General features: G+C 41.2%; 1 pseudogene; it reads right to left on the bottom strand.

The window, feature by feature from the left end:
- Nucleotides 1-4,877: 4,877 nt before the first annotated feature.
- On the bottom strand, nucleotides 4,878-42,177 carry LOC149188717 (polycomb group protein FIE1-like; annotated as a pseudogene).
- Nucleotides 42,178-72,089: the final 29,912 nt, after the last annotated feature.

The raw sequence follows: 72,089 nt of genomic DNA on the forward strand, positions 1-72,089 counted from the left end.
CATAGTATAAGAACCTTGATACATCGATAATTGAACATTCACAAGGCATACTAGCTTGCTCATTTGAAAGGACAAATGTGCTTCTCTCTCGTGCTGACAGCAAAAGCCAAGGCATATCTTTAAGTAAACGAAAGCCAAGCCATATTCTAGATGGGGCTCCTTCACCAAACAATGTGTGGTCAGGTCAAGACCTTATATCAGGGAGATCCCTTGTGTGTTGGTGGTGAGGTATTACAAATGATGGAGGTGAGGTATAATGATGTTTCCTGGAGGCTTTTCACTTATAAATTAGAAGGCAGAGTGGCATCATGGTACCTTAGTTTGCTCATCAATTAAATACACACCTAGAGGGGGTTTAAAAAGTTATTTCTTGGGAAGTTTTCTCACAAAAAAACTACCACCATGCTACTCAAAGAGCTCAGAAGCATGAAAATGGGGGAAAAGGAGCAAGTGAAATATTTTAATAAAAAATTCAATTGTATATTCAATAAATCCCCCCCTAGACATGCAACCACTTGATTCGATTGTCATTGATTACTACACAAACTTACTTTCCCAACAAAATTTCCTAGTTCATAAAGAGAGTTGCAAAGGCAACATTAGCACAAAACTTAGCAGAAGCGATCACCATTGAGAAGGACTTGTGCATGACTGGGGTCATTACAAGTGATGAGGAATCAAAAGACTCCAAATAGATTAGTAGGAAGTCACAAACCTATTCTAGTAAGGCTAAAGAGAAGGAATCATCAGACATCGAAAGCTTGACCAGGATTGTGAAGAAACTCACCAATGAAATTTTAAAACTAAATAAAAAGTCAAGTTATACTTCCATGTACAACAAACATCCTAAGTCCTTCCCTTTTCAAAGGACTAGTAGTAACAACATGTTGTAGCAGCTACAACCACCCTCCAAATTTTTTCCTTAGCTTCGTTTTGGAGCCTCCCTAAAAACCATCCTCACCATCATGTCTTGCACTGTAAGGTACACAAACTTTAGTGGTTTTCTAACAGCTTGAAAACTTATGTATGATAGCTTGTTGCATTCCCCTCACAGGCTGCTTCCCTGGACTTGGTCCAACTATAGGCTAAACAACTCCCTTAAGAAATTGTGCAATTTTGGAGGGGAACCAGCCTTCCCTCTAGAAATTGCGCAATTCTGGAGGGGGAACCAGCCTTGCCTCCATAAATTGTGCAATCCTAATTGTCAACCTTTTGGCCTCAGGAATTTCATAATTCTGCCTCTCAACCTTCCTTGGAAAAACTACACAATCTGACCCAATAGGACTGCTCAACCCACAAATTGTGTAATCCTGGGTAAAATGCAGCTGCTCAACCCAGAAATTAAGTAATCCCTCTGGGTAGCCAACCCAGCTCCTCCTAGAAACTGTGCAAAAGTTACCCTTAGTCAAGCAAGTTGTTGCATGTGCCATCGGGTTGACCAGTTCCACCTGGGACTGAAAAAACTTGACTTACATGCATGGGTTGTGTTTTCCCGAAATAGCAAAAGGCAACATGCAAAAAGAATCCGTAGATTTTAGGGAGCTATTTTTAGCAATTGGAGGTTACATTCAAAGATCATTTTAGGATCTTTCCTCCAAGTGTCGCCTTTTCCTAGATCTGTGGCATGCGCGTCATGAGCCTCAAACTTATTTATTTGACGCTTCAGAGCTCACTTCTTCATATCGATCTTGGAGCCCTGAAATCCCACATCACATCTAGGAGTCTTTGACACATCTAGCCCAACTATTTCTGGGTAAGTCCTCTTAACTTGTCTTTTGTAAAATTTCTGTTGCTTTTTGTGTTTTGGCTTGTGTGAGTGTTGTTTGGTTGATTTCTGTCAATTCTTGCTGTCGTTTACATGCATATTAACTTGTACTAGCACCATTTTAGTTTTCATTAGCGTCTCACTGTTGTCGCATGCATGACATTGTTTTGCATGAATGCTCACCGATTCAGCGACTCACTTCACACACATGCATGTTGTTACATTTTCTGAATCTTGCACTCAATGTTTGCATGCATAATCATTCACTCTTGCCTACACTGATCCAGGTTCGGGTGTGACGAAGGACCCTTCCAAGACCTTTTACTTTCGTGATGTGTTAAATTGCATTTTTAAAAGAACATAAGTGAATACATCTGCATGTTATAAAGAAGAGGAAAAATACAATCATTAGCACATAAAACATAAGCCGTTTATAACGGAGTTCGTCAAAGAGGGACTGCGTCTCCTGGCCCCAGTGTCAAGATGGTGTAGGCCGCTGCATTAAGTGTTGTCAATAGTGATGATGTACATAGAGGTGATGTCGTTATCATACAAGGAAAAATGCCCTCACGCAGGAGTGGCTCTAAGAGATGTTCCGCTACAGGAACTCTTAGTCAGAAGGATTCCTATCAGTATGACGCATACTCATGCATCCCGCCAACATGGCATAACAAGGCAAAACATACATGACGACAACATGAGTATCCCATCAACCAACAAAGGGATTTCAGAACACAACATGACAAATCATGACAACATGTACATCACACAAATGATTCCGCATCACATCAAGCAGGAAGCATGAAAACAAGTAATAAACAAGATCCCTCATCAAACATCAAACACGGATCTGTGTAGCACAATACATAGCAAAAAGAAGTACATGAACATAATGCATATACCTCACATCTAGGGCCATCTAAAGAAGTGGATTTCAAACTACTGAAGTTGTTCGTGCCATCAATCTCATGGCGTCAAATCGCATGGAAATGACTGCTCGCTCATGAATGCATACACCTGCACTCCACTTAGAAAAGTGGTTGGAAAATGAAATGAGTAAATGAAAAATATGAACACACCATCAGATTTGTGGCGTCGAATAGTGCAAAATCAACTGTCAAATTTCTGAATTATGAGAAAATGAAAATCTGGGGCTTAAGGAATCTTTAGATTCCCCCTAGATTCCTCAAAGATTCCCTCCTCTGGCTCCTCTGCAAATTAGTTGCTCAGATCAGAAAACTGACTACACCATTGGGTTCATGTCACCAAGAGGTGTAAGATTGACATAAAGTTTTTCCAATTTGGACACTGCAAAAATTTCACCCTCCTGGAAATTTCGCTCAGTCATGGTTCCACCTACATTAAAAAATTAATTAAAAAATATTTTGCCTCATTTTCTGTGCCCACTCCTGGTTCCTCCATCTGCCTAGGCGCAGTATGCAAATGATTTTTTATATTAAATCCCGGGCAGATTTCTCAATAAATTAGTTGTTCTGAGTTGGTTTAGGATTCGTTTATTACAAAGGTGGTCGGGCGGTCAAACCTCGCTTCCTCCTTTTTACATAACAAAATTTGTTAATTTTTAAAAAATGGGTCAGGTTTTTGTAATGAATGATGGTGGTTGAGGCTAGGTCTAGACCCTGTTAGCACTCAAATCTGCCTTAGGCTGAGGAAGGCAAAACTCAAGGCAACATCATACCACGCTCAGCCTCGTAGCTAGCCCTACGAGGACAGGAGAGGGCTCTCTCCGGGTCTATCTCGGCAGACAAGTCTTCAAAGGGGCTGAGATGACCGATAAGGAATACTGATTTTAGGCTAGTAAATTGATAGAAAGGGGTTTTTTGATAAATGATTGGGTTTTCTGGGCTGTGTGGGGCAAAGACAGCAAGAGCAGAGATTAAATGAAAAACGCAGATTATCTCCTGAGGCAAGATAAGCATGAAGTTTAACAATTAAATTGAAATTAAAGGGCGTGGAAAGACTGTTTAAGATAGCTGAAAAGGGCATTAAATCAATGAGTCCTTTACAGACAGAAGAAGATACACAAATACTGAACGCTCCTCTAGGGCAGAGCAGTAAACTTAATTCTGGCCTTCTACTTAAAAGCATTCATTTAGAAATGATTTATGCAATGAAACGGTAAACATAACAAGGAACGTATGAGACAGAGAAGAAACATATGTCAAATGTCATACCACAGGAATCTCAGAAGCCAGAGCTGTGTATTTTCATTAAAATCTCTCTCCAAACTGTACAATGGAAGCTCTGTTTTTCTCCTACACGCACCTCAGAATTCTCCTCCCAACCCTTACAAATCATTTGCCATACAATAAATAAACTATACTAGAAGAAAACAGAACGACCCAAAACAAGGGCGCTATTTCACCTGAAGCCATGAAGATAGAAAAGAATCCTCCATCTGCTCTAAAGATAGAAAAGCCTTCCATTATTCCAGCTTGAGGATTTCTAATGACCCATGAAAACTAATCCTGGAGCGTAGACTAACTAAAGACAGAAATAGGCAATCGAACCTTTGAATGCCACTTTGCAACTGCTCTCAAATTTCTGGAGATACGCTTTGCCACTTTACAGAAATTGGGAAGAGGTCCCCAATATTTTAATGCTAAAATATGGGTCAAACTACCACATATGCTCTTTTAGATGAATCGAATGCCCACATATTGCAACGATTGCCACGTTACATTTTCCATGTGCTTATCACCACATCATACATATACTGATACCTTTAATTCATCTGAAGAAGGTTCTATAATAAAACAACGACTTATATATAAACAACTCAATGCGGCCATCAACTATCTGATGCGAATAGACCATTTTCCTGAAAATACTGTGTCCATTTCCACTTTACTCCATGACAACATACACTATCTGTTTTGAATACATGCATTAGAACTGGCAGTGATGATGTCCCACTGACGTCTGAGAAGATTCCTTTGACTCCATTAAGATGATAATAACAACTGGTTGTCTTTGAAGGCATCTTTATGAACACAAGGCCCTGGGGAGCATGCTAATTTCAAATGTCCAGTAAAGTGTAGCTTTATAAAAATGGGCATGCAATGCACATTGAACCAAGAAATTGATGATTTTACTGAGCCACGTCCCAGCGCCACATACTACCATTGTCACATCAGCAAAGAATGGTACTTCCATCATGAGATATAGCCGTCTGTCTAATAGGATGTTTGCAATGTGGATGTGATAACCTGGCAATTAAATTAGGAGGGATCGACTGTAATTTCCAAACATAAACTTTTCCTTCCCTGTTACCAACTGCCATAGAATTATAGTGGAAATCGCATGAAAACTTGATAAACCAAATGTCACATTCTGGCACTGGATACTTCTGCAGGATGTCCACACTCTTTGATAGGATGAAACTACCAAGCCATCTAGTGCAATCCACATAGTTTGAATGCACTGCAGCAATAAAAACAGGAAACTGCACATACTTCGTGGGGAATTTCGATGGCAAATCCGTCCAGGTAAATGACTTCTCAACATAGGTCCAAAACTCTTTCATAGACCAGATCTTGACCGTGTTGTCCATGCCTCAGCTTGCAATACGATATACATATGAAGGATGGAAATCTACACTGAGAACTTCATTGCGATGTCCCCCAGCTCCAGAAAATATCAAAATGCATATTCCAGTTTGAACATTTCAGAGTCGTACAGATTCATCTTTGCTAGCAGATAAAATAAGGGAAGGTTTCAATGCTCGGGTCCTTATTTCATTCACAGAATCTCCATGGCCAACGAAACTCTTATGGACCCTTTCATTTGCAACATCAAGCACTCGAATTATACCATTGTGACCACCTGCAACTAATAATGGTGAACCATTCACATCGCATGCCCAACTTAATGTGTAAAATGATTCATCCTTATCATCGTCAATAGATGCCTGCAAAACAGAAATAGCACCTCCTTCCAAGCATTGGTAAATGGTCACCTTTACAGGTCTACGAATATCACAGCCATTATAACACTTCTAAATCATTACGGATTGCCACCATATCTGCACAAGTGAGGACGCTGCCCTAGTTGACACACTATACAAACTAGCAAGAGATAGAAACTCTAATTCTCGGGCCTGTCTTTCCATAGTGATTATCATCTCCTGAGCTTGGCGTGCAGCCCACTGATTCAAAATTCCAGATTGCCATTTTTTTACAGCAGAAGACTCTGTCGATTCGATACTACTGGATCTATGATGCCTGCGTGAATGCTTTGAAGAGCCTATAACTGATATTGATGATGATGGCGCGCTTGCAATTGAAGCGTATGGGCATGGGATTGGACGCAAGAGCAACAAATTTCTGAGCTCTGTTGCTGTGTGGGTAGCGCCCCTGCCCAACGCGCCGCGCGCCTCTGATGCGCCGCGCGCGTGTAATTTTACACTGTGTTTTTGTGCCTGATGCACCGCGCGCCCCTGATGCGCCGTGCGCCCAGTCCAATGCGTCGTGCGCCTAAAAATTGATCCACCAAGATATTGGTAGGCTTGACATCTTTATGAATAATTGTAGGGGAGCAATCGTGGTGTTCTTCTAATCGGTTCTAATCGGTGGAGTTCTTCTTAGTTCTGTCCTTCCAACATCTGACATGGCTGCAGCATTATCCTGTAGATCTCCAGCTTCAGCAGAATCAAGAATATGCCATCTTATTTATGGAACTTTCAATACTTATGATAAGTCCTCCTGTTTACATAGATGGAAGGCTTTAAAATGCAAATTTATTACAAAAACAAATTTGTCGATTTCTTCTCCAAAACAGAGTTTTTTTGGAAAAGGATCATTTTCGAGTATTACTGATGATAAACTCTTGAAGTAAGAGACTTATTCAACCTCCCTCTGGCCTGCAAGCGTTATTTCACATTTCTGGAGACAAAACCCTGGACTCAAGAAGTAAAATGACTCTTTTCTGGACCACAGTAACATCAATGATTGCGAATGACGAGAAATGAACCTTGGTGCATTTGACTGCAGCGAGCTGACAAGACGGAGTCTAACAGACCCCAAGCGCCGGCCCACCTTAATATTTATATGGGGTAAAATGCATGGTTTATGGAGAATGAAAACTACCCTCAAAGGCCTTCTCGGGACCTTCGACAGACTGTAAGATTATCTGCAGATGCTACCAAGTTATACACATGTTCATAGACAAATATCAATTTACAAAGTATGGAAAGAGGATGACCTCAAGTCTCCTTCTAGATTTGTTTGGAGATCACAATGTAGCCAAGCGGAACTCCCTCAAAGCCAACTCTAAATCAATTCTTTCACAAAGGAAAGGCAAACACAATCACTGCATACAACCTTGAAAACCAATATATGAATACACAATGAACATATATTTGCATACAACTAAGCTACTCATATAAACAAGTATCGACTTAATAACTTAATGAACTATGTTACCGACACCATAAAGTAGGGGACACAACCGCAATTCTGTATTAATAATGAAAGAGTGATTACAACCATCTGTTGCATCAGTCTTCCTTTGCCCCTTCTGCTTCTCTCTCTCTCTCCCTTCTTGCTCACTTCTTCAGATATGAGATAGTTGTCAACAGCGAAGTAGGCTATCCTTTCAAATGCTCTGACCCCTTTCACAATGACCCTCTCATTACTTATGTAGCAATCGAGTTAGAGTTGCCAAGTTACTCATAGAGTTCACTAGGGAAAAAGCAATGATCTTGCCCTACTTTTCAGCTTTTTCCCATTTGCCTCCTTTGTTTATATTAGAATTTCTCAAAATAGTTCGATTTTAGATATTTTCTTGCTTTTCTTGAGTGTTTTTAGGAGCAAATATCTAGATATTTGTGAGTCAATTCATTCCTTTGACCCTTAGAATTGCATCTAGTTTCACTAACGCTGTCCCCTGCCTAACAACTTGAGTTACTAGGGTCACTAATGCACCCTTAGGCTTGGTAACAAGCTTTATAAAGCAGGTTTTCAGTGTGCAACCAATGTTACTGTGGAATCAAGGCTTGTAATTGTGGTCTTTGCTTCAGTCATCCTATCTTTCCCCTCTGAGTTGATGAGGAGGTCATTTTTTTGTATAACAGGTTCCCCCTAAAGTATGAGATCAGAGGCTGCGATGATGGCAAAAATACTTTACTTAAACTGTAATTTTTTTGTCAAAATGAGAGAGAGAGAAGCTTCGGGTGGTAATGGAAACCTGATACAACACATATATATAAAACTGCTAAAATCATGTCTTGAGGCAGGCATTCCCATGCTTAGTAGCTATGTCAGAGTGATGTTCTCCAAAGAGATATGATGATGCTAGCCGTCGATAAGCACAATGCGGATCCGGTGTCATAATAGAATCATCCTGAATAGCTGTCTCCAAAAAACAATATCCATAGCTTGGGAGAGGAAACAAGGTTGAATGACACAAGCCTCTGCCCAAGGTCTTGATTTCCGCTTCACCGAACAGCATAGATCGATACATGTGAATATATGCATTGACGTCAAACATGCATGAAATCATCTGATTACCAGTCAATAATGGAGATCGTTAACAAATGCGAGGAAGGCCACCGATAATGGTGATGGTCTCCAAGATGCACAATACAAACTAGCAAGTGTGAAAGTTGTCTTTTTCATCAAACACTCGTAGAATCGCTTAACCAGGAGCCAATAATGAGAACTCTTGATCAAACAAAAGGTAACCTGCCACTAATGTCTGCTAGTACCAAGGCACTAAATGTGTTTCTGGGTTATCTTCCTAAATAGAGTGTTGAAGTCGATAGGAAGAAACCTGTCGAAAGGTAGGCAACAATGTGTCCTAGATCAGTCGACACGAAATAGGACAAGAATGATTTTGTTTTTTGAGGAATCTTTTGAGCATTTGGGTATAAACAATAGAGGGCATGATGAAATAATATGTTTGATGGGTTGATGGAGGAAACAAATGGGTAACCCTTGAACAATAGAAGGCACAACAATGGTTTTAACCATGCAACACTAGACTCATGAACGCTACAGAGTGTTAGGATACATAGATGCAATTACATCAGGGTATTTAGGATAAAACTCATAGGATGCTAGGATTCATATTTGAGAGGCTGTCACAATGAAGGTTTATCTGAGGGAGTGCATGTTCAAGGGAACGACTGCTGCCAAGCCACGTTTTCTAATACAGAATACAATTGTATTGTCCACTTTCCCCGTCTGATTAGTTGAATGAGTCCAGATGGGTAAACTAATCGATATTTTCATATTTAAAGATTATGAAAAGGACCACAAAAAGAGTGACTCTCTACCCTATATGATTAGTTTAATGAGTCCAGACAGGCAAACTCATCGATTTTTTCATGTTTTAAGAGTTTGAAAAGTATCGTAAAAAGAGTGACTCTATATCTTGTCTGTGTAATTTAAAGAGTCTAGACTAGAAAACTCAGTGGTCTTTTCATATTTAGAGAGTTTGAAAAGATCGTAAAAAGCAACTCCATGGTGGTCCCTTTGTCATAGTTGTTAACCGGGTGCGAAAAAAGGTTAATAGTATACCCGGATCGGTTACTTTTCTATAAGTTAATCTATTGAATCCGGATAAAGAAAAACCTATGTTCAATAGATGTCGACCTCATTTTGTTACGAGTATGAGGAGATAGATTAAACTCGTTTTTCATCATGAATTTTTTTTAATGAGTCATGCAATGACAAACTCAATACCTTCATCAATTTTTTAATGAGTCAAATGAAGGAAACTTAGGGTATCTTTTTCAGTTTAGTGAGTAAGAAAAAGAAGTAAAACAACTGCTCATTCCTCCTTCGATGATTTAATGAGCCTGAAGGAGAGGAAAAACTCAGGGATTTTTCGATTTAAGAGCGAGAAATGGTCCCAAAAAAGGAAAGTACTCCTGTTGCTGCCGTATATTTTTAATGAGCCCGGTAACAAAAACTCCGGATTTTTCAGTTTAACGAGTGAGAAAAGTACCTAAAAGAATGCTCGTGTCATCTTTATAAAGTTTAACAAACCTAAAGACAAAACTCAGGATTTTTTCAGTTTAACGAGTGAGAAAAAGCGCCTAAAAAGAATGCTCAATTGGTCTTTTTCAATTAAATGAGCTGGAAAAAGATCAAAAAAGAGTTGCTCAGACCATCATTGTATATGTTTAACAAGCCCGATGATGGAAACTTGGAGATGTTTCTATTTTTTAAAGAGCAATAAAATATCTCTGAATGTGCTCTATCGTCTTTGTAGTAGTTTAACGAGCCCAAAGAAGGAGACTCGAGGTTTTTCAGATTAACGAGCAAGAAAAATACCGTAAAAAGAATGCTCGATCTTATTCGCGGTAGTTTAATGAGCCCGAAGAAGGAGACTCGAGGATTTTTTGGATTAACGAACAAGAAAAATACCATAAAAAGAACATTCTATCTTTCTTGATCTCATGCTTGACATTAGAAGGGTCTATGCCACACATTTCCTCATAAGACCAAGAAAAAACATCGCGGAAGTCCCGAAACAGGTAGGTGAATCTCCCAATTTCCTCAGGATTGTGATTGGCTCCAATCTGTAAGTTTTCCATGATGCCTATCATGACAGAAATATCGATGAGCAATTTTTTTAAAATATTGCCCCTGTTTCCTTCCGAGTCCAAAGTGTGGATAGTCATATATGGTGAGGAAACTATTTCTGGTGCGTCAAGTGACAGTATTTGAGGAGGCATCATGTCCAAATCAGATATCGAAACACAATGGTGCGAGTCCTCCCAAGGTCGCTCTTCTAAACTTGTGATCTCTCTAATAGCTTTGTCCATAGGTAGGATGTGATTGAGTGGATCAAAAGAATGAGCAGTTATGGGAGGGGAAGTGGTAACATTGGTCGAAACCAAAGTGACCGGAGATTTGGATGCAAATTGAATGGCTTGGTAGGCCAATTCAGCTGGTGACAATGACTCTTTTTCTCTGTATGTGTCAATGTCTGAAGGAGTCAGTAGGATCCATGGATCAGTCTGTTCATGAGGAATAGATGAAAGCATATTGACTTTTTGTGAAACCTTTGGTGGCTGAAGAGGGAAAAAACCCATGAGGGAAGAAACCTTTAGTAGACCGGTACCAATACTGAGGTAAGGGTTAGGTACACCACCCACTAAGGGTACAGAGCTACTAGGTAACAAAGAGTAATTTGGGGCGAAAAAGGAGAGCTGGTGTGCTGTGACTATCTTTCCATTGAAGGGAAAGAGGATGATATGGAAGACCGAAGACACCATGGCCTTCATGGCATAAGTCCAAGTGTGGCCCAAAAGTAGACTATAGCTGAGTTTATGATCCACGACTTCAATATCCACCATTACGATTTTCCCACTCAAGGTGATGGGATAGCCAACTAGGTAACCTTTTGGGATGAAAGTGTGGTCATTGAAAGCTTTAAGGGAATTCGACGGCAAGGATAGGGTTGGAGAACCCAGGGCGAGCCAACATGAAGCCAACATGATGTAGGTCAAAGCACCTTCGTCGATGGCAATTCTGTGTATACCTTTACCTTTTGAAATTATATGCACTTGAAATGCAAGCTGGTGAGAAATGGGAGGTTTACACTTGCCCATGTTGAAAATAGCAAGCATGGAATCCTCTGGGTCAATACCACCAATAGCCGAAAGCAAAGCTTTCTGTTGTGTTGGGCATGTTTATAATACTTCGAGCGTCGACATAGCCGATGACACTTGCGCCAAATCTCTACAATGTTGTAGTTTTGGGTGGCACGTGTAGATGTATTGTATGTTGTGCCTCAAAGTGCGCCTTTTGGGGGTCGAATTACAAGGTCTGCAACCACCCTTTCAATATGCAAATCGTTGGGTGGCGGTGGGTTTTGACTTGAGGAAGGTTCCGCTGCATGAGCAACATGAGCTCCAGAAGATTTGGCTCTTGTTTGTATATCTATCGTTTCAAATGTGTAAACAGTAGAAGATCGTTCACTAGCTAAATTATGTTGCGAACCATCATTGCCCCCTTGCAGGGGTTGTGGTTGGTTTACAATAAGGTTTTGCTACTGCTGAGCGGGGAAAGGATTATTTAGGATAGCACTGGTCCTATCAGTAGCCTTTTGAGCAATGTATTTTGTGCACTCCTGAAGATGCGGACAACGATAGGTCATGTGGTCTTCAGCATAGATTTTGCAAGGAAATATGGCAGGTTTATCCTTTCCCTCGTCAGGAGGTGCAACGACCTTTTGTTTTGGGTTTTGCTGCTTTATTGACTGCTCTTCAAAAGGAGCAATCTTTTTCTTATTCTTATTTTTCTTACCACCGAGATTTTGTGTAGACTGCACAGAGCTTATCGTAGTGGTAGGAAGAGCAGTCGATTTGGTAGTAGTGGAATCGTTGGGGTCTCCAGGGGCATTTGGGATTATGTCATAAAGAGTGCGAGACTGTGAATATATCAAATCTAAGTGCTCGGCACGATGTATGTATTGGTCTTCTGTGACCGCACCACCTAAAGCAACATCTCTAGTGATTTGCAGGAGTAAGGACCTACATAACCAGTCTGTTAAGAGAAGGTCTGGGAGGGGAGCTTTGACTAACCTCCGCCTACGTCTCCATTCATGTATATGATCAAAGATGTGGGTGGTGGTATCCTGATGAAATGAAGTGAGGATTTCTGTCCCAGTCTCATAGCAGATGGGTAGCTGGAAGTGCTTTAGGAATTCCATTGCTAAAGCGTAAAAGGTATTTACTGACACGCGTGGTAACTCAATATACCATTTAGTTGCGTTTCTAGTGAGGGTGCAGGGAAAAAGACATAACCGGACACTATCATCCACCATGGAGTTAGAAACACTCAAAATATGGTAGGTGGTGATATGGCTGCCTGGATCCTCCCCTTGATTGCCATTGAACTTTGGGATGTCCGTTGGTATCTTATGCAGGATCGACGACCATTGTAAGTTGTGATAAATGGGGTCGTTCGTCAGCTTGTATAAGTCAGGTATATCCAATGTTGCTAAGAAAGGTAGAGAGTTTGGTGCCCCTGATTCGGATCATGGTGATGACAGATGACTTGAGGAGCTTTGTGCTCCTCCCATCATTTGGTTCCCAATATTATACATGGGTTGTGTGGTGTAGCAGTTGCTTTGAGGTATGGTGTTGTAGAGTGAATTTCCATGAGGATTTTGATACTAGGGTATCGAATTGCCCCCAGGATAAGCGGTGCCCCCTTGACTCATTTGAATATGTGAGTAGGTTGCCCCCATGGATTGGTTAGGAACCCCTTGAGGATTCCCACTTGACACAGAACTAACCATTTGTCCTTGATTGACAAAGGAAATGCTCATGTCAATTAGCGATTGACCATGCATGCTTGAGAACGGAGGGGGAATTGTTACTTTCTTTATTAGCATGTGCATTCTGGGAACCTCCCCAGGTATATGAATTTGGGGGTTTGAACTGTACATTAGCGGCCGACCATATTGTTGGTAAACAGGAACCACGCCCATAGTGCCGCATTGAGTGTTATAGGGAGCACTGTATGTGGCACTTGTCGAAGGTATGTAGTTTGACACTAATGGGGTGGAACCCAGCATCAGATGGGTTCCCCTCGTAGAGGATGTCATGTGAGTAGTTGTACCTAGGAGAAATGAGATAGTGGGATTCGCCATTACTGGTGTTGTGGTGACTATTGACTAGGGAAGTGGTGAAGGACCAAAAGTGTCACTAGAGTTCCATAACCCGTTAGTCATCGATGGGATAGATGGAAATGTTCCAACTACCGAAGTAGGAAGTACAGGTACCACAGGAGCCAAGATAGGTTCCAATGAATTCGTGAGCGGAGGGTTAAAGGGAGGAAGAAATCCTTCGGTAAAGAAATCCTCCAGAAAACTTGAATTGTCGGTTGTCCAAATAGATCCCGTGTGAGATCTAGGAGGCTGATCCCCTGAAGATGGGGAATCTGGTTTAGTGGAACTCACCAGATCTTCCACAATGAGTTGAGGAAGTCCTAACAATCATTTGGAGTGACGACGAGGGTCAGATGTAGCCACAGTGACCATTAATTTTTATCAATAAATTTTATCGTGATATTTGTTAAAGTCTCAAATGATAGCACTCAGGTACTTAAAAAATATAAAAAATACACTAAATGGATCAATTAGCAAACAAAGGGAAATTACCTTGTTTGATAAGCACTAATCACTGGAGATGAAACCCAGTATCTCAATGAATAACAGAGAAGGATGGCCAGATGTACGGTTACGGTTACTCTAGAGCTTCACCCGAACCTTAGATTGAGGGGCCAAGTACTCTCGTGAAGATGAGCACCCTCCCAAAAACTGAAGACAGAGTAGATCTATCTATGTTAGGTACCAGGATAGCTCGTCCCAGTCACCTTGTGTAAGTCCTTATAATTTTGGCCACTAAAGATACCTCAAACCACAGACACCACCGGAGGGGGCATAGTCGTAGACAACAAGCTGTGTGGGCAGGATACCTGAGTCCCCAACTTAGTTCTAAAATCCCCGAAGGGACCCCGAATACATAGAATACCCAAAGGATTTGTAAGAGAAGGTGGGCTACCTTCACTTACAGTTCGATGTTGTCTCGTATTTCGCTCTGCTTTTACTGGAGTGGTCCTGGTAGTATGAGTGCAGAAGGAATTTTTCTCTCGTTTAATGACACTAGTTTGGTTTTCAACCTTGGGCAGTTCACTCACATTCTTATCCAAAAATCCTAGCCTAACTAATGTTTGTTTGCTCAAATAACGAGTTACTGATCGATTTTAGGTCATTTTTATGTGTACTTGATTATCGTCTTTGGTAAGGGAGTTGACGTATGAAATGTGATGAGACTCTTGACTCAATAAATCATGCAAAATAATGCTTTGATTTTTTTTTTTCAATTTGATGCAAACAAGCTATATTCTACATATTGATATTTTTCACATATTCATAGTTTCTTCCATGCAACTTTAGTCTTTCAACACATGTATAACCAAAAAATTCTTTTCCAATGTTTCCTAACAAACTTGAAACCAAAATGAAGCAACTTATAACCAGTTAAATAGAAGGATGAATAAAAGTTTAGAGTCTTTCTTTCAGAAAAATGTTTTTAAGAGAGAAAAAATCAAACTTTTTTCCTAAAAGTGAATTTCTAGGACACCAATTTTGCTGACAAAATACAGTTACCGATATTATTTCAGCCCATGAGAAGATTTCCTATCCCTTTTGGTCCATAGACATAGCTGAAAATTAGGGTATTGGGAGACTAATGCTGTGTCAGGGTATTGGGATACTAACGTTGTGTAATAGTGGCTACAGAGAGTTAGTAGGCCCACTAACGCTCCCTGTGAATAGGTATAGTGCTTTATAAAGCTCTGTGTAGCCTGCTAACCTGCGTTAGTGTGGGAAATTAGTCAAAAAGAGGGCTTTCAAGATCAGATTCTGAGATGAATGTACACAAGCAAGATGTAGTAAGATTCTTGGTGGGTCAGAAAGGGATTGCAGAAGTAAAGGGAGATCTTAGAAGGAGGAGAGAACCGAGAAGAGTCTGGGTAAATCGAGAACCAGATGTATAGTCCCCAGCGTAGTTGCCAATTCTGCTATGGGGTAAAATGCATGGTGTATGGAGAATGAAAACTACCCTCAAAGGCCTTCCCAAGACCTCCGATAGACTATAAGATTATTTGTAGATGCTACCAAGTTATACATATGTTCATAGACAAATATCAATTAACAAAGTATGGAAAGAGGATTACCTCAATTCTCCTTCTAGATTTGTTTGGAGATCATAATGCAGCCAAGTGGAACTCCCTCAAAGCCAGCTCCAAATAAATTCCTGCACAAAGGAAAGGTAAACACAATCACCACATACAACCTTGAAAACCAATATATGAATACACAATGAACATATATTTGCATACAACTAAGCTACTCATATAAAAAAGTATCGACTGAACAACGTAATGAACTATGTTACCGACACCATAAACTATGGGACACAACTGCAGTTCTGTATTAATAAAGGAAGAGTGATTACAACCATATGTTTTATCAGTCTCCCTTTGCCCCTTCTGTTTCTCTCTCTCTCCCTTCTTGCTCACTTCTTCAGATATGAGACAGTTGTCAACAACTAAGTAGGCTATCCTTTCAAATGCTCTGACCTCTTTCACAATGACCCTCTCATTACTTATGTAGCAATCGAGTTAGGGTTGCCAAGTTCCTCATAAAGTTCACTAGGGCAAAAGCAATGATCTTGCCCTGCTTTTCATCTCTTTCCCATTTGCCTCCTTTGTTCAGATTAGAATTTCTCAAAATAGGTTGATTTTAGATATTTTCTTGCTTTTCTTGAGTGTTGTTAGGAACAAATATCTAGATATTTGTGAGTCAATTCATTCCTTTGACCCTTGGAACTGCATCTAGTTTCACTAATGTTGTCCCCTGCCTAACAACTTGAGTTAGTAGGGTCATTGACGCACCCTTAGGCTTGGTAACAAGCTTTAAAAATTAGGTTTTCAATGTGCAACTAGTGTTAGTGTGGAATCAAGGCTTGTAATTGTGGTCTTTGCTTCAGTCGTCCTATCTTTCCCCTCTGAGTTTATGAGGAGGTCATTTTGTTGCATAACAAATATATGTTTTTTTTTGTTTAAGTGTGTTGGGTCCATGCCCCAAGGGTCGGGGCCGGCCCACCCAAAAACTTTGCTCCATTGGTTTCAACTGTTCCGTGGGAGGGGCCGGGGGTCGTGGCCCACCCCTCCACCAACATTACGGTTATGTGGATAGAGTTGGAGAGGCGTGTGGTGGTGGGGGTGGTGGCCCACCACCTCCCCTTTTTTTATATATTTTTTAAATTTTTTATATAATAAGGTAATTTTGAAAATTTTGAAATTTGGCTAAAGGAGTTATTTTAATGAGGCAAAAATTTTTCTTGTCAGAAAAAGTCCAAATTGTGTCTCCATTAACCTTCCGAGTCAGCAAAATTCAACCAAAACTTTGACTACCTCTATCTTCCTCATCCGGACTCGGATTGATGAACAGTTCACACCACCGCGATCACAACGATGAGATCTTTAACATGAATCTAGTTTGAGCATAATCCAAAAACTTTGATTTTTGATCTTTCATAAGCCCTCTTGGTCCTGTGTGTGTCTCTAGAGCCACCTGGATCAATCCTCCCCACTGAGGAGCTTTTGGTCCTCCAAAAGCATGAAAAACAATCTACCACTTTTCTCTACCTTGTCTACATCACAATCGTCATGAAAGGCCTCGCTTCCATCTCCTTCACCTGTGTTCTTCAGAGCCTTAAGCGATGAGTTGACACTTGCAACCTATAGTACATTGTTTTGCAAATTACATGCTTGACTTTCATGACCAACTAATGACCTAAGCATCCCATACTTGCCACAAGTTCATAACACATACACGGTGGTCAAGTTTACATGAAGATGGATGCAATACCCCAGCTATGAAAACAAGGCCAACATATCATTGTTGCTTCAACAAGTGATGGAAAACTCATCATCGCTGCAACACATGATTTACAAAGTAAGGCCAACACTATTTGATTTGACAAGTGATGGAAACACGGCACCACTTTCATAGTTTATCATGCAACTCAAAATAATATCAAACATCATTGTTTTTGAACAAGTGATGGAAACAGATCATCACTTTTACATTTTAAAATGCAACAAATTATTTACAAAAGCATGACCATGAAATGATAACATATCTAGAAACCATTTTTCACTTATCAAGGTGAATGGGTTGCCTCCTTGTGGCGATTTTTCTTGTCGAACTATCATTTCACCTGGTTCATGCACCAACACTTTGTCTTTAAGGCGCTGCTTTGGATGGAGCCTCCAGCAAGTGGCTTTTTGATGGCCACCTTTATCGAAATGACTGCAATACATCTTCTTCCTCTAGATCTTCTTACCATGTTTCTTTCCTTGTTGTTGAGAGGGTATTTCACACCTCATCCTTTTGCATGCTGCCATTCTTTTCCAACACTTATAAAATGTATGGTTATGTAATCCACAAAAGGTACATATTTTTCAATGCCATGTTTTACATTAATCATTAACAACATGATTACAATCGAAATGAACATTCGAATGTCAAGTGTGGCTATACCTTTCCTTGTTATTTTTGGTGTATGGCGATGAGAGCTTGCCTCAGCTCTTTCCCTGCAGTGGGTGCTGGCATGGGATGATGGGGATGTGTTCCCGTCATTCTCTTTCCTCGACGATGTCTCGGAAGAATTTGACACCTTCGAGCATTCTCCTATGGTGTATCTTGAGCCTGCAAATTGAGGTCTCTACATAACCTCCAATGGTTGAGTTACGCCTTGGTTATTAACACCAAGTTCTTTTTCCTCCTCGTGCCTCGTCCTGGTAAGGAGCCTCATGTTTGTCTTTGTAATTGGGATCTCCACATCTCCAACAAAAATCATACTATGTGATGACAAAACCGAAAGGAAATCAACATCTTTTACCTCCTCTGTCGATTTGGAAAGAACTGATGAGGGCTTCTCATCATTTGTTGTTGGTGGTTCGCTAGTTGTCTCGGTGCATTCCCCAACTTCCTTTCTAACATACCCAAGTCCTGTTCGACAGGGTAATTCTTCTACTTTGATGGGGTTGACAATGCCTTGGCCATTAACGCCCAAGCCTTTTCCTTCATACCCCATTTTCTTCAATAGTTTGGAGCCAATTCCTATGGTATGATTTTCAAAAACAACGAAATCATCATCAGGACACATACATGAATTCAGAGAATTACTTTTTACCTCACATGGGTCATGCTACATCTTTTTCAAGGCCTCATCCTTTGCTTGTAGCTATCGTAGCAAACTATGTTTCTCCTCTTTCTCGTCATGTAGATGCATCTTCAATTCAACATTCTCTGTTTGAAGACTTTGGTTGTTGTGCTTCAGTTCTTCCAGGGTCTCTTCCATGGCTTGCAACTGAAGCTGGAATCGCTCCTTTTTGTCTGTCTCTTTCTGTAATTTTTCATACATTATTTCCACCCTTTTGGAAATTTTGAGCATTGTCTCGTACATTGCTTTTTCACCCTCTGTCGCTGCACGTTCCATTGTTCACGCTGCAATTCACATCCACGCAAAGACCGCTCTGATACCACTTAATCCAAGTCCGAGTGTGATGAAGGACCCTTCTAAGACCTTTTACTTTTGTGATGTGTTAAATTGGATTTTTAAAAGAACATAAGTGAGCACATCTGCATGTTGTAAAGAAGAGGAACAAGATAATCATCAGCACATGAAAACATAAGCCGTTGATAATGGAGTTTGTCCAGGAGGGACTACGTCTCCCGGCCCCGGTGTCAAGATGGTGTAGGTCACTGCATTAAGTGCTGTCAATAGTGATGATGTACATAGAGGTGATGTCGTTGTCATACAAGGAAAAATGCCCTCACACAGGAGTGGCTCCAAGAGATGTTCTGCTACAGGAACTCCTATCAGTATGACACATACTCATGCATGATGAGCATCCCGCCAACATGGTATAATGGGGATCTCAATGCAAAACATACATGACGATAACATGACTATCCCATCAACCAACAAAGGGATCTGAAAGCACAACATGATGAATAATGACAACAAGTACATCACACAAATGTGCGTCACATCAAGCAGGAATCATGAAAAGAAGTTACAAACAAGATCCCTCATGAAACATTAAATAGGGATCTGTGCAACACAATGCATAGCAAAAAGAAGTACATGAACATAGTGCATATACCTCACATCTAGGGCCATCTGAAGAAGCAGATGTCAAACTACTGAAGTTGTTTGTGCCATCAATCTAACGACGTCGAATCGCATGGAAATAACTGCTCGCTCATGAATGCAGACACCTGCACTCCACTTAGAAAAGTGGCTGGAAAATGAAATGAGAAAATGAAAAATATGAACACAGCATCATATTTGTGGCATCGAATAGTGCAAAATCGACTATCGAATTTCTGAATTCTGAGAAAATGAAAATCTAGGGCTTAAGGAATCTTTTAGATTCCCCCTAGATTCCTCAAAGATTCCCTCCTCTGGTTCCTTTGAAAATCAGATGCTCAGATCAAGAAACTAACTGTGCCATTGGGTTCATGTCATCGAGAGGTGTAATATCGACATAAAGTTTGTCCAATTTGGACACTGCAAAAATTTCACATTCCTAGAAATTTCGCTCAGTCATGGTTCCACCTACATTAAAAAATTATTTAAAAAAATTTCTGCCTCATTTTCCTTGCCCGCTCATGGTTCCTCCATCTGCCTCAGTGTAGTATGCAAATGAGTGTTTATATTAAATCGCAGGTGGATTTCTCAATAAATCAGTTGCGCTGAGTTGGTTTAGGATTCGTTTATTACGGAGGAGGTCGAGCAGTTAAACCCTGCCTCCTCCTTTTTACATAACAAAATTTATTAATTTTTAAAAAATGGGTTGGATTGTTGTAATGAATGATGGTGGTTGAGGCTAGTTCTATGCCCCAAGGGCCGAACCACCTTAATATATTTTTTTCTTGTTTAAGTGGGTTGGGTCCGTGCCCCAAGGGCCGACCCACCCAAAAACTTTGCTCCGTTGGTTTCAACTGTTCCGTTAGAGGGGCCGGGGGTTGTGGCCCGCCCTTCCACCAACATTATTCTTATGTGTATAGATTTGGAGAGGCATGGGTTGGTGGGGGTGGTGGTGCACTACCTCCCCTTTTTTTATATATTTTTCTAATTTTTCATATAATAAGGTAATTTTGAAAATTTTGAAATTTGGCTGAAGGAGTCATTTTAACGAGGCAAATTTTTTTCTTGGAATCTGGTCGGAGTTGGCCGGAATTTGTCTACCAGAAAAGGTCCAAATTATGTCTCTATTAACCTACCCAGTCAGCAAAAGTCAACCAAAACTTTGACTGCCTCTATCTTCCTCATCTGGACTCGAATTGATGAACCGTTCGCACAAATGCGATCACGACGACTAGATATTTAACATGAAGTTGGTTCGAGCATAATCCAAACACTTTGATTTTTGAGCTTTCATAAGCCCTATTTGTCCTGTGTGTGTCTTTAAAGCCATCTAGATCATACACTCAGTATTGCCATGCATTCACATTCACATCTGCTTTCGGTTGCCCATCGATGGGTCTGGGAAAACTTTGCATAGACTCTGCCTAACCAAGACAACATTACGTAATCCTAAGAGAGAAGGCTTTGCCTTCCTCCCAGAAAATGGAATTTCTACCCAGTGACTATCTTTCAATATTGCATTGCACAATTCTGAGAGGCAATGACTTCTGGCCTAGAAAATTGCGCAATGCAGTCACTGGGCCTACAACCCTTTCTAGTTGGAATTGCATAATCCCAGCAGCTAGAAGGCTAGTTTGGATTGTGCATTACGCAATCCTAGTAGCCAACAAGCCTCCCAATGGCTTGATCTACCTTTTTCATAGTTCCGACAGCCAGTCTCCTAGCCTCCCGAAAAAAATTGCACAATCCTTGCCAGTCAATCCCCAGGGATGTTGCATGTTGTTCCTCAAGTTTGCTTTGGTTTTAGCTGACAGATTTCTTGCCATGCATATCGCTATGTCTCCAGATCTAGCAGGAGTTTTTCCACCTCTCAACAGTTTAGGATCAATGGTCTCTAAGAGGGCAGGATCAAATGACACTGACGGAAGTGCAATTGGAGCAGTAGTTGAGCAAGTGTGTACAAGTTTGCCGATCTATGAAGACACCAAGCTGATTGTTGACAAGGACATCACGTTGAAATGACAAAAGGTCAATGATGCATTTGTAGGCACATTTGGGGAAGACCTCGAAGATGCTAAGTCTATGTGAACATCCACAAGTTCTACTTGTACCAGATTGCATGCAGGTATCCCATGTTCCCATGGGCAGACACGATACATTGGATCGTCTTGCACACTGATCCTGAGACGATGACATTGACTAGTGTCAGCGGGATGGAGATTGCTACCTTTAGGGCATAGGATTATGAATAGATGTACCATATGTTGAAGCCAATTATCACCATGGAGACACCTTTCAGCATACCAAACAACAATTCCAACTCTAGAGATATCTTGAAGAACTAGGTGAAGAAGCCGACCAAATTTAGGAAGACACCCAACAAGATCTACAAGACAAAGATACTACGGAAGGTGTATCAATACTTGGTAATATTTTCATGTCACTTGTATGGCCAAGAGAGAACGAAGACATTCTAGCAAAGTTGGGTGATCATGTTGGACCAACTGGGCAGTGAAGGCAAAGCATGGAACTTGTTCGACATATTGGCTCACAGGCTGAAGGAACAAGTAACAAGAGCTCGATAGCTGCCTAATGGTCAACAAGTAGAAATCTACATGTCTGCCTACATCTTGGATGCAATATCTTCCCGTCAAGAGTTGCCGGGCTTGAAGTGGGCATGGACATCAATGGATACCTCTGTGAACACTTATTGTAAAATGTTGCCTGAATGCAGCTTTAGAGGAGTTATCACACAATTGTCCAATCATTTTGTCACCCCGGTGTGCAAGATGATATTTGAACAGGATCCACCTTGCATGTTGAAGGCAGCAATGGAGGCACTGATCAATATAGCAAATTTGTATGCCTCACCGTCAAGCACCTTCATACAGATGTATAGTGCAGAGAAACCTCCGCATGTTCTACCGAAGATTGCCTTGGGCAATCTCGTCATGCAGGAAGTATCATACCACATCTCGGCAGGGTTGTCATCGAAGCTGCACTGGAAGAAGAAGGCACATTGGCCTGCTCTTCTGTTGTAGATCAGTCTATACGAGATACAAAATTTCAAGCATTCAGATATTGAACCATAGGAGATCAAGAAATATCCATTCGACACTTGAAGCTACAATTTGTATGACCCGCATTGTCTTGTAAAATATCACTACACGAGAGTACAGTTTCAGTGGATCCACAGGGCATGTCATTGGGCAAAGGAGGACCCATGGAGATATTGTTATAACTTCTCCAAGCCTGTTGGGAGTGGGATCCCCCAAGGGTAGTTTTGGGGTTAATATCCCATGTTTCAATCAAATTTTGTAATAAAATTGTAAAGACTCCTCATTTTGTGGTTGCAGAGTGCGAAGGTGGCATGTGTCATAAAGGGTTTTTCGCCCTTAGTTTTGTAAAGTAAAGTTGGCTGTAAAGATATTTATCCATGGTCCACAGACCATGGGATTGTATAAAAAGAGCTAAGCTCTAAGTAGTTTTGGGGAGACATAATGATGAATCATGTAAGAGAGTCATAGCTCTGAAGTAAGAAGTCTAAGTCTTGGGTTGTAGCATAGGTAGAGGCTCTGCAGTTGAGTGTGCAGAGGCCTAGGGTAGAAGTCCGCAGCTGAGTGCGTGGACCCTTGCAGTTGTGTGTGTAGGGTGGATAAAGTTTGTAAACACTTGGAAGATATCAATAAAGAGAAATATTCTACAATTTCAGTGTCTTTGTTCTATTGATGCATCTTGATATGTTATGTATGAATGTCCTTTATTATGCTTATATGATGTGCAAATGAATGCAATTACATTAGATAACTGAATGCAATTACAGTTATTTATTTACGTGGGGTTAACTATAATTGTTTGATAAGATAAGAAAGTCACTTAGATTAATTGGGGAATCTACACAGCACGCTGCCATAGCAGCGCAAAAGTACCTAAGCAGTAGGCTTGGGTTGTGTAAAGGTCGAGCATACCCTTTCGCAGAGGTATTGAAGGACAGAATAGAGGACTCGTTTTGTAAGCCCTAGAGCGAAGCGACCTATGTGAAGGCATGGATAGAGGGAATCAAATGACATCACAACCATCTCAAGGTGTGGAAACTTGGTTCTGGCATCCCCCCATACTACTTCGGGGGAGTCTTTGGTCCGTGCTCAGTGGGCTGATGCCGAAAGGGCCAGTAGTCTAGGGATTTGTTTGGCTAATTAACGCCGCACATGGGTCAGGCCCCCTCAAGCCAACAAATGGTTCTGTTGTCAAGACTGGAATCTTCATAAGAGATGTGTAATGTCGTATCATTAGAATCCAACTACGAAGGAGATCAAAGACTAGTTGGATAGAAAGATCCACAAATTCGTGGCGCAGGAGAACAAAATCCTGCGACTAACAAAGGAATAGTGGTTGGATAGATACCTATACATAGATATCCATGAAATATTTTTTTTCTCCTTTACGGTTGAGCTATACAAGTGGATTGTGAAGCTAGTAGACAACCAAGGAAGGTGGAAACTTGACGGTCCTATTGTTTGGACCCTGGAGCTAGTACAAAAATTGGAAGCATCTGAGGACAAGATCGCCTGTGCTGTCGACCATTGGCTCGATCACATCATAGGGGGGTTCTTGACAAAATTCACAGTCGACACCTCAATCAACTACAGTGAGGCAGAGCAATGCTTTTTCAAAGGACTGCAAGGTAAGTGTTAGCCTCCTATACCAATAGGGTTTCATATTTCATGATTGACAGTGGAAGTGCTAAAAATGATCATCTTTGGAGATACAAAGGTTCCATTTTTGTGAACAAAGAAAACAGTTAAAAAATGTAAAGAGGGTATGCCTTAAAAGAATAATCAAAAGGCAAGAAAATAAGCTGGTCAAAAGGAAAAATAATTGAAATGAACCCCAAAGAAAGACCAGGAAAGTGGCCAACCCAAATGCCACAGCTATCTTGATGGATGGCTCAACAGTTTAAGCTGGGCCATGCCATGTTTTGAATTTCCTGTTCTAGACTAGAGAAAGAAATTCTGTCCAAACTGTTTAATCTTGGCAGATTAGTAGATTAGGCAGAGAATAAAGGTTCCCAACTACTTAATCTGGGACCTTGGAAGTGATAAGGGTAGTTGTAGATAGAAGCTCAAAAGGAAAAGAAAAGAAAAAGAAAAGATCAATTGAGGGTTTGCAAGTCCAAGTGCACCCTCCCTGAAGTAACAAAAAATGCTAGGCACTAAGTTGGGTAGGTAGCCAGAAGTTGCAGAATCCTGATCCTATTCAGTTTGGGCCTTGATCAAGAAGGCATATGTTAGCAGTTGCAAAGGTATCTATGCAGCATTTTGAAGGCAAAATATAGAAGCATGTCTAACTCCCCTTGTTTTCCCCCAAAGACTCTCTTTCTAACATCCCATGGAGGACTTCAGGATTTTCCTAAATAATCCTCCTTGTATTTCTTCTTGGAAATTTCATGACAAGTTTTCACTTTCTTCTCCGAAAAGAAGCCACATTTCTTGTGTAAAATCATTCCCCATCAAACTCCTAAAAAATCTAAGTTTACTCACTAAACTTAGTTTTCTATCCCACACTTCCAACCTCTCATATCCCCAATTCACATTGACTTCTAACCCTATTATCTAACTCCCTAAAAATGCCCCTTTCTCCTACTATTATAGCACTATTGTGAAAAAGCCCAAATAATATGTAAATACCCCCCCCCCCCCTTTTTTTGGCATTATAGCCATAGTTTCAAAGTTTGGAGAATGATATAGAATCAAAGGGTTTTGATATTTGGTTCACTTTGAAGATTGGGGATTGAATTAACACTTGGTTAGTTCAAATAACCCGTTCCTATCTTGGTCCGCTCTGCAAAACCTACAACAGTGTTTTATCCATGCCATTGTATAAAACTTTCTTAAAAAACCCACTTTTGTTCGATTTTCCAAAGTATATATTTCGGCGCGCCGCACCGCAAAACCAAAAAATATTATTAAAGCCCCTGCCGGGACCCGCCATATCCACCCATCACCTCTGCAGCCCGTCGACCGTCGGATGCGGGCCCTCCCATCCGACGGCCCACAGCAATATCGGACTACCCCCGATGCCTGAACGTTAGCGCCCGAAATTTGTCAGAGGGTGACGTCAGGGCTCGGATGCGTGTCGCTTCTGGATTTCGTCGGGCGGCCTCCTGCCAAAGCCACACCCGTACGATGAGCGGTCCGATATTACCGCTTACCGCCCTCCTATTTCTGCCATACGTCACTCCCACGTTACCCCCACGTCATTGCCGCTTCAGCATTACATTACCGCCCCATCCGCCATTGCTCCAAGCTGTCTGCCATGTCACCTGTCCACGTAGAGCCGCTCACTGGCCGCCACGTCATCATTCCGTACCTGACCCCACCTATGACGTCATGCTGACGTCATCCAACAAAAGGCGCCAAAGGCCAAATTTTCCCTATTTTGCCCAAAAAGTCATTTTTTCGCGTTATTTGCAAAAATACTCACTGTACTCCTGCATGAGCGGTTACGTTGCTTGTCCGCCAACTCTGAAGACTGCTCCCTTGCTGCTGGCGCCGTGAATTCACCTGTATATCAACACCATTGTCATATTGTACCCAGGTATTTATCGGTTTCCCTCTGCGTGCCTTGGTTTTTGTATAATTCCCTCAAACAAGCAAGAAAAGAGAGAAAACGCAGGAATTGCTAGGAATCCTCAGTAACTGAGCTTCATTTCCCACTGTAAGCCCAAATTCACCTACAGAGGTTCCACATTGTGCCAAATTACCACAAATTCACAGCTTTTTTGCGCATTCGCAAATCTAAACCTCTGCTAGACAAATCCACCGGGAAAGCAACTCTCAAATCCCAGCATTTGCTCATTGAATCTCTCCCAGGAGCATTTCAACTCAGTTTCTCCCCTATTTACCTTGTCCTCTCTACAAATTGCCCCCCTCATTGGAAATTCACTGCTCTATATTGCTGTGCCCAGAAAATCAAGTTTAAACACAACTTCAAGTATCAGTTAACCATGGAGACCCCTGTGGCATTAAACATTGCGCCTCTGAATGCTCCACATAAGGACCTGGAATGGCTAGCCCTTGCAGACAGAGATTATCAGATGAGAGACACTGTAGAGCTGTGTAACAAATACCACATAGAAACAGTTTGTGAGTTAAGGAAGAAACACAGAGATGGTATAGACCTCCTGGGAATCTGGAAATCCCATTTGCCAATCTACTATCTCCCTCAGGTCAATGAGTTCCCTGACTTGATCCACCAGTGCTGCACAAACTATGACCCCAATCAAAGGGCTGTTCTGAGTCCTTCAGGCTCTGTCTTATTCCATATCACTCCTGAAACCATCAACCAAATGCTACAGTTTCAACCAACAAAGCCACTGGTTCCTCTTACTATGCAGCTTTTACTAGAGCAGGGGGCCAAGCTTTCCAACTCACAAATTACAAGAATCGGCCAGTTGTTTATGCTTCCAGATTACCAGCCTCGACAGCCTCCCCCTTATTTGCATGTCTGGTTCAATGACATAGGGAGACTGCTCGTAGACATGATATCCTTCATCCTGGGGTTCAAAACCAGTGAGTTTGTGGATGAGACAACATTGGTAGTGCTATCCATTTTTACCCCAGGACAGCCCCCTGCTGTCCAATATGACTATGCTACATTTATAGCCAACAAAATTCATGAATAGTTCATGAACTTGGAGAGAGAGAGGGTATTCAAGTACACTTCCTACATATATCATCTGCTATTGTACAATCAGCCTGATAGCTTTCCTCTTTTCCTCAAGAAACTAGATGCAAAGGGAAACAGAAGATCTGTAATGTTCTGGACATCAGTCTGCCATCATATTCATTACTCACCATACAATTACTGTGAGTTTATTGACCTCTTCATTCATCCAGCGTTGTCACTGCTGCAGAGTTCCCCTCCTCCTAGACTCACTGATGATATGCAGAAAATCCTCAAACTCTCTAAGAACTATAGCATTGGAGATTGGTACTTTTACCAAGACCACACAGTGATCAGAATATATGGCTGTGAGTTAGCACCATACAGGCTACCAAAGTATGTTCCCATGAGACTCTTTGCACTAGAATACTTCAGGCAGTTTGGCCATGCAGATTTGATTCACTTCCATAGCAGAAACAAGAAGGCACAGTTGAAAATTAAGCATCAATTGGGTCCATTTATCTTTAATAAGAGGGAAGAAGCTTGGGAAGAGGCAGACAAAATGCTAAAGGGCCTCCTCGTCAAGACAAGCTTCTATTGGGCACCCTATGACCCTAACCATTTCATAAGCCTCAGAAGAATCAAGTATAGGCTTGCCACCTATGATCATTTTAGCATTCCAGAAATTGAAAAACATGCTAACCAATTAGAGTGGAGACAAGGCACATTAGTGGAGGATTATTCTGAAGAAGAATTAGTAGAAAAATCCTTTAAGACATTAGAAAAAGTAGTTGACTTGGAATATTTTGGACAGGTTCGGTCTTCAGGCCCTCAGCATCTTGGAGAAGCTGCCTCTTCATCCACCGTTCCCCAGCAGCCTGCCAAAACAACGGATCAAGCAGCAGACATGGCTAAAGGCAAAACAGTGCAGCAAGAAGAGTCACCTCCAAATGTGGAACAACAAGTAGAGTAGCAGGAAGGTGCAGCCAAGGAACCTGCCTCCACAGAACAGCAAACACAAGAGCAAATCCCTCCCAGACAGGAGGTAGCAGTTGAGTCCTCAATGTTGCAAACACCTGCTAATGAGGAAAGAACAAGGAAAAGGGATAGGCAAGAGGACACTCCCCTTACTACTTCAACGGACCAGCAAGGTGAAAAAAGACAAAGGCTAAATCCCTTTTCAGAGGAGGAATTACCAGAGAGACCAACTGATACTGTGCCCCCTCCTAGCATTGAAACATCGGCCAGCTCCTTACAGCAAGGACAGGACATGCCACCTGGGGCAGAGGTGAGCTCTTCAAGGCAGCGATCTAAGGCGGACTCTAGCATCAAGCAGCAGTTCATAGATATCAAGAAAAGGAATGAGCCCCTCAAACACCAAATCTACAACCAACTCTTGAAAATGGCACCAACTAATCAGCAGAGATTAATGTCGGCTTATGACATTCAAGAACAAAAAATGACTCTGAGTCATTTCAGGCCTACTATGCAGCAACCTCAAACAGCTGCCGATTATATCAGAACTAATCTGGAAATTTTTGCCAAAGACATCCACCCCTTGGATCAAATTGAGCTACACAGGCAAACCGGGGAGATGCTCTATCCCACTTTAGCTGATAAGACCCTACTGGCACACCAATTACAAAATTCTTTACACAATACTGCTGCCCAGCTTGAATTAGAAAAAGCATCATCTCAAGCCAAGGACAACAGAATCAAGTCCTTGGAAGAAACCATTATAGAGTTGGGTCATGATCCAAAGGACCCCAGGGGTGTGTAGGCATTATTAAAGAAAAGAGATGAAGACATAGCAGCTATGAGAAAGCATATTAAGCTACCAGCTTCCCTTCACCCTCAGACTGGAGAAGTGGCAGAGAAAAAGAAGGTTCAGGATGTGGGTGCTTTACTCCTGAGTTTATACAAAAGGTTGATGGAAACAGAGAGTGCATTGGAGGTAGCATTGAAAACAAGAAAATCAAGAAAATCAAGAAAATCTTGTGGGCAAACATTGGTCAATCTATTACAGACCAGTGGCAATATATTGAGACTATCCATGAACATATGGATCTCATAGGCAGGGCCCAAAAAGAAAGTCAAAGAGCAAGAGCATCTCTAGGAAATATGCCTGAAATAACCAACAGAATGATTAATGTCCTCAACAATCGCACTGGCCCCCAGCTGGCAGCAATGGGTATCACTAACAGAACGGATACAATTTTACTAGTGAAAAGAGTGCTTACCTTGAGAAATCATGTACAGGTGGACAGAAGGTGCCAAGAAATTGAGACAGAGGTGAATAAATTTATTGAGAAAATCACAGCATTACATAACAGAGGTCTTCCCAGCTTGATAACTAGTGCAGGAAGGTTACTATCACATGAGAACTATGCCAAAAGGGTCAACAGCTATGCCACAAACCAGATCACTGCATCAACAAGTGCCCCAGAGGAAATAGGGCCTCCATCTGGGCAGAGTCTATATGACAAAATAGAGAATTTATTCTTTATTATGAATGAGATCAGACATCTTTTTGAAGTGCCTCCAAAATATTACAAATATACTGAGGCAGATGAGATTTTTGGCATAATCCTAAGACACCAATTGCCTACACAGGAATGGTGGACTGACATGATACAAACACTGTTGTGAAGAAACAGGGTTTTTCACCAAATTTTTATGTATCGATCACAAGTTAGCATTTTCAGAAAATTAATATATCTGCTCTGACTGGGAAAAGAGTGGAAAGGGTCAACTCAGCAATCGAGTTTGACCACCAAAGCAGGACCGACAGATGCAGATAACCAGGCTGAGATAGCCGCACCACGACAAAGCAATAAAGGGCGTATTTCTCAGAATCAATGCAAACAACCCGACAGACCCAGTTGCCCCCAAAAGTCAAAGAGTTTCTGACAGAAGTGAACAATCATTCATTGATCATTTAAAGTAGCAATAACTATTGCATCTGCTATTCTGGAAAGTTGGTGAAGACAGTTATTGAGCAAATGACTCATCGTTAAGATATTTTGTAAAACGATTGTATATATATCCCCACGCATAAACTTATTGGGGTTGTTGATTTTTCTTCTGAAGAGCTATACTGTAATTTCAGACTTTTAATACAAGGAGCTAATGGAATTTCTGAAGTTCTGAGTTGTTTGGAGTGTTGTGATGGGCTTACTTGCTGCTACAGGATTCTTGCGATATTTCATGTCACAATAAGTTTTTCTGAACCATGTTATTATGTATTCCGCTCTTTGATAATCCGCTTATGCTGTATGTTTCATAGGTTTAGCATTAGAGAAAAAGAATAGTTCAGGATTTGTGCATTGAACACCCTAAACTCAATCTCTTCTGTTATGAATGTTTTTCTTCAGAATTAGTTATGAATGTGAAATTCTTAATTGCTCGCATTTACACTAAATCTTTCATAGTAAATACTGTTCAGGAATTCTGATCTGCTCCTGAGTAATATTTCATTTCTTCATATCACCAGCATAGTGAAAGATTCTTAGTTGCCTCTCACTGGCTGGAAATAGTCCATACTCCACAATTTGAAGATTGTTTCATGGATACCCATATGGCCCTGCAGTTACATCACTCTCATTCAACACCTCAAACAACACATAATCACAGACTCCATTGCCCAATGGACTGAAACTCCTGAAGATTACACTCTAGCTGTTAGAAGACATCATTCAACCAAAACTTTAAACAAAATTTAGTGCATGATAACTAGCCTAAAATATTATTAAAACAAAGCTAAATTCTAAAGAGAGAGCCCTCTCTGATTGCAGGTAGGCTAGAACCTGTGATCCAAAGATTGGTCTGTGGTTACCTCGGCCGTATTCCCTTAGGAGTCAAAGGGAACAACCTGAGTGATAACATAACTGGCGACTCGACTGGGGACCGAACGAATGTTTCAACTACTATCTGCTTTAGATAGTGGTTTCAAAATTTAAGCAATCCCTTGATCATTCTAAAAATATTCTCAAAAATACCAAAAACAAGTTCAGAAGCTGGCTCCTAAAAAGAGAACTAGGCATACCAGGTCAAATCCTGACCCAAATCCTCCACCAGTTTTCGATAATCCTAATTTGATTCCTAGGACTCTCAGGAACCAAAAGGAACCAGAAGAATCTGCTGAGTCTAGCCCTGAGATAGTTCAGCAAAGTTATATCCCAACCCCTGTCAAACCATCAGTTCATCTTCATATAACCCATTCTTCTCCCTCCTCCTCATCCACTTCCCAAAACATACTATCCACACCCCCACCTAATACACAAACTGCCATTGTTGTCCCTGTTGTTCCAGTTGTTCCCCTTCTACCTGTTGTCCCACTTATCCTTGCAAATATGGCTAATCGTTATGCTCCTCTTCAGCTACCTGGTAATCCTGGGGCTATGCCTCAGGACTACCAAAGTAAGATTACTTATTTTGATGGAACCAATACATACACTGCCTTACAGCATACCAAAAAAATGCAAGATTACTTTGAAAATTATGAGATGGATGATGATGATGTGAGAATGAAAATTTTTGTACAAAGTTTAACAGGTGAAGTAAGAACTTGGTTCAGAGCACTTGCTCCAAATTCTATACCTGATTCAAGCGCTCTTTATCAGTCTTTTCTGAACAGATGGGAAAAGAAAAAGGATCCTCTACACATTCTATCTGAATATGACACCATAAGGAGAGGTCCACAAGAAACTGTCTTGGACTATTGCACTAGATTCAACACTGTCTATAATGCCATTCCTCAAAATCTTAGACCGCCACCTGATCTAGCTCTAATCAAATTTCCGGATGGGTTTGATGCTGACATGGCATATCAGTTAAGGGAAAGAGCCCCTGCAACCCTGGTAGACATGCAAAATATAGCTGTAAGTGTAGAGGCAAATCTAATTGCTAAAAGAAACCGGGCAAGAGCTGAAAGAAGAACCACTTTTAAGGAAGAACCCTCATCATTTGAGCAAAAGCTAGATGCAATCATAAAGGGTATGGACAGACTTGGGGACAGGGTGGAAACCATAGAAAGAAAATCATCATGGGAAGGTCAACCAAGCAATATTAGAAACCCAAACTTTAGAAAGAATCAAAATTCTAATGTTGGAAGGACTGATCCAGACCAACATATCAGACCTCCTTTCCAAGAAAATTATGCTGAGGCTTCAACATCTGCTGAACCAACTGAGGACCCTCACATCAACCTAATGGGTTTGGACAGCGTAGATCGGGTCTTTCTAACACAAGAAGACCAAGAGGGCCATAATTGTAACCAATTTCAAACTAAATCAGGAGAGTCTTTTGACTTTAGGGAAGGCTATGATGCAGCAGTGTACGAGGTACATAAACAGTATAAGCTAAGGAGTAGAACCATTGATGTACTGGAACCTGCCAAACCAAAGGACAATAATCAACCAAAAAGGACAAAAGATAAAACTGTTCCTCCAGAATCCTCTGATAAAAAAGATCTACATCTAAGAGAAGTCATAGTGGAGGATATATCAGATGCACAGCAATCTGGAAACCATACACCACCATCCCACCTTTCAAAAGTAAGTCCAAACAGCATTCCTGAAAATAAATCTATGACTGATTTCATTCAAAATCATGCCAACCATGAACAAAAGATCACTGACAACCCAGGCGAAAAGGAAAAACCTGCTGCTCTCAATGCCAAAATTCAATTGGAAAAGCCTTTTAACTTAGAAACTGAAATAAATAAGCTGAAGATATCAGTCCCTCTTTCGGAATTGGCCAAACATGAAGTATACAGACAGCAGATTAACAAGTCACTCCAAGTATAAGACAATAAATATGCTGTGAATGTCCTAGACGATCAACCAGAGTTACTGTTTGGCCCTGAGGTTAATGGAAAAACAGAAAATGGAGGAGTTCCACCCTTCTATGTCAGTTTAAACATTCATGATAAGGTTCTACATAATGCGATGTTTGATGCGATGTTTGATTCTGGGGCCTCACATAACTTAATGCCCAAGTCGGTAATGGAAAAACTCGACTTGGATATCACAAGACCTTATAAAGATCTATTCTCATTTGATTCAAGCCAAGTCAGATGCTTAGGTTTGATTAAAGACTTATGTGTCTCTCTGGTCCAATACCCAACCAAAATGATTTTGATGGATGTGGTGGTAGCTGACATTCCACCCAAGTATGGTATGCTTTTGTCCAGATCCTGGGGGGCCAAACTCCAAGGATCCTTGCAGTTAGACATGTCCTATGCTACCATTTCAGTCTTTGGGCAGCCAAAGAGATTATACCGCGAGACATTGATGAAATATGTGGTAAGCAATCAAGAGAAGCCCCAAAACTTCCCAATCTACTCAATACACTCTGACATGGATTCATTTATTCTCTACAATGCTGACATGTGCAGCAAGGCTTATTCTGAACTAGTAATGGCAGCAGAGACAGAGGAATTAAATAAACAATCTGCCCCCCAACACCAAAACACTTTAGGCATAATTGATATAAAGAAGGAGTATGATGTATCAAGCAACTTGCAAGAAAACAATCTGCCCATGATACAATTTTCTAAAGACCTTAATCCAAATCTTGATCATGAGACCTTATGGTACCTAGAATTTGATGGTTTTGTAAACAAGTTAGGAGCTGGAGCGGGAGTCTGGATCCACAATATGCACAATGACCAGGCTGAGGGTCATGCATATAGATTAAACTTTCGGTGCACAAACAATATGGCTGAATATGAGGCCCTGTTGTTAGGTCTGAAACTCATTAAAAATCTGGGTGCAACCAAAGTTTCAATCTTAGGAGATTCAGATTTGATCATACAACAGATGAAAGCAAAACTTTACCACAAATGATTTAAGGTTGAGAGCTTATAAGGGTGCAGCTATCCAAGTACTTGATACCTTCTCAGAATCTCAGTTAACTAAAATTTCTAGAGAACATAATTTACATGCTCATAGCTTGACAACCTTTGCCAGCACTTGCAAGCTACCTTTCAAACCCAATCACACATTCACTGCTGAAATCAAACATAGACCTGCAATTCCGGACAACATTAAGAATTGGAAAGTCTTTGAGAGTGACACACAAATAAACAACTTCCTCACTCTAAAAGAAGAATTTTCCAGCATCAACATTGATACCAGCACTATAGATGACCAATCGCAGGTAGACACAGCCAAGCAAAATATATCTGCTGAAACAACAAATCTGGTTTTACATCCCACTACCTTTAACAAAGAAAATATACAGGAGCTGGGGAAAATAGATGAAGATGAACTGACTGAAACAGAAGCAGAGGTAATTGAGCTAAAAGATAATTTTCTGCCCACAGGTTTGACCCCTTTGGAGGATCTGTTTGATTCAAATGATATCTCAAGAAAACCAAAATTGCAACCGCTGAATGCTGAAATTGAAGACTGCAACATTGGAACTACAGAAAATCCTAAAATGGTAAAATTAGCCAAGGCATTGCCAGCCGATCAAAAGTTGAAATACATCGAGTTGTTCAAAGAATTCCAAGATATCTTCGCTTGGAGTTACGAGGATCTCAAGTCCTATGATACCTCGGTCATCCAGCACACCATACCTTTAAAAGAAAACCAAAAACCTTTTAAACAAAAGCTTAGAAGAGTCAACCCTGTGCTGCTGCCCCTCATTGAAAAGGAAGTAAAACGTATGTATGAGGCAGGAATTATTGCTCCAATCAGGTTCTCAGAATGGATTTCAAACCTAGTGCTTACTAGGAAAAAGACGGGAGAGATCAGACTGTGTGTGGACCTACGGAACTTGAACAAAGTCTCTCTCAAAGATCATTACCCCTTACGAAAAATGGATCATATTCTACAAAGGGTAGTGGGAGCCTCTCGGATTTCATTACTAGATGGATTCTCTGGATTCAATCAGATTCTAATACATCCGGATGATCAAGACAAAACTGCCTTCACAACACCTTGGGGAACTTTCAAATATGTCAAAATGCCTTTTGGGCTTAAGAATGCAGGGGCCACATTCCAAAGAGCAATGGATATAGCCTTTGCCAAGGAAATCCATGATTTCCTAGTTGTCTATCTTGATGATCTCACCGCCTTTTCAAAATCAGACCAAGAACACTTAGAACACTTGAGGCAGGTTTTCACAATTTGTAGAAGATATGGCATATCTTTAAACCCAAAGAAATCACTGTTTGGGCTAGAGGAAGGTAAACTCCTAGGGCATATAATCTCAAAAGATGGTATTAGGATTGACCCAGACAGAATTCAAGCTATCCTACAAGTACCACATCCAAGAAACATCAAAGAACTACAAAGCTTTCTAGGAAAAATCAACTTCTTGAGAAGGTTCATTCCCAATTTGGCTGAGCTCACAAGACTGTTAAACAACATGCTGAAGAAGGACTCCAAGGTCAAATGGACCATGGAAGCTAGACAAGCCTTTGAGGATATTAAAAGAGCATTGACAAACACACCAGTCCTAACAAGCCCTAGATTTGATAAAGATTTCATCATTTTTTCTTTTGCATCTGAGCATACAATTGCTGCTGTTCTGTTACAAAAAGATGACCAAGGCTGTGAAAAACCTATTGCATTTTTTAGTAGAGCCCTTAGGGATGCCCCCTTAAAATATCAGATTATGGAAAAACATGCATATGCATTGGTAAAGGCAATCAAAGACTTTAGAATCTATATCCTGTACTCCCACATCATTTCCTATGTCCCAAATGCAGTGGTGAAGGACATTTTGACCCAAGAAGGAATTGAAGGTAGAAGGGGCAAATGGATTGGCAAAATCTTAGAGTATGACATGGAAATCAAGCCTACCAAACTGATAAAAGGACAAGGTCTAGCCAAGCTGATGGCTGAAACCAATTTCCAAGCCCTTGACATCAATGAACTGGACAACGAACAGGAGATGGCGACTCCACAGATCAAACAAGCCTTTATGCAATCCCCCTGGTATACTGATATATGTTTTGTATTATTAAACCTGCAAGCTCCTCCAGGGTTGTCCAGAACTAAGAAAAGGTTCTTGAAAATGAAAGCATCAAAATTTTGTATTATTGACAGTGTTTTATGTTGGAGAAATCATGAAGGAATCTTACTTAATTGCTTAACATTGGATGAAACTGACAATGTCCTCAAGGAATTTCATGCAGGTGACTGTGGAGGACACTTATACTGGAAATCCACAGCTGATAAGATCCTAAGGGCTGGATTTTATTGGCCCTCCTTGTTTACTGATGTAAAGAAATTTGTAATGTCTTGTCACAAATGTCAAATTTTTGAAGGTAAGAGAAAGCTGCTGCCTTTACCACTCAAACCTGTTTCAACTGAGAGACCATTCCAGCAATGGGGTTTAGACTTTATTGGTGAAATTCATCCCCCATCCTCTGGCCAGCATAGGTGGATTCTGACTGCTACAGACTATTTCACCAAATGGATAGAGGCTGTCCCTTGTAGGCAGGCCAATGACTCCACTATCATACAATTTCTAGAAACCAACATCATGTCCAGGTTTGGCTGTCCAGATAAAATTATCACAAACAATGCTGCCGCTTTCAAGTCCAAGAAAATGATCAACTTCTGCCATAAATATCACATGACCTTGGGCCATTCCACTGCCTATTATCCTCAAGGCAATGGCTTGTCTGAGTCTTCGAACAAAAGTCTTATCAACATCATCAAGAAGGTCTTGGAGGAGAACAAAAAGAATTGGCATAAGAAGTTGGTAAATGCACTATGGGCAGATAGGTTGACCACTAAGAGATCCATTGGCACAAGCCCGTATGAACTAGTTTATGGGATGGAAGCAAGATTTCCTTCGTCCTTGGGAGTCCCTGTGATCAAATTGCAACAGGAGATACAAACTGAGCCTAATGACATTCAAAGAAGGATCAATCAGACAATCCACCTACAACAAACAAGAGAGGAAGTTTATGAAAGAACCCAAGTACTGCAAGAAAAACTCAAGAAAATATTTGACAAAAGAACCAAAGCTGAAGACTTCTTCATAGGAAGCAAAGTGTTGAGATGGGATTCCAGGAGGGAAGACAAAGGAAAACATGGTAAATTTGACTTTTTGTGGAAAGGACCTTATGTAATTTATGCTGTACAAGGTAATAACACCTATTTCCTGAAGAATTTGGATGGCTCAAACACTGAGGAAGGCCCAGTCAATGGGAGGATGCTCAAGCATTACTTTGACTCCCTTGGATGAAACACTGCACAGTCATATATTGTACATAAAATAGTTGTATTTTTCAGTATTTTCATTTACAACAGATAGATAAAGCACAAAGTGGAGCAGATTTTGAGAAAGATTAAGGTAATGCACCATTTTTGATATATGTTTTGATCCTATCATTGGAAAGCGAGAGAAAACACTTGGGAACTATCAGGGTGATGGGAAATACTCAGAGAAAGAAGCAAAAGCAAAGCTGTAATTTCACAGCAAATCAGTTTGCTGGGTATTTCATACAAGTTTCTTGCATTCAAATCGATAATATTTAGCGAAAGGAAAGTTTCAGACTGCAAAAAGAATGGAAAAACAAGGCGGTCTGACCTGCTGATCTTGACTTTTCATCTGGAAAAGTCATCCCCAAGTGGAGCCACTGTTAGCCTCCTATACCAATAGGGTTTCATATTTCATGATTGACAGTGGAAGTGCTAAAAATGATCATCTTTGGAGATACAAAGGTTCCATTTTTGTGAACAAAGCAAACAGTTAAAAAATGTAAAGAGGGTATGCCTTAAAAGAATAATCAAAAGGCAAGAAAATGAGCTGGTCAAAAGGAAAAATAATTGAAATGAACCCCAAAGAAAGACCAGGAAAGTGGCCAACCCAAATGCCACTGCTATCTTGATGGATGGCTCAACAGTTTAAGCTGGGCCATGCCATGTTTTGAATTGCTTGTTCTAGACTAGAGAAAGAAATTCTGTCCAAACTGTTTAATCTTGGCAGATTAGTAGATTAGGCAGAGAATAAAGGTTCCCAACTGCTTAATCTGGGACCTTGGAAGTGATAAGGGTAGTTGTAGATAGAAGTTCAAAAGGAAAAGAAAAGAAAAAGAAAAGATCAATTGAGGGTTTGCAAGTCCAAGTGCACCCTCCCTGAAGTAACAAAAAATGCTAGGTTCTAAGTTGGGTAGGTAGCCAGAAGTTGCAGAATCCTGATCCTATTCAGTTTTGGCCTTGATCAAGAAGGCATATGTTAGCAGTTGCAAAGGTATCTATGCAGCATTTTGAAGGCAAAATATAGAAGCATGTCTAACTCCCCCTGTTTTCCCCCAAAGACTCTCTTTCTAACATCCCATGGAGGACTTCAGGATTTTCCTAAATAATCCTCCTTGTATTTCTTCTTGGAAATTTCATGACAAGTTTTCACTTTCTTCTCCGAAAAGAAGCCACATTTCTTGTGTAAAATCATTCCCCATCAACTCCTAAAAATCTAAGTTTACTCACTAAACTTAGTTTTCTATCCCACACTTCCAACCTCTCATATCCCCAATTCACATTGACTTCTAACCCTATTATCTAACTCCCTAAAAATGCCCCTTTCCCCTACTATTATAGCACTATTGTGAAAAAGCCCAAATAATATGTAAATACCCCCCCTTTTTGGCATTATAGCCATAGTTTCAAAGTTTGGAGAATGATATAGAATCAAAGGGTTTTGATATTTGGTTCACTTTGAAGATTGGGGATTGAATTAACACTTGGTTAGTTCAATAACCCGTTCCTACCCTGGTCCGCTTTGCAAAACCTACAACAGTGTATTATCCACGCCATTGTATAAAACTTTGTTAAAAAACCCACTTTTGTTCGATTTTCCAAAGTATATATTTCGGCGCGCCGCACCGCAAAAAACAAAAAATATTATTAAAGCCCCCGCCGGGACCCGCCGTATCCACCCATCACCTCCGCAGCCCGTCGACCGTCGGATCCGGGCCCTCCCATCCGACGGCCCACAGCAATATCGGACCACCCCCGATGCCTGAACGTTAGCGCCCGAAATTTGTCAGAGGGTGACGTCAGGGCTCGGACGCGTGTCGCTTCTGGATTTCGTCAGGCGGCCTCCTGCCAAAGCCACACCCGTACCATGAGCGGTCCGATATTACCGCTTACCGCCCTCCTATTTCCACCATACGTCACTCCCACGTTACCCCCACATCATTGCCGCTCCATCCGCCATTGCTCCAAGCTGTCTGCCATGTCACCTGTCCATGTAGAGCCGCTCACTGGCCGCCACGTCATCATTCTGTACCTGACCCCAGCTATGACGTCATGCTGATGTCATCCAACAAAAGGCACCAAAGGCCAAATTTTCCCTATTTTGCCCAAAAAGTCATTTTTTCGCGTTATTTGCAAAAATACTCACTGTACTCCTGCATGAGCGGTTACGTTGCTTGTCCGCCAACTCTGAAGACTGCTCCCTTGTTGCTGGCGCCATGAATTCACCTGTATATCAACACCATTGTCATATTGTACCCAAGTATTTATCGGTTACCCTCTGCGTGCCTTGGTTTTTGTATAGTTCCCTCAAACAAGCAAGAAAAGAGAGAAAACGCAGGAATTGCTAGGAATCCTCAGTAATTGAGCTTCATTTCCCACTGTAAGCCCAAATTCACCTACAGAGGTTCCACATTGTGCCAAATTACCACAAATTCACAGGTTTTTTGCGCATTCGCAAATCTAAACCTCTGCTAGACAAATTCACTGGGAAAGCAACTCTCAAATCCCAGCATTTGCTCATTGAATCTCTCCGAGGAGCATTTCAACTCAGTTTCTCCCCTATTTACCTTGTCCTCTCTGCAAATTGCCCCCCTCATTGAAAATTCACTGCTCTATATTGTTGTGCCCAGAAAATCAAGTTCAAACACAACTTCAAGTATCAGTTAACCATGGAGACCCCTGTGGCATTAAACATTGCACCACTGAATGCCCCACATAAGGACCTGGAATGGCTAGCCCTTGCAGACAGAGATTATCAGATGAGAGACACTGTAGAGCTGTGTAACAAATACCACATAGAAACAGTTTGTGAGTTAAGGAAGAAACACAGAGATGGTACAGACCTCCTGGGAATCTGGAAATCCCATTTGCCAATCTACTATCTCCCTCAGGTCAATGAGTTCCCTGACTTGATCCACCAGTGCTGCACAAACTATGACCCCAATCAAAGGGTTGTTCTGAGTCCTTCAGGCTCTGTCTTATTCCATATCACTCCTGAAGCCATCAACCAAATGCTACAGTTTCAACCAACAAAGCCACTGGTTCCTCTTACTATGTAGCTTTTACTAGAGCAGGGGGCCAAGCTTTCCAACTCACAAATTACAAGAATCGGCCAGTTGTTTATGCTTCCAGATTACCAGCCCCGACAGCCTCCCCCTTATCTACATGTCTGGTTCAATGACATAGGGAGACTGCTCGTAGACATGATATCCTTCATCCTGGGGTTCAAAACCAGTGAGTTTGTGGATGAGACATCATTGGTAGTGCTATCCATTTTTACCCCAGGACAGCCCCCTGTTGTCCAGTATGACTATGCTACATTTATAGCCAACAAAATTCATGAACAGTTCATGAACTTGGAGAGAGAGAGGGTATTCAAGTACACTTCCTACATATATCATCTGCTATTGTACAATCAGCCTGATAGCTTTCCTCTTTTCCTCAAGAAACTAGATGCAAAGGGAAACAGAAGATCTGTAATGTTCTGGACATCAGTCTGCCATCATATTCATTACTCACCATACAATTACTGTGAGTTTATTGACCTCTTCATTCATCCAGCCTTGTCACTGCTGCAGAGTTCCCCTCCTCCTAGACTCACTGATGATATGCAGAAAATCCTCCAACTCTCTAAGAACTATAGCATTGGAGATTGGTACTTTTACCAAGACCACACAGTGATCAGAATATATGGCTGTGAGCTAGCACCATACAGGCTACCAAAGTATGTTCCCATGAGACTCTTTGCACTAGAATACTTCAGGCAGTTTGGCCATGCAGATTTGATTCACTTCCATAGCAGAAACAAGAAGGCACAGTTGAAAATTAAGCATCAATTGGGTCCATTTATCTTTAATAAGAGGGAAGAAGCTTGGGAAGAGGCAGACAAAATGCTAAAGGGCCTCCTCCTCAAGACAAGCTTCTATTGGGCACCCTATGACCCTAACCATTTCATAAGCCTCAGAAGAATCAAGTATAGGCTTGCCACCTATGATCATTTTAGCATTCGAAAAATTGAAAAACATGCTAACCAATTAGAGTGGAGAGAAGGCACATTAGTGGAGGATTATTCTGAAGAAGAATTAGCATAAAATGGCACCAACTAATCAGCAAAGATTAATGTCGGCTTATGACATTCAAGAACAAAAAATGACTCCGAGTCATTTCAGGCCTACTATGCAGCAACCTCAAACAGCTGCCGATTATATCAGAACTAATCTGGAAATTTTTGCCAAAGACATCCACCCCTTGGATCAGATTGAGCTACATAGGCAAACCGGGGAGATGCTCTATTCCACTTTAGCTGATAAGACCTTACTGGCACACCAATTACAAAATTCTTTACACAATACTGCTGCCCAGCTTGAATTAGAAAAAGCATAATCTCAAGCCAAGGACAACAGAATCAAGTCCTTGGAAGAAATCATTATAGAGTTGGGTCATGATCCAAAGGACCCCAGGGGTGTGCAGGCATTATTAAAGAAAAGAGATGAAGACATAGCAGCTATGAGAAAGCATATTAAGCTGCCAGCTTCCCTTCATCCTCAGACTGGAGAAGTGGTAGAGCAAAAGAAGGATCAGGATGTGGTTGCTTTACTCCTGAGTTTATACAAAAGGTTGATGGAAACAGAGAGTGCATTGGAGGTAGCATTGAAAACAAGACAAGCTGAAATACCAATGCAGCCAACACAGACATCTACAGCAGGTCCTCCCACCGGACAAACATCAGAGACAGGCCCTTCGGGCTCAGCACCAACTACAGAAGTGACAGCACCAACAACAACATCAGAATAGGTACCCAGCCTTGACATGCAAAATATGACGAAAGAACTTCAAGCTCTTGAAACTCAGATGGCAGAACTGAATGAGACTAAAGAAAAACTGGCTACAATCAATGAAAAGTATGACAAATCAAAGCAGAGCGTGGCTGAAAAAACAAGAGAGGTAAGGGCTCTTGAGAAAAGAATAAAGGAACTGGAGAAAGAGCTCTCTCTTGATAAGGTTGTAGCTGAAATCAAGAAAATCTTGTGGGCAAACATTGGTCAATCTATTACAGACCAGTGGCAATATATTGAGACTATCCATGAACATATGGATCTCATAGGCAGGGCCCAAAAAGAAAGTCAAAGAGCAAGAGCATCTCTAGGCAATATGCCTGAAATAGCCAACATAATGATTAATGTCCTCAACAATCGCACTGGCCCCCGGCTGGCAGCAATGGGTATCACTAACAGAACGGATACCATTTTACTAGTGAAAAGAGTGCTTACCTTGAGAAATCATGTACAGACATTGGACAGAAGGTGCCAAGAAATGCAGACAGAGGTGAATAAATTTATTGAGAAAATCACAGCATTACATAACAGAGGTCTTCCCAGCTTGATAACTAGTGCAGTAAGGTTACTATCACATGAGCACTATGCCAAAAGGGTCAACAGCTATGCCACAAACCAGATCACTGCATCAACAAGTGCCCCAGAGGAAACAGGGCCTCCATCTGGGCAGAGTCTATATGACAAAATAGAGAATTTATTCTTTATTATGAATGAGATCAAACATCTTTTTGAAGTGCCTCCAAACTATTACAAATATATTGAGGCAGATGAGATTTTTAGCATAATCCTAAGACACCAATTGCCTACACAGGAATGGTGTACTGGCATGATACAAATACTGCTGTGAAGAAACAAGGTTTTTCACCAAATTTTTATGTATCGATCACAACTCAGCATTTTTAAAAAATTAATATATCTGCATTGACTGGGAAAAGAGTGGAAAGGTCCAACTCAGCAATCGAGTTTGACCACCAAAGCAGGACCAACAGATGCAGATAACCGGGCTGAGATAGCCGCACCACGACAAAGAAATAAAGGGCGTATTTCTCAGAATCAATGCAAACAACCCAACAGACCTAGTTGCCCCCAAAAGTCAAAGAGTTTCTGACAGAAGTGAACAATCATTCATTGATCATTTAAAGTAGCAATAACTATTGCATCTGCTATTCTGGAAAGTTGGTGAAGACAGTTATTGAGAAAATGACTCATCGTTAAGATATTTTGTAAAACGATTGTATATATATCCCCACACATAAACTTATTGGGGTTGTTGATTTTTCTTCTGAAGAGCTATACTGTAATTTCAGACTTTTAATACAAGGAGCTAATGGAATTTCTGAAGTTCTGAGTTGTTTGGAGTGTTGTGATGGGCTTACTTGCTGCTACAGGATTCCTGCGATATTTCATGTCACAATAAGTTTTTCTGAACCATGTTATTATGTATTCCGCTCTTTGATAATCCGCTTATGCTATATGTTTCATAGGTTTAGCATTAGAGAAAAAGAATAGTTCAGGATTTGTGCATTGAACACCCTAAACTCAATCTCTTCTGTTATGAATGTTTTTCTTCAAAATTAGTTATGAATGTGAAATTCTTAATTGCTTGCATTTACACTAAATCTTTCATAGTAAATACTATTCAGGAATTCTGATCTGCTCCTGAGTAATATTTCATTTCCTCATATCACCAGCATAGTGAAAGATTCTTAGTTGCCTCTCACTAGCTGGAAATAGTCCATAATCCACAATTTGAAGATTGTTTCATGGATACCCATATGGCCCTGCAGTTACATCACTCTCATTCAACACCTCAAACAACACATAATCACAGACTCCATTGCCCAATGGACTAAAACTCCTGAAGATTACACTCTAGCTGTTAGAAGACATCATTCAACCAAAACTTTAAACAAAATTCAGTGCATGATAACTAGCCTAAAATATTATTAAAACAAAGCTAAATTCTAAAGAGAGAGCCCTCTCTGATTGCAGGTAGGCTAGAACCTGTGATCCAAAGATTGTTCTGTGGTTACCTCGGCCGTATTCCCTTAGGAGTCAAAGGGAACAACCTGAGTGATAACAGTAAGTACATGAAATCTTTGAATACTTGGATTAAAATGCTATTGTGGGAAAAAATGGTTATGCAACTTCCTTGATGTTTGAAACTACCTGAAGCAGAAAAACTTATAGGAACGAAGGAAAAAGGGTCCAGAGTATATTTCATTTATTTCACCTCCACAAGGTGATGAGGAAGGGATAGTGAAGGTTTCTCTACGAAGTGCTATTCAGTTAATAAGACAAGGATTCCCGCGAATAACACCTTCGACAACACCACCTCCAACTTCACCACCATCGCCTGTGACTTCACCCGTACCACCTCCACCTCCATGGCAGTTCAGTATGGAAAATTCATTGAAACTGCCTTTGTTAAAAGGCTTGGGAAATGAGGACTTGAACCAATTCTGGTTTGTTGTGAAAGCTGTATGGGAAGCTCAGGGTGTTACAGATGATCATATAAAGAACGCAACATTGGATAGTGCTCTGCAAGGTCATGCACTAACCTAGTATATCAAGTACTCTAATGATAAACCGAATGCTAGATTGGTAGACATCTAGACAACACTGAATAGAGAGTTCAGTAGGCCTAAATCTAAGGCACAGTCGATTGTGGGATTCAAGGAGATCACGATGCAACCAAGCGAGATGCCTTGGGAACTATATCAAAGGTTGAAGTGTACAATTTGTGAAGCCAACATGAATTTGACAGATGGAAAACATCGCGAGTGGTTTGTGGCTTCGCTACTGCTGCACTTAATGGTTGCGCTATCACAACAGAAGATAACGACTCAGGTAGAGGCCTTGGAGATTTCCATGAGACTACATGAAACTCCAATGCAAGATCCAATTCTGGGGGTTCAACAGATCCATGCACAATTGAAAAATCTGTGCCTTGAGATGAAAAGTCTGAGGCAGGACAAGACGGTTCAACCAGAGGTGTGCGAAAAGGTATGGTGCTTGAAATGCAAGAGTCAGGGTCATGACAAAGACCATTTCCTGGTCTTTACAAACTATATTGCAGGAGGAAGTCTAATGCCTTTGAGACTAGAAGCTCAAGTATGACCTAGCGCAGGGCTTGCATTGTGGTGCACTATATGTCATGTAGCAGGAAAACATGACACAGATAACTATCATTTGCTACAGAAGTTTGTACAGATGCCACAACAGTTGTTCTGAAACTTTTGTAGGTCGGTAGGACATGATGAGTGTAATTGCAGGAGTTATGAATTAATGATGGATAGAACTCCTACCTATAGGGTTCAGGTAGAAATGCAGCCCCCTTAACAGAGCGTAGGGATGGCGCAGACAATATTTCAGGGGCGCGAACGAGGTTGAGGCAGAGGAGGACCTGGCCAAGGTCCTGGATAGTTGATCTGCTACAATTTCGGAGGACCAGGACACTATGCCCACGATTGCACTAACCCAAAACATTCATCATGTAAGTATTGCACATTGTTTGATCATGAATCGGAAGAGTGTCCTATGCTGATAGCGAGGATATGTGACAAAGGGGTGCTACCACCTCCGTCGACTCAGAACCTGCAGATGATGAGGTCTAAGCTGCGTGAAGAGGATCCAAATGTAAATATAGTACTCAGAAGTGGAATAGCGACATGAGATGACAAGGGGAAACAACTAGAAGACAATACATGGGTTCACAAAGCTCTGGCAAAGGAGGTTGAGTTTGATTTGGAGCACGCACATGAAACCTTCATGGAAGCTAAGAAGAGTTTCATCGAGGCCTCCACCTCAAGAAGCAAGGATCAGCCAGATCAGGAGATGGACCCTTCTATGCTCACAACCTTCTTGTAGACCTGTATGAAGTTACTGCGCGATAGTAAGGCTATAAAAGGGTGATAAGAGCTCATTAATAGATGTGCTAGAAATGCATCGGGTGAGCTGCGCGTAGTATGAAATATTAGCAAGCATAAGACAAGAATGGGACGGGAGATGAGACTGACCCCGCAAATAGGAGAGTATGAAATGGATCAAGTTATTTTGGACCTGGGGTCAGACGCGAACATCCTACCAAAGCAGACTTGTGAATGGATGGGGAGACCTGCACCACAATTGTCTCTGATTCAGCTAAGGATGGTTAATCAGCAGAAGATCATCCCCATGGGGTGGATGTAGGGGGTGACTGTGGATATTGAAGGTGTGAGCGCACTGGCTGATTTTGAAGTAATAGAGATAGTGGATGACAACAACCCCTATTCTGCGCTCCTAGGAATTGACTGGGCTACTGATATGAACGGGGTAATCAACCTAAAGAAGTGAAATATGATATTTGAGAAGAAATTGCTACGCGTAATAGTACCCCTAGACCCTACTGAAGGATCGCGCTATACAGAATTAGTCTGTGATTATGAGAGTGTTGATGATTTGGAATGTATCTATAAGATAATGGTGCGAGGCCAAGATTGCGTGAATCCCACCACGGATGGACGAATTACATGGGATCATGAGAGTGTCAGCCGGATAAATCGTTCTTGTGGACAAGACTAATATCCCTAGTATCAATAGATATCTAGCGACAAGCAAGACAAGCAAATCTATCTTTCTCTAAATATATTGCAATTTATTAATAAAAACCAAGAGGTGTTTTAGACCCTACCTTAAGTCCAATGCTAGTTTGTGGCAGCCACGCTTCGATCGTCCAAACAAGTTTCCTTTTAAGAACCTGCAAACAAAAACAAGCATACATCAAATAACACCTGCATAGCTAATATAATAAATCATATTCATCATGGTGATCAAGGAATCCATGAAAAAAAACCATAAAAGACAGCTTATTGAGAAAAATAAACTTGATTGTATTAACTTTGAACAAAGAAGAACTTTACAACCTTTGGTGCCTTGATGTTGTACAAGCTCTCCCAGGGTCCAAGTAGGAATCTCCTCTACTTTGACAAGCCTCACACTCTTCCCAATGAGATCAAAAAGGTATGCAATCTCTCCTCTCAAGCTCAATTAGGAAGACTAAATTCCAACAACATTTCCCTTAAAAATAATCATCTTTCAACCTCCCTAGTAACCAGCCCAATGCCTCATTTTATAGTACATAGGAAGGAAGTTACAGATCCTCCTATGAAGGGATAGAGTCCTCTTTCAAAGGTACAAGCTCCTCACATCAAGGGGTTAGCTCCTTAAAGGAGCGAACTTGCCACCTCAAGATTCCCTCTAGAAGCTTCCAGAAATAACCCAAAGTGAGTTTTTAAGAATGTACTTGTGCCTTTTTGAGTTTTACAAGGGTCTGCACCCATTACATAGAGATAGAGCGGTCAAGTACGCAGGGGACATGGCCAATAGGTGCGGGACCACAGGTAATGCTAAGAGAAAGTGTGGAACCAGAGTTTTAGAGATTTTAAGGGCTTTCTCTTATTTTTCAAGGCTTGACACGAAGAGCTGAGGTTTAAGACTTGCAAAGGAGGAGAGTATGAGTGGTGATAGACTCACATTGATTGCAGAATGTCACGGAGACAATATTTTGTGCAACAGATTGCCCCCTAAAGTGCAAAGTCTATAATAGATGAGGATAATATTTGTCATCTAAGAAGAGTGAAGTACTTTATCATTTCAAGGATCATCCTGTGGACAGCCTAGTTGGAACTTGTAAAAACATTCAATACAATATATATATATATATATATATATATATATATATATATATATATATATATATATATATATGTGAACATATCATCGCTGAGGTAGGCATTCCCATACTCAGATCAAAACTGACTAGAAAACTAACTAAACTGCTTTGATATAGGAATGATTTTGTAATACATCACAAGTATAGACATATGTAGACACAGTATGGGCGCAGCCATATGTTTATGAATAGTCCACTGTACAATGAATAACAAAATTCCTCACAGCCTGGATGGTGGCAACTAGATCCTGGGTCTTGATTTCTGCTTTCCGAACTAGTACGATTCTATCCATGTGAATGAATGTGTCGAAGTCGAACATGGTAGAAACCACTTGATTACCAGTCAATGATGTGAACTATTAACAAGTGTGAGAGAAAACACCAGTAATGTCAATGGCTCTCAAAGTACTCAGTACAATCTATGAAATGTGAATAGATGAGCTGATGTCGAACATGTCATAGAATCCTTTGATCGAAGGTCAATGATGCAACCTATCGTCGAAGGTGAGAAACCTGCCATTGAGGCATGCAGATTCCAAGGTACTCACGATTTCTAGATCATCTTACTAGATAATGAGCTGAAGTCGATAGAAAGCGATCCATCATAGGCAAGCCCACAACATGAAATCATAGATCATGTTTGAAGAAATATATTTGTAAGGACTAACTCAGGGATGGTCAAGATGGATGACAGATATTTTGCAGATGAATGGTTTATTTGAACTGACCTATTGAACACATAACAACACTGCAGATGGTTTGGTGACAATTGACCCAAAGCTAATACCCAGAAACTGGCTGAAGACTTTCAATATGGTTTGATTAACTGTTAGGCAAAGGATTTCCCAACCCAGGTGAACAAAAAGTGTCATGTTCAAGAGTGGTTAATGCTTTTCTAAGACACAAAGTATAACAAATAGGTTCATTTTTCTCTCTTTTCCCCCACCATTTCTGGCAAGTACCTCTTTATTTTTAACAAGCTTGAGGAGGATAACATTTGCTTGGTTATAAGCTCATCCTTCGGATGAGTCCAACTTAGTTTAAAATTCGAACGCTAAGAAGGAGTGGTTCGTTCCTATTTTAAAATTGAACAGGTCCTTTACTGTTACATTTTAAGAAGTCCAGTATAGGAGAAACTCGGTTTTTTTCAATTTTAGGGAGTCAGAAGAAAAACTTAAGAAAACTCCATGGATGTCCTTTTTCGTAAATTTGTGTCTCCCAAGCCCGAAAAAGTATAAAATAATACTTGAGAGACTTGCTTGACCATTACGATCAAGGAGTATTTTTCATAATTAGTGTCTCTGATCTGAAAAAGTAAAAAAGCGATCAAAGACACGTCATTTTATAACCAATATCGAACTTGAAATGACAAAAGCCCAGCAATCTTTTCATGTTTATATGGTCAGAAAAGGGCTATAAGTGGACCGTCTGTTTAATTCCGTTTTAACGAGCTTAAAAAGAAAAACTCGGCAATATTTTCATATTTTATGAGTTAGAAAAGAGCTTAAAGAGGACTCGTCCTAGAGGAACGAGTGGTATAAAGGGTAGCAATTGGTTCCAGCAATGGAGGAACTGCTCAGAACATGTAATGGTTAAGAGGCTGGCTAATAAAACCACTCATAGCTGCGGTTCCTCAGGAAGGGTAAACAACCAAGTGAAAGCATATGATCGGCCAAAGAGATGGGGGCAATGGAATGAAAAAAACCAAGGCTCATCTAACAGAATTTAGTGGATAAAGATGGCAATCACAAGATGTAATCGGATATAAGTTCATTTTTACACAAGCTTGAACCATAGAGAACTCTGCTTGGATTCGGTTTCATTTTTACACAAGCTTGAAATGAAAAACTATGCTTGTTATAAGTTCACATGACCCCAGCATAATGATGCAAAACGAGGTACATGACCCCCAAGCTTCATTGCATTCAACCAGGTGGATGAAATGAAGGTTTACTTTCAAGATATTGAAAAGACTCGACTCGAAAAGGGAGTTGTTTCATTTTTTAATGAGGTTGACACAGGAAAAGAACTATCCTCAAAACCCTTGTTTCATTTTTTAAAACGAGCTTGACACAAGACAAGGAACTATGCTCAAGACTCCTTGTTTGATTTTTTAAAGAGCTTAACACAAGACAAAGAACTATGCTCATGTCTACTCTCTATAATCTACCTATGTAACCTACTGATTCATTTTTATTTTTTTTAATGAGGTTGACAGAGGAAAAGAACTGTCCTCATACCTAATTCTTTTTTTAACGAGGTTGAGTCAGTAACAGGAACTATCCTCTGACCAACTAATTCATTTTTTAACGAGGTTGACACAGGAAAAGAACTATCCTCATACCTGATTCATTTTTTAATGAGGTTGACTTAATAACAGGAACTATCCTCTGACCAACTGATTCATTTTTTAACGAGGTTGACACAGGAAAAGAACTGGCCTCATACTTGATTCATTTTTTAACGAGGTTGACTCAGTAACAGGAACTTTCCTCGACTCCTGGTTTCATTTTTTAATGAGGTTGAGACAGGAAGAAACTATCCTCGTTGACTCCTTGTTTCATTTTTTAACGAGCTTGACACAAGACCAGGAACTATGCTCATGACATCCAGTTTCATTTTTTAAAGAGGTTGACACCAGAACAAACTATCCTCGTGATAGCCTGTTTCATTTTTTAACGAGGTTGATACGGGAAAAACCTATCCTCGCAACAGCCTGTTTCATTTTTTAACGAGGTTGATACAGGAAAAAACTATCCTCGCTCACTGATTATGGCTTCCAACTGGAAGAAAGACATGTCAATGGACACACCTTGATCGTGGCTTCCAAGAGGTCTTCATCAGAAGGAAGAATAGTTCTCTGGAAGGAACACATGTCAAGGGACTCAAAAGGGATAAGAACATCGCGTTCAAGTAATCCCATAGAGTTTTTCATGTCAATTACTAGATCTAAATCAAAGGAAGATGAGCAAACAGTGAGAGGCTCACTTACATTGGTAACTAAAAACATGGGACCAGTTGCCACATAATTAACCCATGGCGAGGTAGATACCACTTTAGAATCAAGAACATTTAGGGGTGTCACATTATTGGTAGTTGAAACAAGACTAGGGAACGGAAGCTGGTCTACAGTCACAATATTTCCATTGTGGGGGAAAGACATCACGCGAAAGAGTGTCGATATGACATCTTTCATTGAATAAACATAGTCTCACCCAAGGAGTAAATTGAAATCCAAGAGACCTCGAACTACCATAAGATCAATACAGACTGTTTCACCTTCCAAGGTAATAGAAAGCTTAGGAAGGATACCTAAAGGTTCACTAATGGTTCTGTTAAAAGCTTTCAGCTTCTGCGTAATAGGGGAAAGCTGAGGGGAACCCAAAGCTTTCCAAGCAGTTGAGGATAAAATACTAACAGAAGCACCTTCATCTACCTGTGTGCGGTGTATGTCCCTACCACCAGCCTTGACAATGATTTGGAAAGGGATGGAGGAAGGAAGACGAGGTTCTGTCAGTCTATTCCAATCAAAGGAAAGGACCTCAGTACTTGGAGGGGGTTCTGTAGAAACAGGTGAAATGTCCCCTGGCATAGAATAATCTGATGTAACAAGAAGAACCTGAGTGGTATGAATTTCAGTCTCTAAAGGGAGAGTGGGATCAACCGAATGTGAAATTGAATTGACCACTTGATCAACTAATGGATAATCAACCTGAGTGATATGAGTTTCACTCTCCAATGGAAGAGTGGGATCGACTGTACTTGAAATTAGATCAATCACTCCATCAGTTGACAGTAGGTTGGGAGAAAGTTTACGGTAACCAGTTGGAAATTCTTGCTGTGGAACAATAAGGTTTTCCAACAATTTTGAGGCTTCATCCATGTGAGGGAAAATGTGAGTTTGATGACTCCCTTTTCATAACTTACAAGGAAACCTAACTTTACCCTTTCTCCCAGGAACCTAACTATCACTGGTTGATGGATCAATGGAAAGTTGATGAGTTTTTTCTGACCATACTTCCAAGACCTTTGGAACACTAGGACAATTGATAAGGAAGTGGTCACTCTTACAAATCCTGCAAGGGTATTTGGGTTTACGATGCATGTTGGAGGTTTCCTCAACACAACTAACACTTACAGCCATGGTTGGTTGGTTGACTTCTTTATTATCTTGCTTCTTCTTCTTCTTCTTCCATTTCTTCTTCTCCTTAGTCACCTGGTTACTAGCATCAAGGATTTTACGAAGTGAAGAGGAAGAAATATTAGGCGAAGAAGGTAAAGGGTCAATAGAAGGTTGGTGATGTTGAGATGGTGAACTCTGTTGAGGTGAAGCATTCAGTTGAGGTGGAACAGTTGGAGTATTTGGGGCCAATGAAGTTGAAAATAACCATATCGATAAACCTATTGTAAATCCAGGTAATGAAAAAGTAGCCATATAAGGATGACCAACATTTCCAAAGCAAGGAAAAGTACTAGGATTCTCGTTAAGAGGAGTTCCTTGGTTGGTAAATTCCGAAACAGTTGCCATTATATTCAACTTTAGTGAATTTTATTAACAATTTAAAACTAAAATCAACAATTCACAATTCCCACCTAACAATTAAAATTCACAATTCACACCTATGGTCTCTAAAAGTAAAAACAAACAAATTAACACGCGCTATCAAATCTAGGAGTCAAACCACACACAAACAATAACTTTCTGTACTAAAAACACTAGTTGGTGATGAAATCCAACGTCGCAGAATTCAATACAGAAAGGGCGGTTGGAACAGTTACCCCGACAACCTGCTTAATGAAACAGACTGGCACAAGTTTCTTCACAAAATCATCTCGAGTGAAGAGAACCCCCCAGAGAGTCCAAGTGAGTCTAGTCGACGTCTGCTCTAGGTACAGTGGGATCTTCCCTCCACCGTCACCTTAGGAAAGAATCCTATAGATTATGGTCACTAAGGTTACCAAAAGAAACAAATATACCTAGGGAACAGTCTACGATCCGATACACACGCAAGTGCAGAGTAACAAAGCTCAATCCCCTTGAAGGATCCTTGACATAATCCAAGGTTTACCAACAAGTGACCCCAGGCTCCTCGACAATGGTCAATCCAAGATTTACCGTTTTTAATATGTGTATATCTGCTAACATTCCCAATGAGGAAGGATTGATTACCTCACTGGTTCAGATACAATCTCGTGCTTGACTCCTTTAAGAGGAGCTTCCCAGATCATACATGCAACAATTGGAATTTTTCCTACCGCAAGATATAGCTACTTGTTTGTTTTACTGTCTTGGAGAGTTAACTAAAACCTATTCCAAGACACTAGCGTACGCTAGATTGGTGGAAAGAGCCCTAAAGATGTAAAAATTACTAGATGAATTTTAATTAAGCGCTATGTTATTTAGGATGTTATTACTCAAAAGGGTAAATGGATATGAAACCAATGGTGTTATGACCTGACCCAAAACTGAATGCAATCGAATATGATAATGTAATCTTTTCAGTTCGATGAATCCTAACTAAAGTAAGGAGAGAGTTTCCATTCACTTCCAACAATGCAAAAAATTGATCACTAAGAGAGAATATAACAAATTCTCTAATGCACTAATTTTATCAAGAAAAATTAATGCAAATAAATTCCAAAACAGTTTTTTTATTTTTATTTTTGTGTGTTAAAAACAAGCATAAAAATATGTAAATTCAAATCAAATAAATCTGATCTAAATCTACGATTGATTTTTCAGAATGTAAACTATGCAATTGTAATCTATGCACAATTCACTTGAAAAGTATGCAAATGTAATCTATGCACATTTTTCATTCATATTCTGAAAATGAGAATTTTAATTATGCAAATGTGATCTATGCAAGAGAATTCTCAAACACAAGATGATTCTAATGTAATCTAAGAACCGATCAAGTGCAAGTCAAGAAAATTGGGTGAGAGTTCCAAAGATCAAAAAATAAAAACACTCAAAGGCGATTAACACTCATACACAATTTAGCCCCCCCCGGCGAATGAGAGGGAATTTTTTTTGCAAAAACAAAAGCAAAAAGATGAAAAATTGTGAAAAGACTGAGACAAACCTCCAAGTAATGATCAAAGGAAATCAAATTAGGAATTTCTCAAAAAAGAGACTCAAAACACCCAATTAACTTAATGGATATTGATGAGATGAAGAATTTGCTGAAAGAAACTCATAAGCAAGGCTTTTTGACAGAAAAATACAGATCTGGGTAGAATAAAAGCCGTAAATAAAAACTAAACCTAACTGGATGAAAACATTTTAGGTTTCTCAAAATTTTGACAGGGTCTGCAAGCTTCCAATAGAAACAGATGCGGTACCGCTCTGTGCACTAAAGGAATAGTGTGGGGATGTCCACACAATCTTGTAAAAAGAAAGTGCGGTCCTCTTCAAAATTTAGGAAAAAACAAAAAATACTCCATATCCTAAAAACTACCCAATCCCACACACATCAAGCAAAAACCAGAAACAAGAAAATGTTTCTCAAGTCAAAGAAAAAGGAAAAGCAAAAAACCAAATTCAAGTCCCCAGTATGGTCACCAATTTGTCGGCTGGATAAATCATTCTTGCGGACAAGACTGATCTCCCTAGTATCAAAAGATATCTAGCGACAAGCAAGACAAGCAAATCTATCTTTCTCTAAATATATTGCAATTTATTAATAAAAACCAAGAGGTGTTTTAGACCCTACCTTAAGTCCAACGCTAGTTAGTGGCAGCCACACTTTGACCGTCCGAGCAAGTTTCCTTTTAAGAACCTGCAAACACAAACAAGAAAACATCAAATAACACCTGCATAGCTAATATAATAAATCATATTCATCATGGTGATCAAGGAATCCATGAAATAAACCATAAAAGACAGCTTATTGAGAAAAATAAACTTGATTGTATTAACTTTGAACAAAGAAGAACTTTACAACCTTTGGTTCCTTGATGTTGTACAAGCTCCTCCCAGGGTCCAAGCAGGAATCTCCTCTACTTTGACGAGCCTCACACTCTTCCCAATGAGATCAAAAAGGTATGTAATCTCTCCTCTCAAGCTCAATTAGGAAGACTAAATTCCAACATCATTTCCCCTAAAAAATAGTCAGCTTTCAACCTCCCTAGTAACCAGCCCAATGCCTCATTTTATAGTGCAGAGGAAGGAAGTTACAGGTCCACCTATGAAGGGATAGAGTCCTCCTTCAAAGGGGTAAGCTCCTCACATCAAGGGGTTAGCTCCTTAAGGTGTGGAATGCATGAACCTTAAAGGAGCGAACTTGCCACCTCAAGATTCCCTCTAGAAGCTTCCAGAAATAACCCAAAGTGAGTTTTTAAGAATGTACTTGCGCCTTTTTGAGTTTTACAGCGGTCCGCACCCATTACATAGAGACAGAGCAGTCAGGTACGCAGGGGATGTGAGCAATAGGTGCAGGACCGCAGGTAATGCTAATAGAAAGTGCGAAACTAGAGTTTTAGAGATTTTAAGGGCTTTCTCTTATTTTTCAAGGCTTGACATGAAGAGCTGAGGTTTAAGACTTGCAAAGGAGGAAAGTGTGAGTGGTGATAGACTCACACTGATTGCAGAATGCCATGGTGACAATATTTTGTGAAACATAGAGCTCCTGCACTTTGGACTCCGATGAAGAGTTAGAACGCTCATAGAATCAGTTACATGAAGTGACTACGCTGAACTACAACATGATGACCTGATTGCTGTACTGTGTGTCCTCAGAGGTAAGAAATATGCCTACTTATGATGGTCTAAATGAGGTAGATGTCTTCTTGGATGCATTTGTAAGGGAGGTACCTGAAAAGTAGCGCTTCCAGGTGTTGGATTGGGCATTGCGCGCTATGCTCGCAAGATGGTGGGGTATGCATAAGGGAAGCTTTGATGATCGGTGCGAATGTAGGAGGATGATGAGAACACGATTCAGGAAGCCTAAGATGTGAATGACAGACAAGTATGATGGACAGGATGATCCGTGTGCACATTTGGCCAAATGGACCCAGGATTATGGAGAAAATCCCCAAGCTTAATGGGTGCACTTGTTTTGTCACACCCTAGATGTTGTCTCGGTGAATTGGTACGTAAAAATAGAGCTTTCCCATGGTACATGTGAATGGGATATTCTGCGCGAGGCAATCATAATGACATTCAGTTTTGAAGGCAAGTTTGACTGTATTGATGAGGCGCTACAAGAAGTGAACGCAACAATATTTAGGATATCACAAGATCCTTTGGACTTGATTCAGCCTGAGTGGACTACTAAGCTAAGTCACACGTTGGAATGCTATAACATGACTAATGAAGAAGAAGATGAGGATCCACAAAACATTAACATTCCAGAAACAGAAAGTCACCGTGAGGTTAAAGGACCGCAAATTGAGAATCCTGATATAACCGTGTTGTTGAAAACGAAATAAGTAAACATTGGTATGGAAGGAGAACCCAAATTCGTGAGGATTGGAGACTATTGGGATGACACAATGGTGGGTAAGGTCAATGAATTTCTCCGCAAATACTAGGATTTATTCCCTACCAAGTTTATGAATTTGAAGGGGATAATCAGGGACCAAGGAATGATGAAGATTACATTGAAGCCCTACGCGAAGCCGGTCAAGCAAAGACCTTACCATCTCAATCCAAAATATAAGGAGAAGGTCTACTTAGAGCTAGAGAAGATGCTCGTAGAAAACATCGTTTAGCCTGTGGAAGAATCTGACTGGTAAGCCCAATGGTGGTACAGGAGAAAAATCAGAAGGATGAAATAAGGATATGCATGGATCTCAGAAAGCTGAATGACACTTGCATACATGATCCTTTCTCGATTCCATTCACTGATGAAGTGTTGGACAATGTAGGTGGCCAGGAAGCATATTCCTTCACTGATGGGTTCTCTAGGTACCACTAGATCAAAATTGCGTTGGAGGATAGGGGAAAAATGACCTTCGCAACTAAGTGGGTTTGCTTTCAGTACATAGTAATGTCGTTTGGATTGAAGAATTCACCTACGATCTTCTCACACATAGTTGTGGCTGTGTTCAAGGAATTTATTCATAAGTTCCTAGAGGTATATTTTGATGATTGGATTGTGTTTGGGCTAGTAAAACGCCATGTAACAAGCTTGCACCTGATGTTGGATACCTGTCGAAGATACCGGATCGCGCTCAATCTAAAGAAGTGTCTATTTTGTGTTCCTTTTGGGACCCTATGGGGACATGTGGTTTGCAGACAAGGACTGATGGTAGATCCCACAAAGATAGCATTGATATTGAACTTGGAAGTGCCAAGGAGTGTGAAGTAGTTGCGCGCTACCTTGGGACATATGGGATATTACAGAAAGTTTATCAAGGGATATACCTAGATCACCGCACCTATGGAGAAATTGTTGAAGAAGGATGTCACATTTTTCTAGAACGAGGAATGCAAGAAGGGCTTGGATGTATTGAAAGAAAAGATGGTCACCATGCCAATTCTAGTCTTCCCGGATTGGAAGAAATAGTTTCCTCTACATGTTGACGCGTCATGTATAGCGCTGGGAGTAGTACTGACACAGGCTGGAAGAGAAGGCTTGGACCATCCTATCGTGTTCGTAAGCCAAATATTATCCAAAGAAGAGAAGAACTATTCCACCACTAAGCACGAATGGCTAGCTATGGTGTATGTGCTCTAGAAATTTAGGCACTACTGGCTGGGAGGCCATTTTAAGATGTATACGGATCATTTCGCACTGAAATATCTGGTCAATAAGCCTGTGTTGGGGGGGGGGGGAATCTGTAGGTGGCTCTTATTGTTCCAAGAATATGAGTTTGAAGTTATTGTGAAGCTTGGACGACTGAACGTGGGACCAGACCATTTGTCGAGCATCGAAATGGTGAAGGAACCCACTAACTTGGAAGAAGGATTGCCTGAAGTAAAGCTATTTACAGTGCACATCATAGATGGTGATTTTTAGGATATAATACATTTCCTAACAATAGGTATTGCATCAGAAGGATACACGATCCAGAAGATGAAGGAATTAGTAGTGCGCGCGACAGATTTCTCTATCATTGTTGGGCATCTGTACAAAATGGGGTCCGATGAGATATTGCGATGGTATGTACTTGAATTTCAAAGAAGCAACATCCTCGTAGATGCTCATGGGGGTGCCGCAGGAGGACATTATGCAGGAAGATAAATCACATAGAATATTCTACACAGAGGGTTGTGGTGGCCAACCCTCCATGAGGACTCAAAAGCATATTGCAAGGCATGTGATGTGTGTCAAAGGACTGGCAGGCCATCTCGGAGGGATGAGATGCATTTGAATCCACAGATGACATTGAAAACCTTTGAGAAATGGGAAATATATTTTGTGGGACCCATTCAGCCCCAAGGAAAGATAGGAGCAAGGTACATTATCACCACGACAGAGTATTTGACTCGTTGGGCAGAGGCACAACCTATGAAGGATTGCACAGGTGTGACCACTGCAAAGTTCCTCTTTGATCATGTACTGATGGTACTTAGCTGTCCAAAGATCTTAATGAGTGATCACAGTATGCACTTCCTGAATGAGATGATCAGCACGCTGATGGAGGAATTTCAAGTATATCACCAGAAGAGCACACCTTATCACCCACAGGCTAACGAGATAGTGGAAGCATTCAATAAGGTGCTCGAAAACATGCTGACCAAGGTTTGGATTGCTCAATAAAGTCATTCAGACCTACGCATACTTATAGTACTATGGGCTTATCGAATGACATGCAAGAATTTGACTGGAAAAACCCCCTTTAGGCTTGTCTATGGTGTTGAAGTGGTAATGCCTATGGAATATATTGTGCCTAGTTTGTGCATAGCAGCGCTTACAAGTATGACGGATTGCGAAGCCTTGGAGGAGAGGCACACACAGCTGGATGAGCTTAAGGAAGAGATATTTTTTGCTGGATTTCACCAACAGGTCCAAAAGCAGCGCGAAAAGGCATGGCATGATTGACATATTAAGTTGCACACATTTAAGGTAAATGACCTGGTTTTGTTATATGATAGTAATTTTGATAAATTTCTAGGGAAATTTAGGATACACTCATTAGGGCCCTATGTCACTAAGGAAATTATAGATGGAGGAGTGGTATAGCTGGTCAAATTAAATGGAGAACCCTTCCCAGGAAAGGTGAATGGTAGTCACTTGAAGCTGTACATCGGCGGTTTGGCCATGTGACTAAATGAAGGTAGCACAGTCTTAGCGCTCCAGGTAGCTGAAAGGAGGCATGAGACTATGACCTACACTACCTGGGTTGGGGAGCTGCGCATTTGGAGGATGGTGTGAAGTAAGGAAGTGTCATAGGGTCCGCGGCAACGCAGAGGGGGCTGCATTACCAAGGGAGAAATTGCATAGGTCAGCTGGAAAGTGACCATTAAAATAATTGTTCATGATTTGACGGTAGAAGTGAGGCCAAATGGATCACGTTGCCGGAATTTAAGATGACATTTATGGCTCAGATCCCTGAAAATCTGCCGCAAATCCTACATTAATGAACCGAGTTTGGGGGGAACAGTCAGATTGGAAGTAAAAATGCCCTATAAATTACAAATGGCTGTCGAGCAAGAAACACTTGGCATTTTGAGTATTGAGTTGTTGAGCTCTCAGACACCTATGGATCGAGAGTTCCTCGAGGCTTTCAGAGAGACTCCCGCATTTGCGAACTTGCCAGAGACTTCCTGAGCACTGTTAGAAAGTGTTATGTTAGCACCCACATAAATTATAAATACCAAACAAGTAGTAGAGGAGGCAACACAGGAAACATAAAGAGAGGTAGAAGTAGTTGCTTCGGAAGTGGCTGAAGTATAGGCAGAGGTCCCTAAATCATCGAGAACTCCGAGACCAAAGCCAACCCAACTAAGGAGACTGTGAAGGACAAGAAGGGCAAGCAGCCTGCAATACCAGTGCATGCATTGCCAAGGAGAAACCCACCAAAGCGCACTACATAGGAGAAAGGCAAGGCCATAAACATAGAACCAAAAGAGGAAGATATCGGATACATCATAATGGACGATGAGGATGTGGGAGCTGAAGTGGAGGAGGTTCAGGCCCAGGGCGCGGACCCAATTACTCGGTTGTCGGAGTATGTCTATTCCCGTAAGCCTAATTCTAAGGTGCCAAAGGAAATCGATGAGAGTAAAACTCCCCTGAAAACCCCTCTTCTGTTGGACGAAATTGTTTTCGACGGTCCGCGATTGGCACAAGTGCCGCTATTGAAAGTTGAAGACTAGGACTTATCGGCCCACAAGAAGTTCCACACCTAGCAACCGAATAGCTGATGTGAGCTTAATTGATACGAATATGGAAATGACTACATTGGAGGTATGGAGGTGGCTCAAGGGAGTAGAAAAGGCAGGGTTGCTCAACCTGCTTTGGGTATAGCACTATAACTGCACCCCGGTGACTATTTTGGTCATCAAGTAGCTGTTGTGCTTGGTAGATGATGGGTGTCTATTGTTGGAGGAGTTAATACCCATCACAGATAGGTTGATTCACCGAATAACGCACTTTCCATATATAAGTGAGAATCCATCCATGGTCTCTGGCGGAAAGGGTGGTGAGCAGGCTCTCACAGAATCAATGAAGGAAAAATTTAAATTGGTAAAGAAGTCATGCGGGTACGCCATATCCATCATCTACGACCCCGCTGTGAAGGTAGCCACACAGATCCTCACAGGGAAGGTAATGAGGAAGTGTTGCGCCAATGAGGTGTCGGTGCCTGTCGTCGTGCTTGCACAAAAGTGTGCTGAAGGAGTCCAGTTCAACTGGTCAGACTACTTTCATGGAGAGTTCTTGAAGAATTGCTATGAAGCACAAGAGCTCAGCAAGACATTCCACTACGCGTGGCTCTTGCTGTCGATTGTGCTGGTAGCATAGGAGCTACCGGAGGACATCCAGTTCCCTTCGGTCGCGCCAGACCTCCTTGAAGCATTGAAGTATGCTTCATTGTTGGTGACCAAGGATGCGTAGCGAGTTCGAGACAACAAGATCTTCTGGACCTTGATGGAGATGAACATCAGGATGGCCATCAATTGCAAGCCACAATTGTCACCCACGGTGTACGCCAACCTATAGGGCTACGCTGAGTTCAAAGCCTATTTCCATTGAGTATCCATCAGGGCGTGAAAGGACCCTATGTATAAGTGGTATGACTTACCATATCTAGCCACAGATGATGCCATTGATGCAGTGCTTGGTAAACGGCTAGTGGAGTGGCGCACTACCATGGACTTAGCGATTGGCAGGAGCAAGTCCACCACACAGAAGAAGAAGGAGGAGGTGAAGTTGAAGATGGCACAGTTGGTCGAGAAGAGGAAAAAGGAGGCCACCGATAAGGCCCAGGAGGAGCAAGCAGGAAAGCAGATAGGTGGAAGAGAGTGGGGCTCTGACAAAGGCGTGAGGTCACCTTCACCTGAGACAAAAGAGGAAGAAACAAAAAAACAAGATGCGGACCCTTAGGAGATGTCCACCTGTATTAAGCACCCAAGAGAGTTGGAGAAGGGAGGGTCCTTAAAGAAATCAAAGGCGACCAAGACCTCACTGGACCCTATCACATTGACAGAGGGAGATTTAAATGATATCAGTGACACAGTCAGGGATGTCACCATGGAGGCCCTATAACAATTTGAACAACAACAGCAAATCATCCTAGGGGCTATCCAGACCAGATTGCAGGAGTTACAGACCCGCGTGTCGCAGGTTGGTATGGTGTCTACCAACTTGGCTATCGGCACTTCAGAGGCTGCTGATATGCTACAAATGAAGGCTTCCATTTCGATAGTGTTGTCGAATGGAGCACTGACCATAGAAAATGAGGCTGACAGGCCCACTGTCATCTCCCTGAAGGGAGTTGGGTTGAACCTAGGATTGCTTTCATGCAAAGCATTCCACCTCTTACAGGATGGAGTAATTGCAAAATTGAGGGCCCGAGAGCACTCCACCCTCCAGGTGATTAGTGAACAATGGATCAACAATGACAAGATGGCCCTACAGAGAAATGCTGCCATTGCCGCTAAGATCGAGGCGACCAATCAGAGCAAGAGGATTATGTAGGTCATTAAGGAGGCATGTCGAATGGTCCCAGAGTTGGCCATTCTGGAGGAAGATCCAGTTGAGGTATGCATTCACAAGTTGGCCACAGGGGTGCATGACACTCGAACTGAGATGGCGTGGGCTAAGTTGGAGTTGAACCTACAAATTACAGAGCTATAGTTGAGGGCCTAGCCTTCAACTCCGCCATAAGTAAAGGAACAGTGGGCGACCACTATCACAAAAGCAGTAGCAACGGTGAATAGTGTAGTAATAGACTACACATAGTTGTTTGACCAATCATTTGAGGTCCTGACAAGCTTGCAGGAGGACCCCAATATACAAAGGCTAGAGATGAAAGTGCGCAAGCTACAACAACGCTACGATGAGGTTAAGGGCATAGCATGAACCGTCGCACTGACACAATGACTAGTCATGCTGCAAGAGGCCAAGAAACTGAAGGAACAGGTGGACACAACGCTGCACAAGGAAGAAGTGCTAAAGGCAAGACTAAAGCCCTGGTTGGAGGAAGCTTACGCAGTCACAAGAAATACTGAAGGGAAGCTTACAACTCTGCAAGCGACGCAACAAAAACTTCAGGCTCACAGTGCAGGAGTAATAACCAAGAAGAGAGTGGAAGACACGAGACAGGGGACAGCTTAGTGCACGGCTGAGGTAGCGGTCATACGGGTTGAGCTGGAAGGGTTTCCTGCAAAGATCTTCACACTGATCGAGTGACTTGAGGGTGATTCACGATGTTTGTGTTAGGGGCCTGTTCGGAGCGGGATCCCCCAAGGGTAGTTTTGGGGCTAAAAGCCCATGTTTGAGTCAATTTTTGTAATAAAATTGTAAAGACTCTGCATTTTGTGGTTGCGGAGAATGAAAATGTCATGTGTCATAAAGGGTTGTCTACCCTTAGTTTTGTAAAGTAAAGTCGGCTGTAAAGAGATCTACCCATGGTCCACAGACCATGGGATTGTATATAAAGGGCTAAGCTCTAAGTAGTTTTGGGGAGACATAATGATGAATCATGTAAGAGAGTGTAGCTCTGAAGTAAGATGTCTAGGTCTTGGGTCGTAGCGTAGGTAGAGGCTCTGTAGCTGTGAATAGAGGGCTAGGGTAGAAGTCTGCAGCTGAGTGTGTGGACCCCTACAGCTATGTGCACAGGTTGGATAAAGTTTGTAAACACTTGGAAGATATCACTAAAGAGAAATATTCTGCAAATTTTGTGTCTAAGCTCTATTGATGCATCTTGATATGTTATGTATGAATGTCCTTTATTATGCTTATATGATGCACGAATGAATGCTATTACATTAGATAACTAAATGCAACTATGATTATCTATTTACGTGGGGTTAACAATAACTCTTTGATAATATAAGCAAGTCACTTAGATTAATTGGGGAATCTACACAACATGTTGCCATAGCAGCGTGAAAGTACCTAAGCAGTAGGCTCGGGCTGCGTGAAGGTTGATTGTACCCTTTTGTGGAGGTACTGAAGGATGGAATAGAGGGCTCGTCTTGTAATCCCTAGAGTGAAGCAACCTGCACGAAAGCAGAGATAGATGGAAACAAACGATATCACAACCATCTCATGGTGCAGAAACCTGGTTCCAACATCCCCCCATATTGCTTCAGGTGAGACTTCGATCTGCGCTCCGTGGGTTGATGTTGAAAGGTCCAACAGTGTAGGGATTTCTTTGGCTAATTAATGTTGAACCTGGGTTAGGCCTGCTCGAGCCAACAAGGGCCAATGAACTGGTTGGCATTGTTGGTATCCAGGTAGGGGTGATTTACCTACCTTATTCTGACATTAATCTTATCAATTCGGGTGCATATCCTTTCAAGGCAACGTGCAAGGTATATGTAGGGGCAAATGCGTAATCCCTCCCAACCAAGGGTTCATGGTTTAAGATTCAAAACATAAATGCAAGATTAATAATTTATAGAACTGCAGAAATAATCATAAATAGTAAAGAACTATAACAACAAACATAAACTGATAAATCACACACACACACAAAGATGTAGCACCTGATCAGAAGAGTGGGCCCAGCTCTCTGATCAGGGCTGCATTAGCCACAAAAAGAATTAGAACAGAAAAATCGGTGATCTTTTATTACTTCATAATAGAAGTTTGCAATACTGATGGGTGAACCCGCATTCACAGGATCAACCTATAATTTATACACATTAAGGGAGATTAACAGATCTACTGGAAACATAGTAATTGCTGATACAAAGATATACATCGGTTGAAATGGTATCAACATCAGATGTCTGAGATAGCAAGAAGGCCTAAGAATAGTTCAGGGAGCTTGTTCCCCAAGCTGTGCGACCTCCTTCTGATCGGTCGTTGCCAGATCTGTTGCAATACACTGAGTTGAGGGTTCCTGTTCTCATGATGCAGTCAAACACACAATTTAGTACCGTAAATAGATAGACTCCGTGCGTTTTACTTCATCAATTAAAATATACCAATAGGAGAAGTAAGGGGAAATTTACCTTGTAAGTTTAACATAACATCATAGGTAAATGAGTGCAAAAAGGTCAAAAAGGGTAGTGGAAATGGACAGAAAGATGGCCCGATTTGGTACCCAAAATATCCCCCCAACCAGCCTTCTACATGTCCTCATGCAGTTCGCCGCCCTTGCAAATCTGGGTTCCGTAGACTGTATGTTTCATGAAGTTGGGAAAGATCATATTCCGTGGCCATTTCTGTCCATGGAACTTTAAATCCGTCCAAAAGGACAACTTCCTTCCACCAGTCTACCAAAACGTCATACGTTGGAGTATAAAATTCAATAGGCAACCAGAGAATAGGAAACTGGGAGCGGAGCCCCATCCACTGGTCCCACATGTCTGTACACATGCCACATACTTGGGTACCCTAGTAAGTACTCGTGCAAAATTTGGTGCCCCAAAAGGTTCTCTGTTTCGAACAGCTGTAGGTGACATCATCCACCTCCTCTGATAGCAACTAAGGGCTTCTTTTTGAAATGTGGTGAGTTTCCTGACACAAAGATCAAGACACCATCTTTGTGTTCTCACCATTCTATCTTTGTTTCCCTCAATCCCTAGAAAGGTGTTGTGCTTATTGAACACTGTGTCTGACCTCTCATGTTCCCCTCTTACTATAAATGGCTTTGTAACTTGATTGGATTCAAAAGTGTTACTAGCCTTCTGCCAGTGAATTTGATTAAAAGCGTAAGAGGTGAGGGCCCTTAAATGAATGTCCCCCACATATGGGACTAGGTTAAAATCTCTGTCCAGCTGTAGTAAGTACCCGTGCAAGTAAAACTCACACATCAGATGTTGCGTTGGTACATCGTGACTCCTCAAAATTCGGAGGAATTGCACACCATCCTCCATCTCATAGCTGATCTCATCCCTAATACTTTCCATGAAAAATAAAAGGAAACGTTCATGCAAAAATAAGGAATAACAAGAAGCAGGGGGACGACATGCCATAACCTCTTGCACCAGATTGAACATCTGCTCCTTGTCAGCCTTTAGCTCTGCCACTTTCTTCTCCAACTGCTCCATCTTGAGTTGTTGTTTTGCATGCTGTAACCTCATAATATCTATGTGCTCCACATATCCAAAAATTGTTGTGGAGGCCCTTTCCTCAGTCCTTCCGATCTCGTTTTTTTATTTAGCCGCAGTAGATTTCCAGGACTGGATTATGGCTGTTAAGGCATACTCCTCATCTTCAAATAGTTGTTTGATTAGGTCTGTCTGAGTGGCAACAGAGGTCGTGACTATCTAGTCTACTTAGTTTTCTGCGTCGACCCCAATAGTTTTGGCGTTTTTGGCTTGCCGCTTGTGCCTCTTTATTTGTTTCTGCATTTTGTGCACCTTCTTTCTCAGCTTCCTTACTTCCATTTTGAGTTGCATCGTTTTCTTGAACTACAACTGATACTTTTGTTTCATTGGAAGCCTTCGTTGTTCACACAGCTCTATCCACTCTTGCTTGACTAGTATTTCCTTAACTGGAGGTAGATCCTTCAAAACATCTTCTGCTATGTTGAGTGGGGGATTTTCCTTCCCTACTCACTCTTCTCCACTAATTTCGTGCCCAACAGCCCCCTCGCCTGACTGTATCGTTGGCTCTTTTGTTGGGACCATTTCACTTGGTCCCTCCTTTTCGCCAACATCGATCTCCTCTTCGTGCACACACACTGCAACTAGCAATGTGCCGGTGAGACACTCTCCTGCTGCTGTATCTATTGGGGTTCCTCCCAGTTCTCTAGCCTCCAGAATTTCTTTTCTCCTCTCCTAATCCAATGCACCTACCACCTGAGTGGCTTCCACTCTGTAAGCTTGTGGCATTTTTAATAGATTCAGAGCCACTGGAATTGCAAAATCTTCTTTTTCTCCCCGTTGAGGGGAACGCACTCCTCTTGGAATCAAGGCGAGGAAAGGGAATTGGGGTGCATCTTCTACATTTGGACGTGAAGTTGATGCTGGTTCTTGTGGTTCAGTGTCAACCTCGAGCCCTGGTTCTTCTGCTGCTTCCTCCACAAGCCCCACAATTTCCTCAACTCTGGGCCCTTCTTGTCTTTGTCCTTCCTCTTCTCTGAGTTCCAAGGTCGGAGTGGTCACGACCCCCTCTTCAACCAGATTGTCCTCCTCCATTATCTCCATGGTGGCAGGAGATCCCTATGGGGTTCCTTCGGTCACCATATTGACTGCTTCGCCCATGCCAGCCTGTTGTGGGTCTGCTCCTATGACTGCCATAACATCCGCTCGCTCTGCTAGTTCCACGGGTGAAGCTGGTTCTTGTGGTACAACCTCATTCGTGGTACTAGTGGGCCTTTCTACATCAGCCCCCATATCTGTCATTGCCTCCATAATTCCTGTTTGATCTTGGGAAGCTACCTCATCCCCTAGTTCCTCTGTTTCCATCTCCATTTCCTCTGGTTCCTCTTGGTCGACATAATCATCTTCCATAGGATCCTCCTCCATAGCTTCGGATTCTTCTGCCCTAGCAGCCATAACAGCTACTATTTGTTCCTCTGTGGAGTCCTGAAACACCTCCCATGGAATTAAAATCTGTCCAATGGCATTCATTATTAGCAGCCGAACCAACCCATCATGAGTGATGACCGCCAATACCTGTCGAGCTCCCTAAGCCGAATGTGAAATTAGATGAAGGCGCCTTAGTAGGAAGTAGGGCAAATTCATGGAGAAAGCTTCTACTTGTGGAAATCGCAGGTGAGCTAATATGTGGAGGTGGTATTTGAAGATTGTGGAGTATCTACCTTCGCATGTCATATATTTTATGATGAATTATGCTACTTCTCCCCACGGATATGGTAGCAAATTTCTGTCATACACCCTGCCCTTCTGTGCTATACTTTCTCCAGCTTGAAGGAAGGCCTCGGGGATTTCCAGAAGGGTAGTTAATCTCACAAACCATTGTTCCCCGACTTGAGGAGGCCCACTGACTTCCGCGATGATTTCTTCTGTTACGGGGATCTCCACTCCGCGAACCCGAGATCCTTCTCCTCCCAAGTTCAATGCAAATTCCACTATCATACCTTCATTAAACCCCCTCAACCCATCAAAATACACATCCCATCCTACGTTTTGGAAAATCTACCATACCTCCCGATTATTCTGAACTGCCCTTGCGTTCTCGGGTTCATGTCGAATAGATCGGCCACCCATTGTTGCAGAGGCGGAATCAGCACATCGACTACATTTGGTTGGTAAGGGAGAGTGATAGGTCTCCAAACTGTTGGAGATTGAAATAACGTCATGGTTGATTTGGGAACGATCGAACGAACAGTACTGGTACATATGGGAATAGTGACAAGTACTGGTATGCTTAGAAATAATGACAAGTTAAGATAGTATTGTGGTGTGTTCTGAAAATTAAATGCAGCGTGTGGGGAAAATGACCGATATGACATGGCGTGTACAAATCCACATCCCAACGCTTTTTAAAAAATATTATTACGGAGTACCGAAATCATAATATTCGGTTGAGCAGGATTTATGTGCACTAAATGACTTTTCGTGGTACGCCGTCATTTCTTATGATGTTCCCCCCCCCTCGCCCCCCAACTTAATGACGATCATCGTTGACACATTTAATTGTCCTTTTTGGAATATTTAATTAAATCCATAAAACAACAGAGACGTACCTGCAAACTTACTTGTTGGAGTGACAGCACAGTGTGTAGCAGCAACAGTGAGTAGCAGCAACAGTGAGTAATGACAACAGTGAGTAACAGCTATTCTGAAGTAGTGCAACAGTGAGTAGTAGCAACAATAATAGCTATTCTGAAGTAGCAGCAATAGTGAGTAACATCATCAATGAGTAACAGTTGTTCTGAAGTAGTGGCATCAGTGAGTAATAGCAATTACGGTGTAACGGTAGTTGCGGAGTAACAACAGTTACGGTGTAACAACAGTTATGGAGTAACATTTGTTACGGTGTAACATAAGTTATGGAGTAACAACAGTTATGGAGTAACAAAAGTTACAGTGTAACAACAGTTATGGAGTAACAACAGTTACGGTGTAACAACTGTTGCGGAGTAACAGTAGTTATGGTGTAACAGCAGTTGTGGAGTAACAATAGCTACGGTGTAACAATAATTGCAGAGTAACAGTAGCTACAATGTAACGACAATTTCGGAGTAATGGCAGGTACGGTGTAACAGCAGTTCTAGAGTAACGACAGCTAGCATAACAGTGGAATATAACAATATCTGACTGATAAAGTGCTAATGCTGGGTATTACATTTCTCCTCGCCATATTTGTTTGTTGTTCCTACAAAGATAAACAAGTAAACAATGATATATATATATATATATATATATATATATATATATATATATATATATATATATATATATATATATATATATATATATATATATATATATATATTATTGATTTATTTTATATTTTAGAGCAGAGTGAGGGTGTCTTGTTTCCCAATGATCATTGAGTTAGAGGAAGCAGAATTTTTTATAACAAAATCATCTTTAGAAGCTGGATGGTGAGATAATTTAAGACGGTGTCTGTTTACTAGGAACAAAGTATGGTTTTCATCTATTGTACTTAGTCTAACTGTTCCATTGTCGAACAATGCGTCTACTTGATATGGGCCCATCCAGCGAGTGCAGAGCTTGCCTTTGAAATCCTTAAATCTGGATTCATATAGTAATGCCCAATCCCCCACATGAAACACCTTAGTTTTGATAAATTTATCGTGCCATTTCATTCTCTGCTGTTGAACAGCAGCAATTTTCTAGACAACCACTGCTCGAATCTCTTCCAACTCATTTAACTATTCTAGTTGGTGTTTCTGGGCTTCTGATAAATCTAGACCTACTTCTAGAGCTGTTCTGAGTGTACTAATCTCAAATTCCATCGGAAACAAGGGGGATTTTCCATAGAATAATTCATATGGAGAAAACCCTGTTGTATTCTGCCATGTTGTTCTATATGCCCATAGAGCTTTTGGAAGTTTTTGTGCCCAGTCCTGATGATGGCTTGCTACTGTCTTTGTCAACATATTTTCTAATACCTTATTTGTGCTTTCCACATTTCCATTCGCCTGGGGATGATAGGGGTTGTCACTTTATGTTTGACCCCATATTTCTACATTAGCTTTTCTAACATATGAGATGTAAACTGTGATCCACCGTTTGATACAATTTCTCTTGGAGTCCCATACCTGGCAAAGATTTCTTCAAAAAGGAAGTCTGCCACCACTTGCTCAGTTGCTCTCGTGACCACCCTAGCTTCCACCCATTTAGTTACATAGTCGATACATACCAAGATGTAAGCCTTCTGATGTGAAGGTGGGTTGAAGGGACCAATGAAATCGATGGCCCATTTCTTGAATGGTTCAAGGACTATCTGGGGCTGCAGGGGAATTTCATCTGCTTTCCTAGGTTGTCCCCTCTGTTGACAGCTATCACACATCCACACGTAATCCCGAGCGTCATGAAAGATGGATGGCCAGTAATATCCCATTTGCAGCACTTTATGACCTATTCTTTTGTCTGCAAAATAACCCCACAGGGTCCGCCGTGTGTAGCTTTTAATATCTTGAAAATATCATCTCTTGCCGCACAACGCCGAATCTGCTAATCAACCCCCGTATGGAAGAGATATCCTGCCATCCATGAATATCAGGTACTTTGGTGAATGATCTTCCTTTGCTCCTTATAGGACAGATGATGAGGCACTTTACCTGTAGAAAGATAATTAGCAATATCTGCATACCATGGAGTGTTAGCAGAAACTACAAAAAGATGCTCATTCGGAAAATCATCTTCAATTTGTGTTTCCTTACCATCATGTTCTATCCTAGATAAAAAGTCTGCGACCACATTGTCTTTCCCTAGTTTGTCTACTATAGTGATATCAAATTCCTGTAGTAGCAATAACCATCTTGTAATTCGACAAGGGGTAACAAGTTTATTCATTAAATACCTGATGGTTGCATGATCGGTGTGCACAAAAGTAGGATACCCGGTAATGTAGTGCCAAAACTTGTTGATGGCATAAACGACAGCAAGAAATTCTTTCTCAGTCACTGTGTAGTTTAATTCAGCAGGAGCCAAATTTTTACTAACATAGTAGACTGCGTAAGGTACTTTATCCTCTTGTTGTCCCAACACTGCACCAATTGCTGTCTGAGAGGCATCCGTATGAATGTGGAATGGTAATGCCCAGTTAGGTCCTCTAAGGATCAGAGCATTGCAAACTAACTCTTTAATTTTTGTAAACGCTGCATCACAGTCTTTTTTCCACACAAATTTTGAATCTTTCGTTAGTAATTGAAACAGTGGGTGTGCTACTTTTGCAAAATTTTCTATGAAACGTCTATAATAACCAGCACAACCAATGAAACTGCGTACCTGTGGGAGCATTTTAGGTGTTGGGAAGTGCAAAATTACCTGTATCTTTGCTGGATCCATCCTGATTCCTTCAGCTAAGAGCAAATGTCCCAGAACGATTCCCTCTTCCATCATCATGTGACATTTCACTGTACTCAGAGAGACACGCGATTGTATACACCTTGCAAGAACTTTTTCCAGATTTTTCAATCCCACTATGAACGAGTCCCCATGTGAAGTCATCCATATAGATCTCAACACTATCATTTATCAAGTCAGAGAAGATTCCCAGAATTGCCCTCTGGAATGTCACAGGAGCATTACACAGGCCAAAAGGAAGGACCCAGTATGCAAATGTCCCCCAAGGGCGTGTGAATGTGGTTTTGTCCAGATCCTTAGGAGCAATCTGGATCTGGTTATATCGACTAAACCCATCCAGAAAAGAGAAATACTTCTTACCAGCCAATGTGTCCAACACTTGATCAATAAATGGCAAGGGAAAGTGGTCTTTCTGCGTCGCCTTATTCAACTCTCAATAATCTATGCAGATCCACCATTTGCCATTCTTTTTGGGGACCATTACCAATGGTGAGACCCATTGGTTGTCTGAGATTGGGTAGATGAAACCTACATCTAGTAATTTATGAAGTTCTTCTTTCACCACATTCTTCAATGTTAGGTTCATTCTTCTCTGAGGTTGTCTTATAGGATGGAAATCTTCCTTGATGTATATGTGATGGGTGCATAAGTTAGCCGGGATTCCCTTCATATCTGCATAATCCCAGGTGAAGGCCTCTTTATGTTTCCACAGAATGTCTATAAGCTACTCCTTCTGAGATTCTGACAGGTTCGGATTAATGTTCAAGGTTTTCCTAGGTTCCAATTCCACTTGTATACTTTCATGAGGTGCATCAGTAGGTGGTTCCTCTAATCCTTCTGCTGTTTCCATAGTTTCCTGAGTCTCACAGCTCAGGATGGATTCTAGGATCTGCTGGTTTGATTCTGAAACAGAACGAGGATCATCCATGAAGGAAGTGATCACATCATCTTCTGATCCCATTTTCAATTGTAGGGCTTGTCCGATAGTAAGGACGGGTCTTACTTCTTCATGTTCTGTTCCATCCTCCACTATAGATACAACCTTCTTATTGCCTGCTAGTTTTATAGGTGAATTTGGTTCTGCAGGTGGATATAACACTAAATTCTTAGTGTTATGCCCATTAGAAATGACCATAT

Source organism: Pinus tabuliformis, chromosome 3_1 (genome assembly GCF_031772625.1).
Source record: "Pinus tabuliformis cultivar Carrire ecotype Pingquan chromosome 3_1, CPIR1, whole genome shotgun sequence".
NCBI classification, from domain to species: domain Eukaryota; kingdom Viridiplantae; phylum Streptophyta; class Pinopsida; order Pinales; family Pinaceae; genus Pinus; species Pinus tabuliformis.